The sequence below is a fragment of the Castanea sativa genome, chromosome 10, assembly GCF_040712315.1.
Source record: "Castanea sativa cultivar Marrone di Chiusa Pesio chromosome 10, ASM4071231v1".
Taxonomy (NCBI): Eukaryota; Viridiplantae; Streptophyta; class Magnoliopsida; order Fagales; family Fagaceae; genus Castanea; species Castanea sativa.
Window position 1 is genome coordinate 39,474,964 of NC_134022.1, and position 60,467 is coordinate 39,535,430.

Below are 60,467 nucleotides of genomic sequence, written 5' to 3' on the forward strand. Positions count from 1 at the left end.
ATAGATTTTTACATTTATTTGGACTATTTTAGTCAATCTTTATATTTTTACTAATTTAATATATATATATATTAAATAATTATTAAATTAATTATGACGTCATCACGATTCAACCTCAGTCTAACTTCAAAAATCTTGAATCTCTCCTTTTTATGGTTCTTTGAATGGTCTAAGTCTAAAAACCATTATCGTCCATTATCATAAAATGACTTTAATCTAACTATGAACTTTGCATATATTTCAAAAAAAAAAAAAACCTTGAAGGGTTCGAAGGATCTTCCATCCACAAGAATGAACTTTAATGGTTCATTTTGATTGAAGGAGAGGGAGAGGGAGAGGGAGTGAGAGTGGGAGTGGAAGTAGAGTAGAGTAGAGTAGATTTGGCCCAAAATTAGCCTATTTTCAGCCAGCTCTACTCTACTCTCATCCACTCCCCCTCCCTTCTCCTCAATCCAAATAGGCCCTAAGGAAGAGAACATCTTGAGGAGTCTTCGATTGAATAGTTAATATAACATACAAAGACATACACTTAACCCAAAAGACCTAATCCCAATATGTATAAACTCAATTATGTTATATTAATCATTCATTCATCTCATCATTATTCAATGTAGGACTCACTTACACATATATATCCAACAATCTTCCCCTCACGTGTGAGTCTATATTTCTCTGTGAGTTTTAAGACTTCTATGTGGGCCATGAACAAGTCTTGCTCACTCCCTCTTGCCTTATGGGCTTTTCTTCGATACCGTGTCATCTATGAACCTCTCATATGTCATTCATGGGAACCACATTTCAATTCCACAACTCATCCGTGGGAACCTCGTGCCAGACCATTATCCAGCACCATTAGTATTACTCCATTGTTGGGCCTTTTTTCCAAAATTGTATACATGGGTTTTATGGGCTTTGCCTTGTGCGATCCATATACTTGTGAGAGCTCCAAGTACACACACCTCATCACTGCTCTAGCTGCGAAATGGACCTTGATAACATTGCCACCTTGCCCTGCACCATTTGTTAGGGAGATAACACATAGGGGAGACACATTGAGTAGTTAATATATTATATAAAGACGCACTTAACCCAAAAGGTCTATGCTTAATGTGTATAAGTTCAACTATGTTATATTAAATATTCATTCTTTACATTATTATTTAATGTGAGATTTCAATCACACGTATATACCCAACATAGACAAGCTCCAAATGGAAGACATGCCAAGTAACATAAAGTTTGTAGGTACAACAAAATCTCATAACAACATTGTTTTGAGTTAAGGTGGGTTCAGATGTAATTGAGAATTTATTATCATCCATAAAGTGAAAAAGCATGTATTTAAATATCTAGTTATATTTGCTAGACTCTTAGAGATATTCATCACTGTACACTAGGGTATCCACGAGTTGGGTTTGTGCTCAACACAAACTCAATTAGATCACTTCAAGTGAGAAAGAACATAACTCACCATCAACCTTGAAGGAACCACGGTTTGGATGGCTCGGTTGGATTCAAGTTTTTTTGCAACAATCTGTCACTTAACCCAAAAGCCATCAAATTTCAAAGGAGGAGACCACCGTCAACCGCCGCATTGATCAGATCAGTCAAATCTTGGTTTTGGCCTAGTCAGATCTGTTATTTTGACGGGTATCCGTTAGGTTTGGACAACCGTACCACACACAACACTTGTTAATTTATCAATTTCATAAAACATAATTTGGAAATAAGACCAGAAAAATATCTATTGGTATAAGGAAAAAGAAAGTAATCTTTGAAAAATATAAAATTACATTAAAAAAATTTTATCCCATATTTTTTCCTACATCATTCATGGTTCAAGCCTTAAAGGATTCCTTATCATACATTGAGCATAAGTAATTTAACCTTTTATGGTGCAAAATTTTTAAGAGAATTAATTTTGAAACATAACGTGGAACACGCAACAACTTAAGATCCAAGTCTGATGAATCATGGAGGACAATTTTGTATTTCACTCTAATAAGCAAATGCTATGTTACTGTACCATAACGGTGAAGTTCTTGTAAAGAAAATAACAAAAGAACTTTATGTCCCCGATACTTTGCTAGAAGAGCAAGAAGAATAAAGAGGTAAAACAAACGTGGAACACGTAACAATTATATATTCCCGATACTTTGATAACGAAAGAACAAAAGAACTTTTTGTTCCCGATACTTTGATAGAACAGCAAGAAGCCAAGAAGAATAAAGAGGTAAAACAAATGCTAAAGCTTCCTTCTAATATAAAAAGCGAAGTTCTTGTATTGAAAAACCAAAAAACAAAAAAATAAAAGAACTTCGCTGACTAAAAGAGACTATAACTATAATGAGTTTAGGTTAAGGCTTTCGGACCCATTTGGGATGCAATAATAAACTAGTTTAATGCTTATTTATTTTTACTATTTGTAATTTTTACATGAACCACTTACTTATTTTATTCAACTTTTTTTTATTTTCTTACTATTTATGCTCACGATCCGACACCACATATTTACAATCATCTATCATTTATTGAAGAAATTGCCCCTTGCCCTGGGTTTGTGAAAAGAAAGTTTTAATGTAAAACAAGACAAACACTTATGATAAAATAATTTATATGTAATATAGGATATGCATGTTATATAAAATTGAATAATGCTACAGACACAAACCATTTTACAACATTTTTACAAACTGCTGATGTAGCAAATTCTTACTAGTTTAATACGGAACCATTGCTAACGTCACATTTTTACTTATAATAACTATTTGAAAAATGCTAAAACTACATCAGCAGTTTATAAAAATGTTGTAAAATAACTTGTGTATATAGCATTACTCTATAAAATTTAGGCTTGGATGCCAAGTTGTAAGCTTCACAAAACTTAATAAGGAAATTTATTTAATATTTTAGAGTACAATACTGTACCCACTTAATACCAAGTAATATATATGCAAATATATTCTAATCAAGAAAATTATTAGATATTTTTGGAGTATAGATATATGGTACTTCATTTTCTTACATGAACGGTGGATCTAATCATGATATTAGTTAGTTACTATAATGTGAAATGACCAAGGAAGTAATGCACTGTTGTATTCTCAATCAAGAAAACTTAATACCTACTCTTTTAATTCATTCTATGTTAATTATAAAATAATAGTTCACAGATTTGACTATAAAAATCCAAAAACAAAAATTCCAAATAAGAGGAAATTCTTAATATTTATTGAAAACCACATAATATATATGACATTCTTAAATCATAAAATTAAAATTGATCTCATACTTAAAAGTTCTACGGTGCAAAACCTTATGAAAATTTCGAAACATATCATGAAACACACATGTTCCACGAAACAGATCATGAAACACACATTCAATAGCTCAATAAGATCCAAGGGACCAAAGTTTGTGATGAAACAGATCTTAAAACACACATATAATAGCTTTTAAGATCCAAGTAACAAAAGTTAGTGGTGAAACAACGTGCAATAGCTTTTAAGATCCAAGTACCAAAAGTTAGTCTCAAAACAAATCGTGAAACACACGTACAATAGCTTTAAAAAAATGTCTCCATTTTGTATACCGTTACCTACTTTAATTTATAGTAGACAACTTTAAATTTAAAGTGCCAAGTTCTCAACATAAAACAATTATTCCTCCTTTATTTTCTCCATTCTTGGAATAAAAATAATTATTCATAGTTTCCTTCTCTTTCTCTACAATTTTTATTTTTCTCTTTCAATGGCTCAATAAAAAATTTCGATACAGCTGTACGTGTGAGTGTTCCATTTGACGTTCAACCACTGACAACCTATCATATGTTAATTTTTTTTTTCTTATAAAGTAATCAAAGTATTATCATTCTATATAATATACAACAAATCTAGCCGTATAACATTCGTTCCATGAATTAAATGATAATAAATTTAACCAATTGAGCTGATTGAGACTACAAATAAAAGTTTATAAAGAAGAAAGTAGTCACAAATCTTATAACTTAATTGATATTTTTTTTATGTTTCTAATAAAAACATTATTCTCATTGTATCTATTGAATTATCAAGAAATAAATAAAATAAATACTAAGAGTCAAATTGAAGATTTTTGTTCATCTCTCTTGATCCCTTCCCCTATGGTTATTTATAGCCCAATAACTTATCCACATTACCAGCATTGCTAGGCTTATTCGTACATCAAATATATTTGGTCATTGTTCACAGTTGTGAGAAAGAAAATGGCAGAAAATAGGGCGAAACAAGATGATGAGCTCGCCATCGATTTGTACAATAATACAATGACAGGTGAATGGGGGAAGGTTGTTGAGATGTATGAGGAACACCAAACCAAAGCCATTTCCGCCAGGATCAACACGTCAGGGGACACAGCATTGCACGTAGCTGTGTCCATTGCCCCAGAAGATATTGTACGTAAACTTGTAAGTGTAATTACCAAGGTTTCGGTGTTCGATCTATGGATAAAAAACAATATAGGGAATACCCCTTTGCATGTGGCAGCATCAACGGAGAGATTTTCCGTATGCATAATCCTTGGTCAAGCACTTTGCGATTCTCATGATGAGGTTCAAGATTTGGTGCTTAAAAAATTATTTCATAACAATTTTGGTGAGAGCCCTCACTTCTTAGCCACTTCTCATGGTCACAAAACAAACTTCCTTTGTCTCCAATACCTCTGTCACTCTCCCGATTCGAACCCCGGCCAAAGCAATCCCTTCTACAGAAGAAAGGATGGTGAGACTATCCTTCACTGTGCCATCAGGTGGGAGCATTTCGGTGAGTATATATTTTGCTAAACTTTTTTTTTTTTTTAAGTGAGCTAAAATCTTTTGACAAAAGCAAATTATAAATTAATGTAATATTAAGTTATTATATTTGTAACAAAATTCTAGAAAATTTTGTAACACACTTGTGAGTCATGACTATAGTCAAATTGGGCAACTAATGGAATACTGTTGAAGGGTATTTAACTATTGTGCTTCACAGATTTGGCATTTGAAATACTTAAACTGGACGATAGTCTTGCTTATTCTGTGAACGAGCATGGAATCACCCCTCTGCATCTCCTAGCAAGTAAGCCTTCGGTCTTCAGAAGTTGTTGCCACCTTAAATTTTGGGACTGGAAGAGCGTCATTTATCATTGTAAGTATTACTCAATTGTCTAGCTGCAAATCACAAGCTTTCTTTAATGGAGGATATCTGGCTGAGTTCTACATACATCATGAGTACTCCTGTTTTGCTAAGCGTATATATAAACATCGGGACATTTTTTTTGTTTTTCTGAAAAAAACGTCGGGACATATGTATTTAATTTTTTATCCGTACTTTTAAATCTTATATATATACACCAAAAATAAAACTAACATTTATGATTTATTCAGTATTAAAAAAATCTAAATAACAGAAAAAAACCCAAAATAGTTATTTCCTAATACATTTAAACTCAGCGCTATTCATGATCTATCAAAATTAAACTCCATGTTTTTTTTAAATCCCGAAATATTTATGATTGCTTATATATTATATGCTATAATAATTCCTCTTTCAATGTATAAAATTAAAGATTCCGATAGAAAGTCATTTTATTGCGAAACCTATTTTTGACAACTTCATGACTAAAATGTTTCTTTTGTGGTTGTAATAGAAACTAGAAGAATATATACAAGCATAATCACTTTATAGATAAGATTATTGATTAATTTGTTGGTCTTTAACAATCATTAGCACAATTCAAAAATATTTCAAAATTTTTTAAAGTACAAATGTCGAACTACATTATGATCATAATGGTGATGTTCCATTTTCACTACTAATTTTTTTTCATAATATATGAAGTATTACAAATAATCTATGAAGTCTTGTAGTAATGTTGTTGTTGGGTTAAGATAGCTTGACTCCGATTAATTAATTCAATTACCCAATTTAATTAATTAAGTTAAATTGCATGTAAATCGTGAAGGCATCAGTAAATCACCAATTAAACTAAATGCAATATAAATTAAATTGACACAGTAATTTGTTGACAAATGGTGAAAATTTCTCGTAAGACAAAACCCCACCGAGTGATTTTAAGATCACTATTCTCAAGAATCCACTAATCAATAATCAAGCGGTTACAAGTATAAGAAATCTTACCACTACCCTAGCCTATCCCAAAATACTAACTTACAGTTGAACATTTACTTCAATACCCAATTAAACTTGATCTTATAATAGCCTTCTTTCCCTTGATGTACAAATCTTTAATCTATGACTAACCTTTTTACACGGATCTCAGTACGTAACTAACTTCAGCAACTTAAATGAATATTGTTGGCCACAAAGTTCTTCACTTCATCAACAATAAAAATTAGGAAACACTTAATTACAAAACCCTATGGCGTACAAATGCAGTAGCTTCTCACATAAAAATAAAAAATAAAGTCTTGGTCTCTATATCTGTGTATGATGGCTCTTAAAATAAGCCTTATATATGTCTAGGGTTATGAGGAAAAAAAAAAAAAGTAAACAAATACAAAAGCTTTGGCCGAATTTCAGATCTGGAAAACTAAAAATCATAATTCTCGATAGATCAAGCTTCTATCAAGCCATCTATCAAGCTTCTCATTTAGTCTCGATAGCAGTATCTGTCGAGACTTAATGAAATAACTTTTCTTCACTTGTTTCTTGGATTAATTTTTATGTCTTTAATATGAACACTTGATATGCTTGAACAGCATATTTCTTAATATATTAAACCCAACTTAGATCTACCCAATCACGAGTAAAGTGTATTTTGTCAAAATATTAGCCAATTATATAGAATTATGGCCCTAACAATTGCCAAGTAATAATAATAATAATAATAACCCAAACATAATAAATAAATAAATAATATAAAGCCAAACACAATAAATAATAAATAAAAAGGAAAAAAAAAAGCATAAAACTAATCTTTAGGTAGAGTCAGACAACACGACAGCAACCAAATTCCAAAATCTAGTATTTTTAATTTTGTCCCAAATAACAAACAATCAAAGTTTCCTTTCAAACACAAATATGGTTGGTCACGTGGCTATTTTAATTTGTTTTGGATTCTTTGGGTTGAACTTTCAATTTGATTAGAAGGGCCAGTTTTAATTTTGGAAGAGTAAGATACATATTTTTTGGATCAAATTTTAAATGTTATATATTGAATTATTTATACATTACACCATGGAAAAAATAAAAAAAAATAATAATAATTTTAAGGGTCATATATATCACCCATGTCTTATAGTAGCTACGGCATTTTATACATCTCTCATACATCAAATTAATGGATTAATTATTTCGATTTATGTCCTACGTCGCCCATCGTTATCCTTTGTTGTTGTGTGAAAGGTACATGGGTTAAAGAGCTGAAAAAGGAAACTACTACTAAAGAATTGATTAGGTCTGTGGAAAGTGATCGCGGATCTTCCCGGCTCAAATTTCAAAGGAGATGCCAAGAATGTATCTATCCCATTTGGAAAATGGTTCGGGCCGGTATGAACTGAATCTTTTTTCTTTACTTTAAAACTAGATAACATGATATCAGGGCAACTCGAAAATGTTTAGATGTACGCTAGAGAAGTGAATTTTTGTAGCATCATTTACGACTCTAGGTTTATCAAATTCATGCAGTTTCTTCTCCAATCATTCATATCGAGGTACAGCACTAACAAGGACATTTGCAATATTGTGCGTTAACATGAATCAAGTAAATAAAAAACACTTTTAAATTTACCAACTTACAGTTTACTAGGATGAAAAATCCTAGTCAATATATGGTAATCTCGTACGTGCTAAGTGAATATATCCACCAACTCAACATGCAATCCAACATAATATGTGCAGTACTTTATGTTATTATTTTTCACGATTCGTTTCATCTCATATTATAATTTCTGCAGACATTGTCTCCTTTATAATTTTCAAGTCCCACCACCCTTAAAACTTGTTTTTTATATTAGTAATCAGCAAATGGACAATAATCATAGCTCATTACTTGCTTTAAGACATCATTCTCTATTCCTCTTAACTAATTGGTCTCCATGGTCATTATGTGCGCAAATAAAGATACCATGTTTATTTGAATTGAAATTGTGACTTGAGATCATGATTTTAATGTAAATACAAAGTATATGTATGATTGTGTGCAACAACCAGTGTACATTAGTACTTACCCCCCAAAGATAATACTCGTCCAGCAACAGAAATAAGAGGACAGCTTAATTCCTGAAGGAATGGACCACCCAAAGCTATGTTCTCTCCTTCTCAAACTTAGTCTTCTCTTTTCATCACGTTTATGTAAGTTCACGTTTTCGACTTCTCTTTGGTGCCGCACGCTTGCGGGTAGGAAGAGAAAAAACTAAAACCAAACACTCTTTACAAAAGTGTTAATTTCTTTTTTCTTTCTTTTTTTAACCCTTTGTTTTCCTCTTTTCCCATTCAAGCAAAAAAAATAAATGAAGATTTACAAAAAGACCCAAGATTTATATTGCCATAGACCTAGTTAATTTATTTTATGTAAAAGTCTATAATAAAATTTTTAAGGGACTCGGATGATTTTGATATTATTAAAAAAAATTAACTTTTATATTTACATATAATTATTTTTATTTTAATAGTATTATTTTATATATATAATTAGGTTTATTAATAAAATATTATCTTTATCGGCATATAATTAATACTTTTTATAATTATATATAATTTTTAATTAATCTATGCATGGACATATTATTAGTAATGTATATATATATATATATATATATATATATATATATATATATATATATATATATGTAAGTGCACAATTTGTACCCGAACCCAAAAACAAGTGATAGGCTCAGGCCCAAAGAGCATTATACAATGAAATTTGTAGAGTATGAATTTGAAACCTAGGTTTGGGATGTTAGAAGTTAATCAACAGGCTAGAATGCCGTAGCCTATGCAAGTGATAGATGAATGTGACAGGAAAACCCTCTTCGGACATAAGCCGAGGACAATTTGTATAGCATTTCTTTCTCTAAGCAAAATATTACAATTTTTTAGTTTCCAAAAAAAAAAAAGATCCTTCTTTCCTCTCTCGTCTTCTTATATCCTTCTTCTTCTTCCTTATTTCATCCACGTGTAACACAAATCTTCCTCTCAGATACTTGTCTCATCCACCACCTTCTTAAAGTCTTCAAATAATAGCTGGAAGGAAGAACTCTATTGTTCAGATGTCATTTCTCCATTAATGCGGCCAAGGAGGTAGATGTAGGGCCTTTAATGCGGTGGTAGCAGTTTTTTCCTCAGATATTTTTCACACGTTCTTGCTTCTAAGGGGTGCTTGGATCACACCTTTACCCAACAGATCTTCCAGAATTCTGCCTCTAAACTGTTTAGCAAGTCTCAGGGCCTTTACTGAGTCTGTCCGAGGAGATACTCCTCCTCGGACAACTCCTCGGACCATTATAGTGCAGACTGACCTGTGGGCCTAAAGACCTTGATTAAACAGACTTGTGCCAACTAATCAGGCCCAAAACCCGAACGTTTATTTTAGCACTTTTACCCCCCACAATATATATATATATATATATATATATATATATATATATATATATATAATATTAGTGGATACCAATTACCAATCACATATATTATCTTAGCTTCTTTTTAGCACTTTCTCAAAAAGTAAAAGGGAAAATTCAAATCAATTATCGTGATTTATGGATATATCATATATGTTTTATAAAAATATATTATAAATGAGTAATGTTAATTCTATTAGCTTACCTGTTTAGAAATTTTTTTAATTAAAAATGAGAGGGCAAATTATACTCCCCTCTCTTGAAATTTGGAGAAATGATACTCACTTCTGAACCTGAAAGGAAAAAATACTCACCTGCATTGAAGTTTGAAGAAAATGACACTCACCCCAAATCTAAAAGGAAAGACACTTCACCTCCCTTGAGCTTCGAAGAAAATGGCACTCCTTCCCCTTTCCCCCTCTTTCATTAATATTACAGAATATTCCAAATTTGTTTGGGTTGGGTAAATTTTACTTAAATGACATGACTGGCCACTCATTACTTGACTATAAAAACTATTTTATCTTGTGATTGTTAAGCATCTAGACTTAGCTTTGTTAGCTTTGTTAAGCTGTTTACGATACTTAGCTAAATATGTTTGATAGCATTAATTGCGGGCTTTTTCATTACTTTACTGAACACACCTATTTAAATCTTCTCAAACATCCTGCTTTTGAATTTCAATCGTGCCGTACACACTGATCTTGTTTTACTAGCACTACTAAAAGCGAACCCATGTGATTCTTCACTACTTCTTTTGTCACTTAAATCTCTACTAAACAAGCTCTAATATTTTGGATTACTTTTGAACTAATTTTAATGTTCTTAATGTTGCTGCTGGAGGCTTTGTTCATAACCCACCTCTTATTTTATTTCACTTAGTAATTACATTATTTTACTATTTAAAGGGAAGCAAAATAGTAGTGGTTAATGGGTGAGACATTGGCATGAGTTCTGTACTAAACAAACCTCCACAAAATTGATTCTAACGTATCAAAGCACGACACATGTTCAAGCAACAAAAACACCTCCAAACAAATATTTTTTGAAGATAGGTTGAAATTCATTATTAAATCTTTTTTTTTTAATTTACACAAGATTGTTGCCCAACAAAAATACATTGTACAGAATGATTATAACTTCAACATATACAGCAGAACCCAAAAACCATCAAAAAGCAGTGTTGATTTTTTTTTTTTTTTTTAACCCTGGTCTCCTCTTTCCTTAGTTTCTATAACGTTACTTTTCTTTCTAGTGACTATGAGATGCAGGGACTTACTAAAAAAGGAGAATAAAAGAGGCGGGGATGAGGATGTAGAGAGTGCCGAATCAGCACAAGAAGGTGAGAAATGCATACTGTATAAAGCGAATGTGAGTTGTAATTGTTAGAAAATCCCAAATCAGTTGGTTTGGGACTTAAGATGGGTTTAGTTCTTAGTTGGTCCTGTCCATCTATTAAATTTTTGGGTTTAATGGTTTTCAAGTACTGCTAATGCGAAAACTTATATGCGCCACTTCCCTTGTTATTTGCACATTATAATCTATAAATAAATAATTGTGTTTTGTACAGGACCCCATGCTCGTAGTGAAGCTGAGGAATTTCAGAGATGTTTTTCCAAGTACTCTGGCTTTCTCTTTCATTTACGCTACAAAATATCATTCATTTCGGGCTATAAGTTCATTCATGATGTTCTAAAAGGTATTCACATTGCCACTATATCAGATAATCAGAGTACCTACTTTCGTTTTTTCACCCTCTAACCATATAACTATACCTATGTAAACTAATATAGGTATATAATATATTTTCCTTTTTTAATAAAATTGTTATTTTTATGATTATAATAAGGTATAATGACGATAAAACGGAAGCACGTACATTCGGTTAAAATAATGGAAATATTAATCGAACGTACAAAAGGGCAAAATAAGTACTTCAACTTCTCAAGCGGGAGGGATCCAGGGCAAACATCCTTGGTGTGGAAGCACCAACAGGAACCATCCGCAGTCCAGGCAACGGACGCCAGTGCCACGGCTTCCAAAACTGACCAACAGCATAAGAGCAATGGAACGGAAACTGGTTTAGAAAAGAAAGGGAATGAAAAAGGTAATTTACTAATCCCCATCTCCTCCATACATAGTACATGAACTAGCTTATTTAAAAAGAGACATGTAGGGTCCGTTTGGATAGAACTTATTTTGCTAAAACTGAAAATTGAAAATTGAAAACACTGTAGCAAAATAATTTTTAAATGTGCAAATAGTACCGTGTGACCCATTTTTAATGAAAAAGTGGTTGAAAAGTGAAGTTTATGGGTCCGTGAACAATGCATGAATGCACTGTTCACTGCTGAAAAGTCAAAACATACGGCTGAAAAAAAAAAAAAAAAAAAAAACTTGAAACATGCAAAAGCTCAAAACCTAACGCAGAAACGTGTATCCAAACGAGCAAGTAGTAGATCTATCTGAGTTAGTTATACATATAAACCATTATTAAATCTTTTAATTGTAATTAGTACTTTTAGGGCTAAATAATAGGAATAAAGTTTCTCTCTATATTAGTTTGGAAATAAAGTCGTCAAACTTTTTATATATCTCTTTTTTGGGTATGGATTTTGAAAATCTAATCGTTAAATTTCATGTTCCTTGTGTTCTTAACATATATATATCAAATTTCATTCAAATCGGATGTTATTTACTATTCGATCAATAAACATATTTTCGATACGCAATTTTAGATCACAAAAACTTGAAATTTTAACATTTTTTTGATGACATAGCAATTAATTTTTTATCTTCTTGAAATTTTTCAAGTATGAAGAATGTAATAAAAACATGCAATCCAACAGTTAAATTTTTAAAATTCACATTCAATATAAAAATATATAAGGAGTTTGTAAAATTTCTCTCCAAACTAGTTTGGACTTTAGAGAGAAATTTTGTTCGGATAATAGTAAATACATATAAATAATATATGATATGATATGTGTTCAACATTTGATTCTACCCTTGTGTTATTTGCAGGAAAGGACGAAACGCCTAAAATGGAAAAGATAGAGACGGCCATATTGCTTGCGGCACAAAATGGTATCACAGAAACGGTCAAGAAAATACTTAAAGAGATTCCAATGGCCATTAATGTCAAGAGCGAAGGTAACAACATTGTGCTTTTGACCGAGAAGAACAGGCAACCGCTGTTGGCTTTACAAAGCCTTAACTTAAATTTTAACAAAATACTCACAAGAAAGAGAATAATGAAAATTTTATTAGAGTACTTCAAACTCACAAACAAATATATCAAGCTACTGCCTTGAGAGTTCACTACAATTTTTTCTCTTACACACTTTCACATCATACATCTATCAAAAGACACAAATGTCACGAAATGATAATAAACACAAACAGTTATGGAAAAACAAAAGACACAAACAGTTATGAGAAAAAAAAAAAAGACACAAACTATTATGAAATATTGAGAGGAATCTTTTGGTTTAACACTTCCAACACTCCCCTTTAAGCCAAAAGCATCTTCACACCAAGCATTGTCTTCAATCTTCTAAATCTATCAACTGGTAAGGCTTTGGTAAAAATGTTTATTTCTTTTTCTTCTATATTGCACTTCTGTTTTGCAATATTGGAGTTTCACAACTTTCTGTTTCACATAATCTCTCAAGAAATGATACTTCATGTCAATTTGTTTACTCCTTCCATGTTGAACTGGATTCTTAGAAAGTTCTATGGCAAACTTGTTATCCACATAAATAATTATGGATTCTTCTTGTGGATGATCGAATTCTTTTAATAAATTCTTCAACCATATTGCTTTACAAATAGAAGAGGATGCTATCACATATTCAGCTTCACGTGTTGACAAAGTTACTATACTCTATTTTTTGGACATCCAAGTGAAAGTTGTTGATCCAAGATTAAAAAAAACATATTAAATAGTGTTTTTCCTTTTATCTTGATCACCTCCCCAATCACTATCTGAATATCCATATAATGTGGCATCATTATTATATGAATATAAAAGACCAAAATTCATGGTACCTTTTATATATCTTAGGATCCTCTTCCACGACCTTTGCCATGGTTGCTATTGGTATATCCTCCACGGGAACCATTAGGCTTCTCCTCTCTTAGAGTCAATTTTGACTCTAATGTTTGCTCAATGATAACAGAGCTAGAATTCTTTTCCATACGTTGCTCATGCACTTCAAGAGATCCCATTAATTCCTCAATTGAGAGAGCCTCCAAATCTTTGGACTCTTCAATAGTCACCACGACATGCTCAAATTTATTTGCGAGAGATATTAATATTTTCTCCACCACATGAACATCTTTAATACTCTCTCCATTACTTTTCAAACAATTAACAATTACAATTAATCATGAAAAATAATCAAAAATAGTCTCACCATCTTTTATGTGAGCAACTTCAAACTTGACACGGAGAGTTTGCAAACGAACGCTTTTCACATAATCAACACCCTTGAAGAAAATGCCAAGAATCTCCCATGCTTCTTTGCTCGACTTTTCTTTGGCAATTTTCTCAAAAGTTGACTCATCCACCCCTTGATAGAGTAGAAACAATGCCTTCTTGTCTTTCTTCATCTGATCCTTGAGCAAATTTATTTGGTCTACGCTGTAGGTGACTTCTCGCTCACTTGTGGGTTAAGCTCTCATAGCTCTTGTGATCCAAACAATGCTTTCATTTGAATCTACTAGCTCTTATAATTTTCTTTCATCAATCTAGGAATTTATGGTTGCACCAAGTTAGAAGACATCCTCACTAATGGTGTAGACAAAGACTTTAGGTTCTAGGAACTTGGCTCTAATACCACTTTGTTGGCTTTACAAAGCCTTGACTTAAATTTTAAGAAAATACTCACAAGAAAGAGGGGAATGAAAATATTATTAGAGTACTTCAAACTCACAAACAAAGATATCAAGCTACTACCTTGAGAGCTTACTACAACTTTTTCTTTCACACACTTTCACATCATACATCTATCTCATTTTATAGGATGAAGTCACAAGAACTGTCATTATTGTCATTACTCTTTGTTTCATAACAGAAAATTCTAGAATGTAGAAGACTCAAAGACATAAATGTTATGGAATGACAATAGACACAAAAAGTTATGGAAAAACAAAAGACACAAATAGTTATAGAAAAACATAAACATAAACTATTACGAAATATCAAGAGGCACATTTTGGTTTACCACTTCCAACAACCCCACACACACACACACACACACACACATATCAAGTGGCACTTTTTTTAAACTATTGGATTTAAGTAGATCCAACAGTCAAAAATAAACCCACATTAATGTTAATATTGTAATTGATCTCATTTATTATCCTTAATTTAATAAATTTCATACTTATTTCTAAAAAAAATTCTCAGTTATAATCATTACTTTAGTTCTTTCTACATTCATAATGGCACAAAAAAAAATTAGCTTTAGTAATAATCATTTTTATAGTCGAAAAACAATGAATCTAACTATTAAAGTATAAAAACATGTGCGCTGCTCACAAAAAGACACCAACAAAAATGTCTAGAATATTGTTGAAAGAACTACATTGCCATTATTACTATTTACTGAGATTTTATTTCATGAGACAAGATCTGGAGTGTTCATGTTGATGAGGCAAGGAGCATGGTGGTGAGATTAGAATTAAGAGAAATGCAATGGAATTGAGTTAAAGAAAACCAATGGAGGAGAAAAAGAGAGAAGAGAAAAACATGATTACAGAGGAGAGGGAGAGACGTAGACTTTTTTTTTGGGTTTAGAGATAAGTATAAAATATATTAAATAAAGAGATAATAAATGAGATCAATTAAAATATTAGTATTAGTGGTGGTCTTTTTTTTACTATTTGGTCTACTTAATTAAATCCAATGATTTAAAAAATATGTAACTTTTTAGAGTTACACTAGTAATAACTTGAACTCATCTCATATATATATATATATATATGATTTGTGGCTAACATTTAGTTCTATCCTTTTGTTATTTGTAGGAAAGGAGGAAAAGATAGAGACACCCTTATTGCTTGCGGCCAAAAATGGTATCAAAGAAATGGTTGTGAAAATACTTAAAGAGATTCCAATGGCCATTAATGACGAGAGCAACAATATTGTGCTTTTGGCAGTGAGAACAGACAAACACATGTTTTAAGGGTACTATTCAAGCATGATCTTGTGAAATGTAAACTAATTCATGAAGTGGACGCGAACGGAAACAACGCATTACATCTAGCGGCAGAGCTAGGCCTAGGAGAACAAGAGCCCTGGGTAATTCCTGGGGCAGCATTGCAAATGCAGTGGGAAATCAAGTGGTATGAGGTATGAACTCAAAACCAACTTTGACCTTAATTTTTATTATTAAGCAACTTAATTACCAAAATCCCTAACCACCTATTCACGGAAGCACCTAATTGAGTAATTATAGCACATCATAGCAAATGCCACCACATCTTACAAGAATATTTTTTTTACTCAAATAATTACAATGGAAAGCGGGAATTTAAACCTTTTGAACAAAGCCAAAGCCAAAGCTCCATCCAAGAAATTCTTAATTAAGTGATACTTATGAGTAATTAGGATTTCAAGCCCTCCATACTTTTAATTTTAAATTTGGAAACCTGGACCCTCCATACTTAACCTAGAATATAATTGGACTTTCTTTTTGTTTTTATTTTGTAAAATTTAATATGTTTGTGTGGAATTGAATGTGGAATATACTTCATGATAACCAACCATAATAGATTTTCTCTGTTATTACAATTTGAAGGTTCGAACATTTTATGAGTCAACGTTAGCCAAAATTTTATGAGTCAACATTAATATTTATCTTACTAAAATCATTCCATTCATAAATTAAATTCTGACTTTGAAAACTATATTAAAAAAAAAGATTATTCATGTGATAAAAACCCTAATTATTAACAATATAGGAGTAATAAATATTGTTGCCAAACAAAAAATCAATGAATATGCTATCATTATGTGAGTTTTTTTTTTTTTTTACATTTAATATATATAAATTAGTGTTCAAATAAATAGTTTTTCATCCAAATTGGTCTCAAATGCTCTATACATATATAAATGCATGTGCATAATTGCGTGCGTCATTTATAAATTCACCCCAAGTCAAATATTAATTGAGTGCTAGTTTTGTTATGAGGCTGTTGACATATCCTACAATTTTTTTTTTTTTTTTGACTGAATATATCCTACAAGTTGATATGGAATTTTTCACCTGGACATATGATCAATTAATGCAGTTTGTAAAAAACAAGGTGCCGAAACTCTTCCGTTATCAACTCAACCAGAACAAAGAGACCCCTGATGAAATCTTCAACCGCACCCATGTGGAATTAGTCAAAAAAGGAAGTGATTGGCTAAACAAAACCTCTGAATCCTGCTCAGTTGTGGCTGCACTCATTGTCACTGTTGCCTTTGCGGCATCGACCACTATCCCAGGTAATATCAACGAGGATAAAGGGAAGCCAAACCTTGAAGGCAAATCGGGGCTCTCCATCTTTGCCTACTCCTCGCTAATTGCCTTGTTCTTCTCCACCACTGCTTTGTTCTCGTTTCTCTCCATTGTTACTGAACGATACAAACAGAAAGATTTCCACTTCAAGTTGCCAACGAGAATTCTGATTGGCTTATCTGCGCTCTTCATATCCATTGTGTCGATGTTGGTTTCTTTTTCTGCTGGACATTCCTTTATGCTTGAGAATAAACTGAAAGACAAAACCTTTAACGTATATGCAGGACTGACATGCCTGCCGATAATCTGTTTTATCTTACAACAGCTTCCGCTCTGCCTTGATTATACAATGGCTAACTTCCACGAGGTGCCTCCGTCGAGCTACAAGGCAATTACTCTCTAAGGGTTCCTTCTATATTCAACAACTGTTTGTTTGAACTTTTTTACTTTTTTTTTTTTTTTCCCCATCCTACGGGTTTGATGGTTTGCTCTAAGTTTCAAATAAGGTGTTTGCCATTTTAAATTAATTTGGGATGTATTGTATTTTTCAGTGTTTTGTGTGTATCGTGCACCTGTTGCTGTGTGTGTCTTCGTTGGAATTGAAATTTTAAACTTACAAAATGTTTGAGTTATGTTAAGTTACACTGCTTTTTTCTTTTTCTTTTTTTGGGATAAATTCAATAGTTATAATTGAGGAATGAAGTATTTGAATCATAGTTATCTCCATTAAAAAAGCATGAAGGGTTGTACTACTTTTCAAACACATTAGTTAGTTTCAAAATGATTGTTGTTTACACACGATCAATAATACAATGGAACAACTGTTGTTCGCTATCCATTCTACTTGATACTGTTGATAGTCATTCTATGGGCTGTGTGTCGTTCCCTAGTGGCTAGTAGCATGTCCTAACTCCCATGAAGTCACTGACTCACTGCCAACTTTTTGTAGCCCATAATTTGGGCCATTGGGCCTATTCTTGAAACAGGACAAGGTCCGTTTGTCGATTGTGAAGATGGAGATGGGTAAAGTCCTTTCTTTGTTATTGCTTCAAATTCAATAAAGTTATTATTTTAAAACAAAACTACAATGAAAAACAAAATGATATCAAATAAATCGAAGTTAAAAACATATATTCTTTATTGTTGGATAAAGTTAATTACCATCGGAATAACCATTGCATGACAAATGCAATGCTTGGACCTTTGAACTAGACAGTTCACATAACAAAAATGGAACACACAGATAAGAATTTAGTATATATTCTGATCTGTTAGTTTTTAAGATCCCCAAAATATCGGTTGACCAATTTTAAGACCAAATAATTAATTAAATTAATTATGAACAACACATGGTTAATAAAGACAACACCAATATAATGCAAAAATAAATAATAGCAGAAATAAATACCACACAATATGGCAACACATGGAAAACCAATGAAACAACGGTTTCAAAGTAAAAGCCACTAGGTGAAACCTTCCCCAAAGAAAAATCCACTATATTGAGAAAAGTCTACAATCTAATATAAAACCTTTCGACCTAAACTCAGCAACGCATGGATAACTTACAAAAAAAAAAAAAAACTTTCTACTGCTTCAAAATCTCTAAATTCTTCAATATTTGGAAGTTTTCATGGATGACACATTTTGTTCACTATCAAAACCTTCGAGCGTCTCTAAGAAACTCTTAAAGGATATTGTCTTCAAAGACCTAGACTCAGCAACACGTGGATAACTTACCAAAAAAAAAAACTTTCTATTACTTCAAAATCTCTAAATTCTTCAATATTTGGAAGTTTTCATGGATGACACATTCTGTTCACTATCAAAACCTTTGACCGTCTCTAAGAAACTGTTAAAGGATATTGTCTTCAAATCTACTTTTTGAATACTGGTATGATGGTGAAATAGAGATAAATAGGTTTTGGACTTGTTTGTACGGCAAAATTACTCTCTTGTTTTGGTCATCCCTAATGTGTTTTTCTGTAGTCCAACAAGTAGGCCACAAATTAAGAATGAAACAGACAACATATTAGACTTGATCTTACAAAATTCATAATTTTCAATCAATTCAAAATAATTCTTGATCTATCCAGCAGCTTTGACGCCTTTCAATTGAGAATGAAAAGCTATCAAACAATAGTCAACAACTTGTAACTCGCCTTGGCTCTTTAACTTGGACTCACTACAAAATACACGGGTTATAGTCATATCTTTTTAGCCACGTTAACAAAAACACGGCTATAGCTAACCTATAGCCGCATTTACTATAGACTTAACCTATAGTCGCGTTTTTAAAACACAGTTATAGGTTAAGTCTATAGCCGCATTTATAAATGGTTTTAGCTGCGTTTTTTTGGATAGGGCCTATTGTCATTGTGGTGCTCAAACCCGAGAGTAATGCTTTCAGGGACAAAGGACTTGGGCTCCCAATTTACTTGTTGGTGGGTTTCCTTGCACTCTTACATATAGTCACCTCAAACGCTGCCTTAAGAGCCCAACCTCTTTTACTTTTGTGATTCTAAGCCCAGTTCTCACCTACCCTCTGGTTTTTCTTTGCCCTTTCTTACTACTTGCCCTCACCTTCCCTTTGTCTCCCTCTCTTTTTCCTTTTTAGAACCCCCCCTCACTATTTGTCCTCCCCTCCCTTTTATAGTCTCTCCTTAGTAGGGGTTCAAATAATTACTTTTTCATCATTTCCCACGTAATCCCACTTTTGCCTAAAATCCCAAGGGAAAATCATTCCTTCTTTCTAAAAATGCGCTTCTGTCACTCTCTCTTATTTAACTCTATATTTCTGTTATTCTGGAATGTTAGTTTCATAGTTATTGGAATTCTGGGAGGATGATCAATTCTGTTCTTTTATTATTTATTTTAAGCTTAGTTTGGTTGTTAATCTAATCTTTATATGTGTGTGTGTGTGTGTGTGTGTGTGTGTGTATATCTTATATTTTAAATGGGAAATCTTACACTATGTGATTTGAACTTCTGAAGCATATTTGTATATTAAATCGGTGTGTATGAATAAATTTTTACCCCATCTATGAATATTAATTTTGAACAACATCATCAAAATTCTGTTTAGATGTTTCATCCCTAATTTCTTTGGCTTTTCGTTTGTGAGATTTTTGAGTTGCTAATCCCAATTCTTATCCTAGGTCTTTTTACAAATATGACTTGGAAAATTATTTGCATTAAATCAAGTTAGCATAACTAAAAAAAGCTTGACCAAACCAAAGTGCCAATTTATCCAAATTATCAAGGATCAGGTTCTATTAATCTAGGCAAACCCTAACCATGGCAAAATAGGTTCAATCATATCTCATCTCTCTTGTTTAGCAAAAGAATATATATCTCATCTCTCTTTCCCCCTAATGTATATTCTGATTCCATTGCTATTTTTTGTGGTTATGCTTCTAAAATCACAATTTATGTACATTGAAGATGGAGAAGGTGTTCTTGATTCTGCCCAAAGTTTTCCTCATGTAAGATTTCACATTTTTGTTCGAATATAGCTATATCCATGTTTCTTTTCTTTGCTTTGCTTTGAAAATGTTGCATGTGTGTCTTTTGAGATGAGAATGGTTAAGAGCAAGATTTGGATTTGTCTTCTTTTAATATTCTGGCATTGTCTAATTTAGCCAATTGAAGTTTGTGTAATCAATTGGGAGGCTGTTGGTTACTGAAAATGGATAAGAAGAAAAGTATAGAGATCTAAATTTCGAAATTCTTAGATCTTTTGGGTTATGTGTGTGTGTGTGTGTGTGTGTGTGTGTGTATGTGTGTTCAGATATGAAGATAGTGAAGGGTGAGTATTAAATTTTGGATTTTATTTCTTTTGTTTTCTGACATTTTCTTATGTAAGCAAATGAAGTTTGTAAAATGAATTGGAAGTCTATTTGGTAACTCAGAAGGGATAAGAAGAAAAGTACTAGCGATTTGAATTTTACAATTCTTAGATATTTTGGGTCATAAGTTTTCTTTTGGAGGTCAAATATTATCTTTCCCCTTTTTGTTTCTATTTGCCTTATCATTTTTCACTTATTTATTTATTTTTATACTTTTTTTAATTTGTAATTAAATTTTTGTTTAATATAAGAATATTGCATAAATATTTTTTTGTTAATAATTGTGCAAATGTGTGGTTTTTCCTCATTCATTACATTTTATAGGAAACTACATAATACTTGCTTGTGGTTTAAGCCTATTTTGGCTTTGTAATATTGCAATTTCATGGTTCACAATTGTCATTAAGATAAATGAAATAGTAGATGTTTAAATGAGATTTCTCTTTGCATTTTAAACTTAGTTCAACCATAATTTTGACTCTCTTTTTATTTCTTGCCACCAAGATAAATAGAGAAATGAAATTTAACTTACATGGTTTGTTGAAATTATGCCTTCTTTGTTAAAGCAAGAAATTATGTGAATGTGACTTATTTAGAAAAAAAATGTGCTTCTTGGAGTTAAAGCTCCTTTCTTGCTTGTCAAGCCACAAGAATTGTAAACAGTAATTAGGAAGCCAAAAGAATGAACAATTTTGATTTATGGCACATCACATAATGATATATAATGTTGTGTTTGTTTCCTTTGGCCGAATATCATTTTTTTTCCTAATGTTTGTTTCATGGTCTATTATATATCACATCTATATGTGTGTCTTTTATTGTAATTTTGGCTTTTTAGAAAATAAAAAATAGAAAAGAAAGTGAGCTTTTTACTTGTCATGTTGAAGCTATTAGCTTATGTAAGAATTAAATTATAATAAATTTAGAAGCTGACAAAAGTATAAATTAATGAAATGGTACAAGTTTTGTTATTTAAGAATGTCTTTTGGTAAGAGAAAAATGGAAAAGAAAGTGAACTTGCTACTTCTCTTGTTGAAGCTATAAGCTTAGTTGAGCTGAGATGAGTTCAATTATGAGAAACTTAAGACAGGTGAAAAAAGAAAAGAAAAAAATAATAGTCCAGATTGTGTCATTTTGGATTTTGGGTCTTTAAGAGAAAAAACGGAAGAAGCTGAGCTTATTACTTGTCTTGTCAAAGCTATGAATTTAGGAAGTTGGGGTCGGAGTTAAAATATGAAAATCCCAATAGAAGAAAAAAAAAATGAATTGCTCAAAATTTTGCTTTCTTTCATGTTCTTAAGTAAACAAATGGTGAGCTTAAAAATTTTGCCTCTCTTAGGAGAGGTTGTTCGAATTTTAAGCAATAAAATTAAGTAAATACTTTTTTTTTTTAATTCATCAATAAGGATCAAACTTGGTGCATAATTAGGCAATGAGATTATTAGAAATAAGTTGCTTACACTCTTGTCTCTTAGCTTGAGCTTTTAGAGTAATTGGTAAATTCGATTGGAAATTAGAAGTTGTATTTGAATTGAACCAAAAGTATTCTATTGTTTATGTTAAATCTCTCAATGCTGAAATTCAGACAGTTTTCAGCCTCAATTAAATTAAGAAGCTCTAAGAAGATCAAAACAAATGCACTTGGAGAAATTAACCCTGTCATTTGGTGATATTTTTCAACTTTATGATGGAATTTAACTTTGAGAATTAAAAAAATTAAATTGATATCTTCTTTCTCTCTCTAGAGAGAGAGAGAGAGAGATTTTTGTGAATCAATTAGCTCTATTCCTTTTTGGATGGTTTGATTTTGTCTCTTACATGTTGTTCAATTTAGTTTAGTTTAGTTTAATATTACAAATGGTTATAGAATTATGAAATTGAAACTGGTTGATTGAATATAACCTTTTTAAATATATATATATATATATATATATATATATATATATATATATATATATATATATATATATATAATTCAATAGTTGTGGGAGAGGCAATTTGAAGTTTGAACCCTTGATGTCTTGGATGAAAACACTAGGAGGTGCCAACCAATTGAGTTATAGGGCTCTTAGCTAATTGAATATAGTTTTAGTGTAGTTTGGTTATACCATTACAATGCATATTAGGCATCCTTTCCAAATATGTGAGGAGAAATGTTTTTAATATATTTATTGGTTTTGTTTTGTTTTGTTTGTATACGCATATTAGGCATTCTTTCCAAATATGTAAGGAGAAATGTTTTAATATATTTTTCGATTTTGTTTTGTTTATATTGTATGTAGGGTGTAATAAACAACATTCATTCCTTTAACAAGTGGTCACCTAATGTGCTACGGTGGAGGTGCCAATTCATGAAGGTTTTATGGCTTAACACCACAGATACTTAAGAGCATAAACCTTTGACAGAGTAGAAAGTGTGGATCAGCAAATGAGATTAAGAGTATAAAAAGTCGAGAGAAAGATCATTGTTTATAAATTCTTTATGATGTTTTGAATTTTGATAATGTTCAATATTTTGATGGCACTGAAAAGTACGTTGTTTCATGACATAGAATATATGTCTTCTTTAATTAGGATTTGATTGTAGCAGTGGATTTTTTATCTAAATTGGAATTTATATTATAGACACAAGCTGATAATAGATTCTATATTTGACTTTATGTGACTATTAAGTATAATGGCAAGCATGTGTCTTGCACGTGCTGCCCCAACTAGTATATATAAATATATATAAATATATATATATACTTTTTTTTTTTTATATACAAGATAGAAATTCTACTTTATCCTAATTTAAGTGTATATATATGTGTGAAGCTCACTTCTAGAGACTGAAATCCTGACTCTTGCCCCCCATATTCCACAAGTAATTATACTTATAGAGTGACCATCGCGCTAAGGGTGCACAGTAATTATAGTATACTTACTTATATTTTGGCAATGGTCTTACCCAAAAAAAAAAAATCATATTCACAAGTATAAGAGCATCCACATCAGTGGGTGCAAAATTTTTGTAAATTTGCACATCTAAAACCTACTTTTTTCTATTTTACACTCTTATTTTTACAAAATACCCACATCAGTTTGTCTATTATACACATTTATTCAAATAAAATATTCATCTTCACCCACCATCAACGATCAATCCACACCTACCATCAACCCAACCACCATCATCAAACTACCATCATCAACCACCATCATCAAGCACCATCACCCCAAAACCCACTAATCAAATAGACTAATCAAACAAAAAATTAAAAACACCTCATCCCTTGTCAGACCTCGGCGGCACAAGCATGGTCCGCCAAAACCCACGGCGAGTCATGGCACTAAAGTTCAAGACCTCAAAGGAGATCCAGGTAGTAACAAGCTTCGCAGACATGGGAATCAAAGACGACTTTCTCTGCGACATCAACCAATACGGTTCCAATTCTCCAAGGCCAAGATGTCATGGCTCAGGCCTAGTACGGTACCAGAAAAACCTCCATGATCGGCCTCACCGTTTTCCAGACCATCGATACCACCAGCAGAGAGTGCATCCTCTTAATCTCTTTTCTCTTCTCCTTTCTGTACTAATCGTGTCGGTGAGGCTGGATTAAGGGACTAGAGATAAGAGAGAGAGAGAGAGAGAGAGAGAGAGAGAGAGAGAGAGAGAGAGAGAGAGAAGCTGAAAATGACAGAGTGAGGTGAAGGAGAGAGAAAAAATGTAAAATAATAAATGCAAGAGCTACAGTAACCATGCATAAACGCACGGTTACTATAGCAATTATGCATAAATGCACAATTTTACACCCACTAATGTGGAAGTTTTTTGGGTTAAAATGTGTAAAATTGGTAACTTTTTCTATTTTGCAAGACTTTACACATGCTAATGTGGTTGCTCTAAGGTTTAACATATGGCAATGGTGACTCTTGGGTCATTGTAAATGACGAAGTCTAGTACCTTCCGAGACAATGTAGAAGATTTGCTTGGATAAATCATAAACTAATGTTGTATTGCATATCTCTAGTGGGATTATAATTTGAAAAATAGATGTGGTCCTCTTGCCTGGGAAGTAGTGAGACTTTTTTTTTTTGTGTTATTCACTTATTCTTATCATTTTCATAGTTTAATGCAATAATATAATTTTTTTTACCTAATATTGAATTAAATAATTGCACCTTGTAGGAGAGAGAGAGAGAGAGAGAGAGAGAGAGAGAGGAGTGTGTCTTGATTCTATAACAACATGGGGTCTTCTTTGCCCTATTTCACACCAATCAAAATTACCTAGTTTCATCTCTTTAGCACAACTTCAAAAATTACCCACTTTTTCTCACTTTGCGAGGAACTTACTAACGTGTCACCTAGAGTTTTCACCACATATGTTTTTTTTATAAAATACCTCTTATAAAGTATATAATTTTTTAGTATTTGTAAAACCTAGTACAATTTATTTTATATGATTAAGAAACAAGAAAGAGTAACATACCTAACTATCACTAACATTCAACACGTTTGGAAAATCAAATTATTATAAATTTAAAAAAATTGCATACTTTTTTCACTTAACAACTAACGTGCCAGTTAAAGTTTTGCCACGTAAATCTTTTATGAATTATATAATTTTTAAGTGTCCCTAAAAAGCTGGTACAATTTACTTTATATGACTAGGAAACAAGAAAAAGTAACATACCTAACGATTACTAACGATTCAACACGCTTGGAAAATCCAGTTAGTATACATATGTCGCCTTATATGAATGCCACGACCCAAGAATACTCTTATGATATTCTTCAAGATATTTTTGGCATTTTAGATAAAGAAAAAAGTGCATGAGAAAAAACAAGTAAAAATAGAGGTAAAAGTACTTTTGCTTCCTAAGTGCATACGTGTCATTTTAGTTGGTTGCCACATGTGGCCCTAAGATATTTTGCTGCAATTGATTACTGAGCCTTATTTGATTAGGAATGTGTGAAATCAAGCAGTACACGTGTTTATGTTACATTTACCTTGGCTTATCTAATTAGCCTAATACTAAGAACTTTGTAATTTGTACATGTTTCTTCTTCTACCTAGGCCGTATATTCTTTCCTATATTAGTGTCCTATAATTTATTTACCCCCCACTAATCAATCAAAATGCTCTTCACAGCTCCAAAATCCTCTATTATATTTGTGATTTCTGCTCAATCTAGTAGTAGTTTCCAAATGTGGTAACCCATTTCCGCCCTCTCTCTCTCTCTCTCAAGTGAGGTCTCATTATCAAAGGTCACCCAATCAATTATAAACAAAGTTTATCTTATTCTCTTATCGATCGAGTTCATCCAATCACGAATAATGTTAAAAAGTTCATATTTTTTTTATAGTGTTTTTTCATAAATTTTGATATGGTCTATTATAATTGGAGTAATATCATTTTCACTTACGTCCGTTATTAGCATAATTTCATTATGTACTATATACAATTTATCATGTCAATAATTATGATTTTAAAAAAAATTATATTCTTAGATTTAGGTGATAATATCCTATATAATAGTTACATACATTACCCATGTTATAGAAGTAGATCCCACACTTATAAGGTTCATGTTCCATATAACTATAAACCAAGGATATTGCCTAAAATAATAAGTCCCCCCCCCCCCCCCCAAACAAAACTATTACAAATGGGGTTTATCTTATTCTCTTTACCAAACAACGTCACCCAATTACAAATGGGGTCCATATCTCTATTGTTCTCCCACCAATTAAAGGTCACCCAATTACAAATGGGGTCTATCTTGCTATTGTCCCACCAATCAAATTCAATGAAGCAAGTGTGTCAATCAAATCCATTGTTTTAATTGTGCAAGCCCCACACCATTTCTCCACCATCACCATTTCCTGCCAATATCCTTACCCCCCTTGAACATCCACAACTTTCCCATGAGGTATGGACCACTCTCTTCCTCTCATTCATTCTTTGTCCCCCCAACTTGCCAAATGAAGAAAGGCCTACCTAAAATATAAAAAATTGCAAGTTGCTACTCCTAGAGGTCTAGAACTTTCTAATATATAGTAACTTTTTTATTTTTATAATTAGCCTCATTAACTCTGTTTAAAGCCTTAAACACCTAATTCTTTAGATTCTTTGTGACAATTAAATCTACTTCATGTCAACAGACTAAACTACCTCCCCAAGAAGAAAACAGAGTAAGTGTCTCTGCTCAAGAAGAAAAATCTGAAGGTTCACTTTGTCCTCCTCTTTTTATTCTTTACCATCACTTACTCTTTCAGAATTTCCAATTTATATCACTGATTCTCACTTGGGTTCTGCTTCAAAATCCTCTTTTTTTTTCATTTTCTTTATAACTTTTCTGGATTTAAGGCTATAGTTTTTTCAGCTCTGTTTCCTCTGTATCAGCAACTTAACATTACTATTTTAGCTCTTTTATTCTTCTTGCTTTTTAACACAAACCCAATTAAAATTTCCATCTTTGGACTCTTCCTAAGCTTTTTCTTTGCATATTTCAAACCTATTGATTAAGATCCTTCTGGGATTTCAGGAAATTTGATCCAAAAAAAAAATCAATCTTGCATTTGCATTGGACTCTGTTTTGATTTGGAAATTTAAAAAGTAACAAAATTGCTATAACAATCAAAGGCAATCAATTTTTTTTAGCAATGAATCCATTGTATCCAATTAAAGAAGAGTATCTCGGATCAAGTTCATCGCAGCCGCCGCGGCCGCCGATGATGCCACCACCACAGCCAATGGAGGGGCTTCATGATACAGGGCCACCACCATTCCTGACCAAGACCTATGACATGGTGGATGACCCAACTACCAATCACATAGTCTCTTGGAACAGAGGAGGTGCCAGCTTTGTTGTGTGGGATCCTCATTCATTCTCCACAAATCCCCTCCCAAAACACTTCAAGCACAACAATTTCTCAAGCTTTGTTAGGCAGCTCAACACTTATGTAAGTATTCTCTTCTCTTCATCATCAAATTTTCAATACTCTTTTTTTTTCTTGGTTCTGAGTTTAAAATGTTTACAGGATACAGAGCATTTCAATTAGATAAAAAACATAAGAACATTTTGATTTAATTTCTTTGTGAATTATCATTTATCATCCATATAAGTTATTTGAATGAAAGCTATAGCGATGTCCTTTTGGTTAAAATGTCTATTGAACTTGTTTTCAATTATTCCACCCTCTGGTTCCTCACAGTTTCGGGCTTTTTGTAGTTCAAATTTGGTCCCTGTCCCTATGGAATCTCAACTTCGCTACAGCCTACCAGCTAATCCACCAATGGGTTGAATGTTCGAAAGATTGGTGGGCCTTTCCTCACTTCACACACCACTCAAAGAAGGTGGCTCACATTCACAAAGCAAACAAAGGAAAAGAGAATAGAGAGGGAAGAGTAAGAGAATTCTTTAATACTTTTATACATATATAGTTATATTTCTCTTCTTTCACTCTTGCTTTGAAATTGACAGGTGCATGGGCTAATATACTATACATGCCCCCACTGACTCCCAAGATTTTTATTTTCTGTACTCTTACATTCATAAAATACCACACATAGCTTCAAGAAATCCCACACATGCATTCACCATGATCTTATTTAATTTATAAAACTCACACTTATTAATGAAAGTTTAATTAAAAACAAGATTTAACTTGTAACATTGAAATGATTCTTTATCCAGTTCTTAATCTTGGATTGGATTGAAAGGAGACCACAAAATTTATTCTTTATGCAGGTATATATATTTTGTGACCAAATCGGATGGCTTAGGAGTGAAGAACTTGGTTCATCAAGAACTCAAGTCCTCTTGATCAATATCAGTTTGGCTATTCAAATAATAAAAATAAAATAAATAAAAAGGTCTTCCAGTGTCATTTGGTTGCTTGGGACTGCCATAGAGTATTCCCATCAAAGTTTATAAAAATTTTAGTACTTAACATTTCAAAAAGTTACTTTATCAATTTTAATAACTTATTTACCATACACTAAATATCAAAATTATATTTTCTTACTATTTCGTTTAAAATAATATAAACTACTTATTAAAATAATAAAAAATAACTACACCAACTACCTTTTCCACTATATCACAAAACAGAGAATTAAAACTGAATATTCTCATTGAAAATAAAAGTGATTACAGAAGCTATATTTATACTAATCTGTACAAGTGTGAAAGCAAAATAACTAACCAAAACAGAATTAACAACCTATCACACGTGTTGTCACTTAAGTAAATATCTAACTACACTAAACTACATGTCGTATAGAAACTACTTCTCATTGTTGTCGTTTTGTCTATGCTCTGCTATTGATGTGTCTGCACTGTGATCACTGTTATGGCCTCTGATCTTGCTAGCTTCTCCTCTGCTCTTGCTACTAATTCTATTAGCTTCATTTATACTCTGATACTCCCCCTCAAGAGCAGCTGGTGTATGAATGTTAAGCATTCCCATTTTGCAAATGAGACTTGAGAATTGATTGAAACTTAAGGCTTTGGTAAGCAAGTCAGCCAATTGACAATTAGTCCTAACATGATTCAACTTAATCACCTTCTCTAAGACCTTGTCCCTCACCACATGGCAGTCTATCTCTATGTGTTTTGTTCGCTCATGAAAAACTGGATTAGATCCAATGTGAAGTGCAGCTTGACTGTCACAGAATAGCAAGGCTTCTTTGTCATGATTCACTCCTATGTCCTTAAGGAAATATAAGATCCACACTATTTCACACGTTGCTACAGCCATGGACCTGTACTCTGCTTCTGCTGAAGACCTTGAAACTGTAGATTGCTTCTTGGACTTCCAAGACACTAAAGAATCACCAATGAAAATGCTATAGCCAAATACGAATCTCCTAGTATCGTGGGACATGCCCAATCCGCATCCGCAAATCCTTTTAAATGTAAATCTGTACTAGAAGAGAACATAAGACCTTTGCCTGGTTCTCCTTTCAAATACTGCAACACCCTATATGCTGCATCCAGATGAGGTCTTCTAGGCTTGGCCATGAATTGACTGAGTCTGTGGACAGCAAAGGTTACATCAGGTCTTGTAATAGTTAAGTACAAGAGTCTGCCCACAAGTCTTCTGTAATGACTAGGATCCTTGAGCTCTTCTCCTTCAAACCTGCTTAACTTCAGACTATGCTCCATGGGTGTTTTAGCACACTTACAGCCAAGCAGTCCAGCATCATTTAGTAATTCAAGGGTATACTTCCTTTGACAAAGGGCAATTCCTTTGTCTGACCTGGCAACCTCCAAGCCAAGAAAATATTTCAAGTCACCCAAGTCCTTAAGCTTAAACTTCTCATCTAACATGACCTTAAACCTGTCTACTTCAGCTTTGTCATTGCAAGCTATTAACACATCATCTACATAGACCAAAAGAACCATAAAAATGTCACCATGTCTTCTGGTAAACAATGAGTAATCAGCCTTGGACTGAATGAAACCAAGCTGAAGCAAAGTATTTGAAAATTTGGCAAACCACTGCCTAGAGGCTTGCTTAAGCCCATACAAAGATTTGTTTAGCTTACAAACTACCTCCCCCTGGCTGTGAAACCCCTGTGGAAGAGCCATATACACTTCCTCATCCAAATCCCCATGGAGGAAGGCATTATTCACATCTAGTTGACTCAAAAATCAACCTTTGATGGCAAACACCGGCATAAGAACCTTGACAGACACCATTTTAGCTACTGGAGAAAAGGTCTCAAAGTAATCAACACCCTCCTTTTGAGTGAAGCCCTTAGCCACCAATCTAGCCTTGTATCTCTCTACTGAACCATCAGCTTTATATTTGATTTTATAGACCCATTTGCAGCCAATGGGCTTCTTACCAGCAGGTAAAGGGGTCAAAGTCCAAGTATTATTGGCCTCAAGAGTCCTATTTCACAGCTCATGGCAGCTTGCCACGGGGTTCGCATACGTACTTGGTAGTAAAATTGGGGTTCAACTAAAGAGGAAATAGCACAACAAAATGTCTTATATGAAGGAGAGAGGTGGTGATAAGAAACATGAGCAGAAATGGGATGGGAAGTACCTGAATGAGATGAATGCATAGGCTGATCAGCAGCAACTTGATTGCAATGGAACTCCTGCAGATAAGAGGGTCTTTTAACAGACCTAGAAGGGTCTTTGGCATTATCAGTTCTAATGGATTTGATGTTGTGGCCAAATTGAGTAACAACCATAGTGTAAAAAGATTGAAACAAGGATCTGACATCAGATTTAGATTTCATTAAGAATAACCAAGTGGCACGGGTTGCATCATCAACAATTGTTAAGAAATATTTGAAACCATCTAGAGTGGGAACAGAATAAGGACCCCACACATCCATATGAACCAAATCAAAAGCACAAGCACAAGCACTAATGTTATTATTGAAAGGAAAAGGTAATCTTTTAAGTTTGGCCATAGGACAGACTTGACAAGTCTTATTACAAGGAGACTGTAAAGAAGGTATATGAGGACCTAAAAGTCTAAGCTTGAGATCAGAAGGATGACCTAATCTTGCATGCCAAAGATGAGAAGAAGAGGAACTTGGAGCTGAAGTGGCCGCAGAAAGGAGGATTAGTAGCAGCATGAAACTTGTGATTGATTAAGTAGTCCTGCAAGTGAAGAAGAAGAGATGTGCCTGGAGAGTATCACATTGCAACAAGTACAACCCATCAATGTACCCTTTGCCCACCCCAATCGTTTTCCAAGATAAAAGGTCCTGAATAAAACAATAAGTGGAGAGGAAAACAAGACAATAAGGCTGAGAAAGTGTAAGTGAGCTAACAGATAGCAAGTTAAAACTAAAAGATGGGACACAAAGAACATTATAAAGGGTAAGTGAAGAAGAAAGAACAACAGTTCCAATGTGAGTAACTTGAGCTGATTCCCCATTGGGCAAGTGAACCAAAGACTGCATGGTAGCAGTAATTGAGGTCAACATATCCATTGAACAAACAAAATGGTCAGTAGCTCCAGTATCTAACACCCAAGTTTGTTTGTCATAAGCCCTTCTATTCACTACTTGGGCTGAGAAAACACTATGAGATAAGTCAATACCTGACATTGGAACACCAATAGATGCAGAAGATGATGCTACATTTGCCATTGGACTCTCCTTGGGTGAAGCTGAAGTTGCTACAAGAGATGAATTGGAAGCCCCAAACAAAGCAAGAAGCTGCTGGCATTGCTCAGAGTAAAACAGACTCGGTGATGCAAAATGGGGAAGTTGTGGACAATACATCTGAAGAAACTTGATGCGCCAGAGGAGGTCTGTTCTTGAACTTGCACCCAGGTGGAAAACCATGCTTTTTATAACACTTATCGACTGGTTGACCACTCTTGCCACCGAAAGTACAAGTTGGTCTCTCTTTCCCTTTGCCACCAGAATTACCAAGATTTGGACCAAGTTGTTCATTGAACAATTTAGCAGCTAGAGCAAGGTAGAATCAACCTTAGCAACAGAGGCATTAGGGACTGATCTCGTGTCTCTTCTTGAATTAACAAGGAGTACACCTTACTAAGAGATGGGATAGGATCCATAAGCAAGACTTTGAGATCGAACTCGGGAGAAAGAATCATTCAATCCCATTAAAAATTTTATCACGTACCTCTCACTTGTAGATCAAGAAGCCTCTTATTAATATTGCAAACACATTTACCACAAGTACATGAAGGAAATGGACTAAGGTTTTGCAATTGATCCCAAAATACCTTCAATTGAGTAAAGAAATCAGTAACAGACATCTCACCTTGGTGAAGCTCTGCAATGTCCTTTTGAAGATTGAAGATTCTAGGTCCATTAGTCTGAGCAAAACGATTCTTCAAGTCATTCCAAATTTCCAGAGTAGTGTCTTCATAAATGATGCTTGCTTGTAACTTTGGTGAGACTGAATTGGTTAACCATGTGCCAACCATGTTGTCACACCTTATCCAAGCTTGCACATTCGAAGGAGTAGATACCAATGGTGATGAGAGAGTCAGAGTCCCATCAATAAACCCTAATTTGTTCTTGGTGAGTAAAGCTTTTCTCACTGCACGAGCCCAAGCTGCATAATTTTCTCCACCTATCAAAGGCTGTGTGACAAGAACCAGACTTGGATTTTCTGCATGATGTAAAAACAGAGGGTCGTCCATTGGAGAATCTTGTGTGGAAGGAGGTTGAGTCACAGACGTTGAAGCATCTGTAGAACCATTTGTATTTGCAGCGGAAACCATAATTGGCAAACAAAGAAGAAATCTCTCACAGACACGAAGAAAAATTTTCTCAAGAAGCACAATTTTCTCAAGAAACAGAGAGATTTTCTCGGGAAAATTGGAAAAGAAAACTGAAAAAGGAACAAAACAAAGCCCTACAGGAATTTGGGAATTTGCTTTGATACCATATCACAAAACAGAGAATTAAAACTGAATATTCTCATTGAAAATAAAAGTGATTACAGAAGCTATATTTATACTAATCTGTACAAGTGTGAAAGCAAAATAACTAACCAAAACAGAATTAACAACCTATCACACGTGTTGTCACTTAAGTAAATATCTAACTACACTAAACTACATGCCGTATAGAAACTACTTCTCATTGTTGTCGTTTTGTCTATGCTCTGCTATTGATGTGTCTGCACTGTGATCACTGTTATGGCCACTGATCTTGCTAGCTTCTCCTCTGCTCTTGCTACTAATTCTATTAGCTTCATTTATACTCTGATACACTACAAGCATTAAAATAATAATTTTTTTTTTTAAAGATTGGATCAACAGGGAGTTTTCATCTTCAGATTTTTTTTTTTTTTTTAAGATGCAGCTTCCAGGATTCCCAACAACAAAAAAAAAAAAAGCTACAAAATTAATTTTGATACTACTATTAGACAAGATCACTGCTCTATTGATACAGTTTGTAAGGATTTTTTGTAGCAATCAATGCCAAAGAATCTACCGCTCATCCAGCCTAGACTAAAGGCTAAAGCCGAAGCCTGTCTCCTACTTCTCTAACCCAACTTAAAGCTTCACTACATATTATATTTTAGGGTGATAGAAATGTATCATCGAAGATGTTTATGGCTGTTTGGATTTTATATTTCTATCATTCATAATTTTGTTTTCATCACCCATAAGTCAAAATAAGTGGGACTTACTCTAAGAAAGCTTGTTTGGCTGTGTTTCTTATTTTTATTTCCATCACTCAATTATTTGATTTTTGAGTGATAAGTTATGAAAACTGAAAATACATTTTAGGTGTTTTCGGTTTCCAAAACTCTATTTCTAATGGCATTTTCGTAATTAAATACACAATGAGAGACCCACAGTCAGTGCCTTGTCAAGTTCGGCTCAGCTTTTCACAATGCCCACCAACAGCTTTTTCCTTCTCCACACCAAAAACCCAACCCACAGAAACTCATCTCCATTCCCAAATCCAAGACCTAACCCACATAAACTCATCTCCATTCCCAAATCCAAGCATATCAGGCCTTGTCTCTGTTAAAACTCCACCCGAAACTACACCGTTCTGAATCTCCGTCCCTGAAACTCTGACCAAGCCCAGGCCCAAACTCTGACCCAACAAAGATCTGAACCCCTAAACTCTATTTCGAACTCCAAACCCGCCTCTCCGCTTCCGAGACGACTACCGAGCTTACGCACAACACTATCGCCTCCGGTGAGGGACTGAACAAGGCCCTCGACTATGCACTCTGGGGCTTCGAAGTCGTTCGAACAGTGCTCCAGTGGAGATGACAGCAAGCCGAATCTGGACTTGGCGATAAGCCTTCACGTTTTGGCAGCACACTCGGTGACGGTGGCTCGGCGGTGCGCTGGGTGACGGGGATTGGCAGCGCGCAGGTCCTTGATTTTTTTTTTTTTCTTTTCACCGCTGTGGATGTTGCCATTGCTGCTATTGTGGCTGTATTGGACCACAAACCAGAGAGAGAGAGAGAGAGAGATAAGAAGAAGAAGAGGCAGAGAGATTTTTTATTTTTAGGGTGGCATTGCAGTTTATTTTTGACTTGTGTTTGGTGGTTTTAAGAAGAGTGGGTCCCACAGAAGAAATGTCTGACTTGGTGATCAAGTATGGGTCCCACAAAAAGGTTGAAATATTTGAGTGATATGAACTGAAAACAGTGTCCAAACGGGTAGGATGTAGGGAGTTAGGGTATTTTAAGTGATGAGTGATGAGTGACGAAAATTGAGTGAGGAGTGATGAAAAAAAAAAATCAAACAGCCCCTTATGATTCTGATTTATCCCTCATTTATCTTGTACTACAATTATTTTGTGATAGGCCAAAAACGTATTGACTTCTTGTGATGAATTAATTAGCCAAGTTTAATTAATTAACCAATTTAACATGCAAACGCATGGTAGCACAAACAAATCACCAATAAACTAAAGTGCAGCAGAAAATAAATTGACACGGTGATTTGTTTACGAATGGGGAAAACCTCCAAGGCAAAAACCCCACCGGCTGATTTTAAGGATACTACTCTCGAGAATCTACTATTATCACAACAAGCAATTACAAGTAAAGGAATCTCAGTACCTTATACCAACCTACAGTTGAATCCTTACCACAATACCCAATTGGACTTGTTCTGTAGTGACAATCTCTCTTTTTGATGCACAGCTCCCAGTACGTGACTAACCAATTGCGCGGATTCTAGTACGCCTTCAATCACCAACTTGAGAAAGATGTTGGCTGCAAAATTCTTTAGTTCATCCTCGCAATAAAGAACAAGAAAATGTTTGGTTACAAAACCCTACGGTGCAAAGATACAGCAGCTTCTTCATAAAGAGATGAACTAGGGCAAACTTTGTCTCCGGTCACAAATTTGCTCAATGCTTGCGCACACTTGTGCTTGCTTTGATGGCCCTTAAAATAATCCTTTTATATGTTTAGGGTTATGAGAAAAGAAGACCCAAAGACATACCCACGGATTGGAATCAAAACAGATCTAAAAAACTCTTTTTCTTAAACCTCGACAGCTAGAGGTGTCGAGATGCTGTCGAGCATCGGGGCTGGAACAGCTTATTAAAACTTGATAGATGAAGCTGTCGAGTTTTAATGACAGACACTTCTTCAACTTGTTTCTTGAACAGACTTACATGACTTTAACACATGGTCTTGAAACAAGGTTTCTTGAAATATTAAAACATCCTAAATCTATCCAAATGCAAGTAAAATGCGTTTTATCAATATATTAGTCAATTATATAAAAAAAGGACATAAATTCTTCACAAATAAACCACATATGTCCTAATATTTTGGACATTCTTAGGATTTAGCGTACTTATCCTTTTGAGATTGTTGTTTTGTTCACAGATAAGCAAATGTACTAGCCCACAACTTGGCCGTTGGGCCCATGGCCCATGGCCCATGTTAGCTTTTTTTTTTTTTTTTTTTTTTCATGAACTGTATTCTTTCTCTTTTAATGAATTGCCTTTAAAATAAAGTACGAATTAACCTAGGATAACAAAGATCCTAGAGATCCGCCTCTGGAGTTGTCGTACTATACATATTGGAGCAACAAAATACAAAATAATCTCTGCATGTGGCCAAGCTGAAAGATGAGGTATTAGCAATCAATATTCATAGAACTCAAGGGGTTAGAACTTGACCTCTTCAAATTTAAGGACGTCTAATATTATCTTAGTTGCGATAGTTGGACTTTGCAGATTACACAGTAACACATAGGTTGTTTTTGTTTAATTCAAATATTTTCTTAAATTGCTTTGCAATTTTAAATTAAGAATTTACTGAAAATAAAATCAAGATTAGTACAGCCATTATCAGAAATTGTAAGGCGCACCTCGTCAAAGAAAGTAATTAGAACTATCATGAACCTTCTGATTTGGATGAAGTGGAGAATTGTCCTCCAATATGGTGTTCACAAGACTTGGATCTTAACAAGTTTTTTTTCTTTTTTGCTAATCGGATCATAATAAGTTATGCACTGTGTCAGTGTGTGCCACGTTAAGTTAAGAAACTCTCATAAAGGCTTTGTTCCATAGAACTTTGAATTACATATGCTTCACATGCATTATGCATGATCATGAATCCTTAAAGCATGATTTTTATATTTTACGTTTCTAAACATTAGGTTCCTTTTCTTTCCTGGGAAGACTTTTTTCCTAGTCAAATTAAAGCTCTTGTTTGATAGTATAATCTACTGGGGAAAATTTATTTTGCAAATTAAGTTTTATATATCCTATAAATTGGCATGTTGTGTCTAATAATGAATCTGTATCAAATTTTTGTAATAAATAACTAGGAAATTAAGTTTTATAGAGCCTATAAATTGGCATGTCGTGTCTAATTAATAATGAATCTGTATCAATTTTTTGTGATAAATAACTAGGTATTTAAATGAATAATTTTCAGGTTATGTACGTGTATGACAAAAACTTCTCATTAAGGTTCCTCCTTGTACAATTTTAAATTTCATGCATTCCATATTACATACTAAGTGTCACAATATTCTTGTCCAGTGATTAACATTCACAAACTCAGGCCTAGACATGGCAAAACGGGTTAATCGGGGCGGGTTCAAGTCGGGTCAAACGGGTCACGGGTCAAAACGGGTCATCTTAAGCGGGTTAAAGATGGGTTCGGGTCAACCGAGTTGCGGGTCGGGTCGGGTTGATCCGTATTTTTCACATGAATTTTTTTTTATATAAATAAAACATGTATTTGTCATTTGGAAGTTATGCAACAAATTATTTGATGTTAAATGCATTATTTTGACTTCACCACTTATATCAAGAATGAATTCAGTTAAACTTATTAATACTTATTCAATAATTTTAAAATTATACAAATCCTAACATTACTATCTAAAACAAAATAACACAAACATAAGTAAAACAAATACACATGTTTTATTTCTACACAATATCAACATTCCGAAATATAAAACAAAATTGCAAATGACTTATTGGATAACTCATGTGATAAAGAATAAAAACATATAAGAAATTTACAATCTTAAAAATTATTTTTATAATCTATTATCAATTGTGGTTGGCACTCTATTTTAATTTGAGATATACATTAAAATTTGATTGCTTACTTATTTATACATGGTCTCTTTTATGAATATCATATCATTGTTAAGCAACACACATTCTAGAAAATATCATAATTTATTTTGAAAAGCCGTTTATTTTGGACATAAATTGTTAAAAAATAAGTCTAAGCATTCATAATTTATGCTAATTTGATACTTTGGCTTCACTATTTTTATACTTGTAAATGTTTCTCACACATGTCTACAATTTTAAATCTATATTTTTAACTCTATTGTAACCATATTATCTTGGCATGTACTTTGTTATTTGATATCTAAAAAGCTTTACTCATTACAGAATGCTCAACCTTTTATCTTTCAATTAATTTGCATATGTAAATGTATCAATTGTTTCCTTAAAGCTCACAATAAACAATTAAACTACTATTGTCTTAATTTTACTTTTTCTTTTTACCAAAAAAAAAAGTTTTAAAAAAGTGATTCAGGTTCGGGTCGGGTCGAGTTGACCCTCAAAAAACTCGGAAAACTCGGGTCGAGTCACGAGTCAACCCATTTTTGTTTCAGGTAAAAAAAATCAGATTCGGATTAAGTATTTTTCGAGTCGGGTTGGGTCTGGTCAGAAAATTTTGACCCGTTTTGCCATGTCCACTCAGGCCCTCAGGGTGATTTGGTGAGGAGGAAGTTCTTTAAGAAAAAGAAAGACAATCATCCATATGTTGTACCCACATGATTGAGCAAAGTGAAAGATGTTATTCTCCTCTTAACCTTATCTCATAGTAGTCGTTTTCTTTTGGTCAATAAAGTTCTTTTGTTGTTTTGTAAAGAACCTTAAAGGAAACAATTGGAACTGTCATGACCCTTCAAGCTAGAGTGAAACAGAAAGTTGTCCTCCAAAGATGGTGTTTGTAAGACCTGAACCCTAAGTTAGTGCGTTCCACGTTATGATTCAATCTTTACATTACACTAGTCGCAGATTCATGCAATGCATGAGAATAATTAATTATTTTATAATTGTAATATAATGTATAATTTGTTCTCTTTCTAAAAATTAAACAATTTCTATTTAGTCCAATTAGGTCTACTCAGTCCGCTCGGTCAATTTTAGTCCCCTTCGTTCCATTTTGGACTAATTGGGTATTAAATTGATTCTTTATATAAGTTTCCTCTTCAAGTTTAGCTCAAAATTCCATTTTTTTTCTTAATTTTTGTGTTGAAAAGTGTAGGGGCATTAGGCCCAGTAATATACAAAGGATGGCCCAACAAAGTCTTTTGGGCTAAAAACCCAAATCCGAGGACATCAAATGATCTAGGAATACATGAATGTACTTCATAAAGAAAATGCCAGGTAAAGATGTGATAAACAAGTGACCGATTGCGTCCGAGGAATAGATTTGTCCTCGGTTTGTTAAGCCGAGGTCATAGGAAGAGAGGTTTAGTGTCCCCGGGCTATGTTATAAGAAATCCTATGACTACGGGAAGACACGGTACACGTGGAGGACAATAGAAAGAGCGGTGGAATATCTAAGGTAAAGCTGCTACCACCGCCCATACATTAAAAGCTCTGTAATTGATATACTGACTGCATAGATGGAAAGATGGGACCTGAGCATGAGGTTTGAAACTTGGTCCCTGACCCCAGCGGACTTTAGGGAAAAATTAATGGGACAAGTATCCAAAGCCAGCATTACAACCATGAGGTGGAAGATGATAAAGAGAAAAAGAGGAAGTATAAATAAAGGAAAAGACCTTCGAAATAAGAGTGGGCTTTTTCTGTGAAAAAGAAAGACAATAGTATATGATAATCTACAATTGTAATCAACCTTAGGAAGCAATATTGTAAACTATCCTCGGATTGTGTCCGAGGAAGAGCTTTCAGCCATACTCTTACAAATAACTCTTTATTTCATGCCATTGGGCCCGGAGCCCGTTTCCTTTCTTTGTTATTCAAACCATCCTTGAAATCTAGATTACCAACCCACTCTTTACAAATTTATTGTAAAAAGGCCTTTCAAACCCATTTCCTTTCAGTTGTAGATTGAGAATTTGAATTGTGTCATTACAAAAAGTATGGAATTTATTATATTTGGACTAAAATATTTAGTTTTTAGTTAAATAATACAAACAAAATAGACATTAGAATTTAGAAATATGAGCTCTAAAAATGCAATAAAAATGATAAATATTTTTAAAAAGTCCTATTAGGTCCACATTGGTTCTATTCAGTCCATTTTTATCTTCTTTGGTCTACTTTGGTCCTATTCATTCCTATTTGGTCCATTTAGTCTATTATGTCCACTTCGGTTCCATTCGGTTCACTTCTGTCCAATTCAGTCCACATCGATCTTGATCGGTCCAATTTGATCCTGTTCAGTCCATTCAGCCCTATTTATTTCTATTCGGTCCACTTTGGTCCTAGGCTTTCAATTCATTCTTATTCGGTCTCTGTTAGTCCTATTCGGTCCACATTGGTCCACTATCTTATTCGGTCCTACTTAGTCAACTTTGGTCTTATTCGGTCCACCTTGTTCCTATTCTATCCATTCGGTCCCCTTTGTTCCATTTAGTCCAATTCAGTCTATTTATGTCCACTTTGGTCTATTTGGACCATTTCACTCCATTTTTGTGCACTTACCTAATATGAAAAGAAATATTTGTGTTGAAAGCACTTATTCTAAATTCAAATTTATTAAAAAAATATAGATCTCAAACTCATGACATTTAAAATCTTAAGCATAAAATTTATTGTTACTATGCTTTTGTTGAGTCAAATTAATTTAGCATTTTAGTTTGCCTCAATTTGGCTAAATATAAGTAAAAGTCTTTCTAAACATGAACACTATGTATATATAAATGCAATATTTAGAACAGTTACTCATTTGTTTTAACGTAATTACTTTTAAATTAATTGCATGAGGTTGATTATACCTTCAAGCAATATATATATATATATATATATATATATATATATATATATATATATATATATATATATATATATATATAATTTATTTATATAAATTATTCAAATTCTTCATTCTCTTAAAAGATATTATCATGATAATCAAAACTCGTAACAAACTTATATTGAATATGTATAATTTATTCTCTAAATTTTATTATATATAATTTGTTCTTTCTAAATTAAACAATATCAATTTCCAACACTCTATTTTTACAAATATATAATTTTATCGTTTTTGATATTTTTGATTGATATTATTCTTCTTTTGAAACTGTCCATATTCTTTGAACTATTTTTATTATGCAATATATTTTCCTAATTTCTTTTAGTACAATTAAAATTTTCAAATTTCAAATTTATTATTCAAATTCTTATTTTCTTAAGGAGATTATTATGACAACCAAAACTTATCATATAATTACAATTGAAATTTACTCAAATAATTGATAGTACTCACAATCCAAAGTTGTCTTTTCTCATTCTTAAGTAGGTACACCAAATTGTATTGAAGTGATTTGAAATAGACCAAATGGACTAAAATGAACAGAATAGACTGAATAGATCGAAGTTAACATAATGGAATAAGTAAACAAAAGTAGACCGTATGGACCAAATTAGACCAACAAAGACCAAAATAGACCAAAGTGAACCAAATTGACCGATTTGAACTAAATTGACGGAAACAAACCATACGGTCCAAAATTACCGTAATAGACGAAAGTAGTCTGCAATAGACTACAGTAAACCAAACCGAACCGAATAGATGAAGTGGACCGAACTTAAAATGAATCATTAGTTGTTCATTCTTAGTTTTCATAATGTAATTAATTACATATTTACATCATGTAAAATAAAATTTTAAATAAATATTAAATATTTGAAAGATTCTCCAACATATATATGACTCTTCACTGGTGTGACGGTGGAGGTGAAGTGTAGTGGTGGATATTAAAATCCGAGTGGTATATAGATTCCACGTTGGCATGTTACTATTAACACCAAAAAGAGAGAAAGAGATGTATTATATGCAACTACGAGTTGGCTTTAACATGTGGAATTCGAAAAATAAAAAAGTCACTATACACTACAACTTGACTGGTGAACCGCCTAAAATAGAAAAATTAATCATCACATAGAATCATAGATGATAAGATCAAATGCACAGGCTTTTAGGCCGCTTAGTAATTGGATAGAGGAATACCTACGGTTTTTATTCATCAACTACGAGACAATATTTCCAAGTCACCATGCACGTCATTTTTTTTTCAATTTATTTTAAGACCAATGAATGGAATTGGATATAGTACACTTACTTTCATTTTGCATCGGTTCTTACCCCCAAAAAAAAAAAGCATATTCACGGGTATACGTTTTTTTTTTTTTCCACAATATTTCTTCAAAATTTTCAATTAAAGACTAACCATTGTTTACAACAGTGAACTCATAGGGAATAAATCGCTAACTAAGAGAATTTTTTTCAAAATATTGATGCTCGAGCTTAATGTGAAGAGCTCTCAGTCAAATCCAAAACATTCACTTAAAAACTAAGTACCCAACAAATCAGCCGACCACTATAACATATGGAAATGGTGACTATTGGGCCAACCACTAAGTCTAGTACCTTCCGGAACAATGTAGAAGATTTGCTTGGATAAATCATAAACTATTGCTGTATAGTAAATATCTTCAGTGGGTTTATAATTTAAAAATAGATGTGGTCCACTTGCCTGGGAAGTAGTGAGACATTTTTGTGTTATTCTTATCATTTTCATAGTTTAATGCAATATATATAATATTCTTTTACCTAATATTGAATTAAATTATTGCAACTTGTCGGAAAGAGAGAGGGAAAGAGCGAGGAGTGTCTTAATTCTATAATAACAACTTGGAGTCTTCTTTGCCCTACTTCACACCAATCGAAATTACCTAGTTTCATCTCTTCAGCACAACTTCAAAAATTACCCACTTTTTCTCAACTTTGCGAGAAACTTACTAACGCGTCAGTTAGAATTTTCCCCACGTATATTGCTTATAAAATACCTCTTATGAAGTATATAATTTGTTAGTGTCTATATAACCTAATACAGTTTATTTTATATGATTAAGAAACAAGAAAGAGTGACATACCTAACTATTACTAACATTCAACACGTTTTGAAAATCAAATTATTATAAATTTTTAAAAAATTACATACTTTTTTTTCACCGTGTCACTTAAAGTTTTCACCACGTATATCTTTATATAATATTTTAGTGTCCCTAAAAAGTTAGTACAATTTATTTTATATGACTAGGAAACAAGAAAGAGTAACATACCTAACGATTACTTAAGACTCAACACGCTTGGGAAATCAAATTAGTATACATATGTCGGCTTATATGAAAGCCACGACCTAGATAAAAGAGGTAACCAAAGAGTATTCTTATGATATTCTTCAAGATATTTTGGCATCTTAGATAAAGAAATAAGTGCATGGGAAAAAACGAGTAAAAATAAAGGTGAAAGTACTTTTGCTGCCTAATGCATATGTGTCATTTAGTTGGTTGCCACATGTGGCCGTTAAGATATTTTGCTTCAATTGATTACTGTGCCTTATTTGATTAGGAATGTGTGAAATCAAGCAGTACACGTGTTTATGTCACAATAACCTTGGCTCATCTAATTAGCCTAACACTAATTTGTACATGTATCATCTTCTGTTAAGAGCATTTACATCCCAAAATTCTATTTTATTATATTTTATTATTTTAAAAAATTATTTTATCAGTTATACCATATCATTTTATAATACTCTCAGCATCTTAACTTTTATTTTACAATATAACACATTAAAATAATATTTCTACACAATAAATAATATATCTCAAAATTTGAATAAAAACAAAAACTCAAAACGCGGTGAGAGATAGGAATTGATAAAGTAAATAAAATATTAGTTTTTTTTTTAGAATTAAGCTATAATGCAATTCTACCTATAGAATTGCACGGTAACACTATTACAAATTTTTTTGCAATAGTTGGTTTTAACAAGTCCAGATATTTGGCTTGTTTAGTGCATTAATACTAAAATTCTCTTACATATAGCATTTGCAATACCAAATGGGAATGCTCTTAAGTCGTATATTCTTTTCTATATTAGTGTCCTATAATTTAGTTACCCCTCAACAATCAATCAAATCGCTCTTCACAGCTCTAAAACCATCTATCATATTTGTGATTTCTACTCAATCTAGTAGTGGTTTCCAAATGAGGTAACCCATTACCCCTCTCTCTCTCTCTCTGTCAAATGGGGTCTCATTCTTTCAGTCAAAGGTCACCCAATCAAAATTACAAACAATGCCTATGTTATTCTCTTATCGACCAAGTTCATCAATCATGAATAATGTTTAAAAGTTCACATATTTTTATAGTGTTTTTTCATAAATTTTGATATGGTCTATTATAATTAGAGTAATATCATTTTTACCTATGTCTGTTATTAATGCAATTTCATTATGTACTATATAAAATTTATCATGTCAACCATTTTAATTTTTAAAATAAAAACAATATTATGTTCTTAGATTAAGATGATAATATCTTATATAACAATTATATATAGCACCCATTTCACATAAAAGTAAATCCCAATCTTATAAAGTTCATGTTCCATAAAAGAGGGATGTTACCTAAAATAATAAATCCCCCCAAACTATTACAAATGGGGTTTATCTTATTCTCTTTACCAAACAACGTCACACAATTACAAATAGGGTCTATTCTCTATTCTTCTCCCACCAATGAAAGGTTACCCATTTACAATGGGGTCTTATCTTTCTATTGTCCCAGCAATCAAATTTAATGAATCAAGTGGGCCAATCAAATCCATTGTTTTAATTGTGCAAGTCCCACACCATTTCTCCACCATCACTATTTCCTGCCAATATCCTAGAACTTCCAGAACTTTCCCATGAGGTATGGACCACTCTCTTCCTCTCACTCATTCTCTGTCTCCCAACTTGCTAAATGAAGATAGGCCTACCTATAATATAAAAAAATTGCAAGTTGCTACCCCTAGAGGTCTAGAACTTTCTAATAAACACTAAATTTTTTTTATTTTCATAATTAGCCTCATTAACTCTATTTAAAGCCTTAAACACTTAATTCTTCAGCTTCTTTGTTACAATCATGTCAACAGACTAAACTACCTCCCCAAGAAGAAACAGAGTAAGTGTCTCTGCTCAAGAAAAAAATATATGGAGGTCCACTTTGTCCTCCTCTTTTTATTCATTACCATCACTTACTCTTTCAGATTGTTCAATTTACATCACTGATTCTCACTTGGGTTCTGCTTCAAAATCCTCTTTTTTTTCATTTTCTTTATAACTTTTCTGGATTTGAGGCTATAGTTTTTTCAGCTCTGTTTCCTCTGTATCAGCAACTTAACATTACTATGTTAGCTCTTTTTTTCTTCTTGCTTTTTAACACAAACCCAATTAAAATTTCCATCTTTGGACTCTTCCTGAGCTTCTTCTTTGCATATTTCAAACCTATTGATTAAGATCCTTCTGGGATTTCAGGAATTCGATCAAAAAAATCAATCTTGCATTTGCATTGGACTCTGTTTTGATTTGGAAATTTAAAAAGCAACAAATTTGCTATAACAATCAAAGGCAATCAATTTTTTTTAGCAATGAATCCATTGTATCCAATTAAAGATAAGTACCTGGGATCAAGTTCATCGCAGCCACCGCGGCCGCCGATGATGCCACCACCACAGCCAATGGAGGGGCTTCATGATACAGGGCCACCACCATTCCTGACCAAGACCTTTGACATGGTGGATGACCCAACTACCAATCACATAGTCTCTTGGAACAGAGGAGGTACGAGTTTTGTTGTGTGGGAGCCTCATTCATTCTCCACAAATCTCCTCCCAAAACACTTCAAGCACAACAATTTCTCAAGCTTTGTTAGGCAGCTCAACACTTACGTAAGTATTCTCTTCTCTTCATCATCAAATTTTCAGTACTCCTTTTTTTTTTCTTGGTTCTGAGTTTAAAATGTTTACAGGATACAGAGCATTTCAATTAGATAAAAAAAGATAAGAACATTTTGATTTAATTTCTGTGAATTATCATCCATATAAGTTATTTGAACGAAAGCTATAGCGATGTCCTTTTGGGTAGAATGTCTATTGAACTTGTTTTCAATTATTCCACTCTCTGGTTCCTCACAGTTTCGGGATTTTTTTTTTTCTCCCTCTCTGTACTTACTATAAATGCTTGGTTGTTTTATCTTGGTTCTTGTAAGTCACTTATCTTTAAGCATTTATGCTCATTGAAAAATGAGAACTTGAGAAGTCCTATTGGTTGGATGTTCATTATTTATTAGTGTTACTATTTTCGGTATAAAACCTTGTTCTTAAGGGTTATGGAATCTCAATTAGTTATACTTTCATTTACCATAAAACAAATGGTATATTTATTACCTAGAATGTTCATTTTTATGCCCTTTCTGTTATTTAATAATCTCCCATTATAAGCCCATTATAAGCTGCAATTTTACTCCCACTACTACTTTCAAATTTTGAAATCTATGGTTCTCTCTGGATGAGGGACCTTTCTTAATTTCTTCTTGGTTCCAAAAGTCAGAAATATTATATTTGGCATACTGTTTCTACTCTCTTAGCATGTGCAGCACATAAAAATTTGATCTTGGTGACCAAATAGAAAATAATAGTCTGACTCAAAAGTTTGATGGGCTGAGTCACCAACGAAGAAGATATTTTCAATCTGATTGGGGTTTAATTTTCATATGCTTATGGAAATACTAAATGTGGAATTTAATTGTTGCAGGGATTTAGGAAGATTGATCCAGATAGATGGGAGTTTGCCAATGAAGGTTTTGTAAGGGGCCAGAGACATCTTCTAAGAAACATTAAGAGAAGAAAGGCACCTCCTCAACCTTTTCCTCCACAACAAGCTCTTGGTCCCTGTGTTGAGCTAGGCAGGTTTGGACTAGATGGAGGAATTGATCATTTGAGGCCTGACAAGCAGGTTCTAGTGATGGAATTAGTGAAGCTTAGACAGCAGCAACAGACTACTAGAGCATACCTTCAATTAATGGAACAAAGGCTACAAGGGACAGAAAAGAAGCAACAACAAATGATGTCCTTCTTAGCTAGAGCAATGCAAAACCCAACCTTTCTCCAGCAGCTTGTCCAACAGAAGGGGAAGAGCAAGGAGCTAGAAGAAGCCATGACTAAGAAAAGGAGGAGGCCTATTGATCAAGGACCTAGTGGTGTTAGTGGTGTTGGCCAATCAAGCCGGGGTGGTGAAGGGTCAAACCAAATTAAACTTGAACCTCTTGAATTTGGGGACTATGTTTTTGAAGTATCAGAGTTTGAAGCACTTGCAATGGAAATGCAAGGATTTGGTGGGGCAAGAAAGGTACAAGAGGAACGAAATGAAGAGCTAATGCCACCGGAGAGTGGAGATAAAGAACTTGATGAGGGATTTTGGGAAGAGCTATTCAATGAGACTTTTGAAGAAGAATTACGCATACTAGATGCAGAAGGAGGTGAAGATGAAGATGTTAATGTCTTAGCTGATTGCATAGGTTACTTAGGTTCAAGCCCAAAGTAGAGTAGCAGAACCTTTTTGTGCATTGCTATTCATCCTCTTCAGTTGATTGCCATAATGACCTTTTCCTAAGTAGCTTTAGATAGTAGTTGGTTAGTGTCTCATTTGGTGTAGTTTGGGTCTCTACAAACGTCAATTGGCCATAACATTGATCTGCTTTTCTTACTAGTTACAGGGCAGGAGAAGTAGCAAGCAGTGTAGCCATGGAAATTATTGTTGTTTCTAACCTCTATTAATTCCTGTTGTCTTGTTTGTTCTTGTGCATCCCTTCCTCTTATTTTGCTCTATCTTGGTTAGGTTGCAGGCATTGCTTGGACAGATTCTTTGGTTCCTACGATGTTTGTCTCAAGGTTCTTGTCCTTATTTTTCACCTCCTTAAAAACCCATCATTGAGTGGGTGATGCATCAAATTTCATTTATTGTATCTGCATCTTGTAATATATATTCTTGGCCTCAAATTAATGTAGATTGTTCAGTAGCTGTTGAAATTGGAAAAAGGTGTACCTGCAAGCTTCAAGAACCACAACTGAATATTGCTTTTGAATCCAAGTGGCAGTTGGTAGTTATCTTTGTCGGTTTGACATTTCTGTGTTTTTGGGTTGTCCTTTTTGTTTTAGAAAGATAAAGAGATTTGGTCGGTGATGAATATCTTGATGTTACATTTGTAGTTCCTTGTAGATTCTTCCAAGTCATGGCAATTTGGTTCTCATCAATCTTTTTCCAACAGCTATGGGCTCTCAAGTGGTAACCTATTGCCCTCTTTATGCCATAACCAACCAAATTTGTTCCTCATGACTTTATTCATTTTGTTGATGTCCCCAGATAAATACAGGAGTGAGTGCTAAAAGTTAAATGTGGGCTCTCAAGGGGTAACCTATTGCACTCTTTATGCCATAACCAAAGGAATTTGTTCTTATGATTTTATTCATTTATTGATGCACTCCAGATGAACACAGGAGTGAGAGCTAAAAGTAAATGTCGGCTCTCAAATGGTAACTTATTGTTATATATGCCATAACCAAACAAATTTGTTCCTCATGATTTAATTCATTTTGTTAATGTCCTCCAGATGAATACAGGAAGTGAAAGCTAAAAGTAAAATGTGGGCTCTCAAAGGGTAACCTATTGTTATATATGCCATAACCAAACAAATTTGTTCCTCATAGTTTTGTTCATTTTGTTGATGTCCTCCAGATGAATACATGAAGTGAGAGCTAAAAGTAAAATGTGGACTCTCAAAGGGTAACCTATTGTTATATGTGCCATAACCAAACAAATTTGTTCCGCATGGTTTTATTCATTTTGTTAATGTCCTCCAGATGAATACAGGAAGTGAGAGCTAAAAGTAAAATGCGGGCTCTCAAGGGGTAATTTATTGTTCTATATGCTATAACCAAACAAATTTGTTCCTCATGGTTTTTATTCATTTTGTTAATGTCCTCCAGATAAATACAGGAAGTGAGAGCTAAAAGTAAAATGTGGGCTCTCAAAGGGTAACCTATTGTTATATATAACCAAATAAATTTGTTCCTCATGGTTTTATTCATTTTGTTTATGTCCTCCAGATGAATACAAGAAGTGAGAGCTAAAAGTAAAATATGGGCTCCCAAAGGGTAACCTATTGTTATATATGCCATAACCAAAAAAATTTGTTCCTCATGATTTTATTCCTTTTGTTGATGTCCTCCAGATGAATACAGGAAAGAGTACTAAAAGTAGAATGACTTGGTTGAAGTGCAGATTATGATTATTTCTACAATGCTGTTGCTGCCTCTCATACAAAATGCAGTATAATTGTCTGCAATATAGATTTCTATAAGTAATAAATGAGACTTTATGCTGCAGTTATTATAAGTTGAGATTTGTAACAAAAGTGGTCATATATCCTTGGTTTTCTGTACCTAACTCTATATATATGTGCTGCATGTACAATTGATTTCTGGGTAGCAGTGTGTGCTAATATACCCCATTTGTTCATCAGAGGGCTGCATAAGGCCCAGAACTAGATTATGTTCAGTCTATACCTGAACATATGGATTAGAAATCTAAGTACAATCATGCTATGTGCCTAGACAGTCAGCTTGCTAAAACTAGAGTTGTGAGAAGTTTGATGAAACTCAATAGAAATCTAAGTATTGGCTATGAACGGACGGATATATAACCCCAAGTGGTTTGACAACCACAACCACCAGTTCATCATACTTTTAGTTTGATGGCACTTATCCATTTTTGTTTTCCGGGTCACGGGTTCGACGACCTGTCTTTCTCCTCTCCTAAAAATAAAAATAAAAACTTTGACCAACCACTATGTAAAGAGACACGTGACATAGCAAACACGTGGAAACTGTAAAGTGTTCAGAAAAGTTGGTATTAGTTGGATTCTATCCTTTGTGGAGATGCAAGTTGAGATGATCATCATGAATCCAGAATAATATTGTTTGAGACCAATATGCAGTATATATAACTGCCCAAGGTTCTAGTTTAAGTTTTAGTGGTCTTATTACCAACTTCCAAGCTTTACATCAAAAGTAAATATTGTTTGTATGCATGTACGTTAGGCAATAAGACTAATGACTACGAACAAATACAAATTTAGAGGGGTAGAGTTTCCTATAGAATTGTGTAGTAGCAGAGTATTGTGTAAACTCATGGTAATTTGGCCCCTTCCCAATTAAAAGTTTGAGAAATAATGACTTTCGTCTCAGCTTGAGAATACAAAAGATCAAAAACTTGCAATTCACTACAATAATAACTTAATAAGCCATTCTACAACTAACGAATCGTATACCAGCTAAAAATTGATTACTTTTTTTTTTAAAGGAAAAAATTGATGACTTTTAACATAAGGAAAATTGTTAGTTTCACATTATATTGCCTGTTTCATATTATCCATACACACCACACGTAATCTCACACTATCTGTGTGACTTTTCATCAAGTTTGCCTTCTCATAACTATATGTTTTTTTCCTATAAAATTTCATAATCATGAAAATGTTCATCCCATAGACTTATTAGAAGTGCCCCAAACAGATAAGCTTCTGGTCTATCAAAATTTTGTTATATCAACCATTTTTTGACACGACTTTGTTTTCTTTTTTTATTAGAAACAAACACACATACAAGGAAGGGGAGAGAGAGAGAAGGTTATATCGACCATTTTTTGACACAACAACATACAACTTGCACATTATAGATATTTTTTTTAGGACAAATTTAGTTACAAAATTAGTTGCATCCTAAGGCTACAACCTTATTCAATATCTTTTTACTGAAGTGAATTTTGACAAATCTACCATTGGATTACATCTTCTTCTTATATCTTACATACTTGCAAAATTTCTAGAAAATTAAATATCAATAACTATATGATCATTAATAAATTATTTAAATTGCAAGTTTTTGTAATTTAAAATTATGCATAAAATATAAGCTTATAGACGATATAGTAAATGATATCCGATTAATACAAAATTTGACATATGTATTGTAAGAACAAGAATTTAGGTGACCCGGGCCCACTATGAATAGTGAAGTTAGAGTTCCTAAATTCGGCCCAAAACAATAAAGATTTGTATAGAGGGTGGGACGCATAAGTGTGGGTTTCGCCCGAGGACAAAACTAGGGAAAGAAAGACTAAATGCTCAATGATTTAATATATGAGGATTCCTTACAACATTGCCCGAGGACAATTGTTCTTGATGGGTACCGAACTGTTCACTCTTTCTCTTAGCTACGATTCTCTCTATGATTCTTTCTTGGTTCTTGTTGGTTCCTTAAACAGCGAGTTAACCACTTGAGCCCCCGTAGATGGCGTCTGATTGGGGAAGTCCCTCCTAGGACAATTATTATTATATACCCCCACCCGAGGATCCTTCTTCTCTGGGAACATCTTAGTTTTTCCCTTTCCCTGTATCTGATCCTCTTCCACTCGTTTATACTTATCTATGCGATTCATAAGTTAGCGCATGTTCAGAGCAGACTTCATTGTTAACAACTTCCTCAACTCATGATCCGTCAGGAGCCTTACCTTGAAAGTTCTCATTGCCACGTACTCAAAGTCCACATTTATTTCGTTGTACGTTTCCTAGTACCTGTTCGAGTAAGTCTTGTGAGTTTCTCCCTCCCTCATTGTCATGGACAAAAGGGAATCTACTGGCTTAGGATGTAATACCCACACATACTTTTATTTGAGGTTATTATTAAGTTCTCTTTTAAATATAATTGTTGGACCATAGGTATTATTTTTATTAATAACTGCAGCCCGCTATCCCACTAAACCCACATCTCTAATACAAACTACAAGGTAAAGGAAGAGATAATCAGGGTTTTCATAGGAAGAGTTTTATCAAAGAGGCTAAAAGATGTTTCATTGGAGTTTAAAGCAGATACAAGTGAAAAGGCAATCAGATTGTTCAAGGTATGATTTCTCACCGTTAGAAACAAAGAATTAAGGAGTTAGAATTTTATCATGGAAAACTTTAGTGATGTGTAGATTGTTGAATTGGTAATTTCTTAGATTACGATTTTACAATGTTTCAATAATTCTGGAATTCTAGGTTGCCACTGTTCGGACCTTAGAACAAAAGCCGAAATCGTCAAATTCATGTATAAGGCTAGCGTCACTTTAGTAAGTCTATAGGAACTTTTGGCTGCTGATTCATATACCGTAACATTAATTCTAAATTGTTGGACAATTGCAGCCGACCCCACCCATGTGCCACTAGTTCTCTCTTACTTTTTGTCAAAGTCCAGTTTCCCTAATGGTGTATTGATAGCTTCAATGGTCATTGCCTAGGTGTTGACTATCTCCTACACAATAAACCATTTAAGGGTTCAAGTGATACGGCTACAATTTCTTTAAAAAGGATAAGGATAAATGTGATATTTTCATACCAAAATTTTCATATTAAATCTGTAGGGTCAATGAATGTAAATCCATGAATAGTATCATATTGGTTTTGGCCCACCATTTTGCATTGGGGATTATATATTAAATCCTAAAGTGTTAGCTATTGCATTCCTCTTGGTAAAATGAGTTTCGATTAATGCAAAGATGTATTAATGATTAGAATACCATTGGTTAGAAAAACGTTAATTTAATGCTGAAAGTGTTATTAGTTCAGTAAAGTATAATCCTAGTGAGTCCATTTCTATAGTTCTATAAGCTTTATATTTTGTAGAAGATATTAAGTATATGTCCATGATTGATTATAGGTTCTATTTAAGAGTATTTTGAGATTATTTAGAGGGTGTTTCAGCTGGACTTTCAGAGTGATTTAAGTGTTGGAAGTAATTATGCATAATATGCACAAGTTTTGTTTCTTAGGTTCTTAGAAGTTAAAAGTTTCAAAAGTTTTGTATTTCAAACTTATATTTTCTAAGTTTGTCAAAAGTATTTTTGTATCATTGAAAGAGAAATTTCGACTATTAAATAATATTTTAAAGAGATACTTCGAATTTTAAATAGCGTTTAAAATGTCTAAATCCCATTTAGAAGATGATTTTTAAATTAAACTATTTTCCGAAAATAATTGAGTTTCAAAATAAGTTAAAAAGGTCCTTGTTCTTTAATTTGTTAAAACCAAGTGATTTCAAAGCCATATTCCTATTCTCCAAATGGTATTTAAAACATTTCTTTTAGCAAATTGAAATTTCAGATTTAATCAAGAATTGTATTATATTTGTATAAATTCCTCAATTCCTATTTGTTCTCTAAGGGAGTCAAGCATCGTTTGATTTATGTATAAATTTAATATTGAGATATTCGATATGCCTTTATTGTTGAAATAATTACTAATATTATGAAAATTGTTCTATGTTGTATAAACTTTTTTTTTTTTTCCTGATATGTGACTCAAAATAAGTGTTTTTTTTTAGAATTGATCAAATATATGTGTAAATCTACTCATAGGATTATATGTGAGAATATGTATTAATCCCTCACCAGCAGGGATTAGATGTTGGTACCCGCTCACAGGATTGTATGTGAGAATATGTGATGTGTATATTGACACTGTGCTCTGATCAATTATATGTATGTGATTTCAAATGATTTTAAGATGTGATTACATATGTATTAAGTGATTCTTTATATGTTTTGTGGAATAATTATTTTTGATATCATTGAATGAGTTTGTGAAAAATCAAAATACTCGTGCTTTGCTTGACTCTATTCTGTTGTGTACTCTGTGTAATTTCTTACTAAATGTGTGGCTCAACTCATCAATTACCATTTTCAGATTAAAGTGTAGTCGGGAATATAGAATCTTTGGATCGCTTTATAAGGTGCAAGGTAGAGTGTGGAAGTTGTAGGCGACTTCAGTATTACTTGAAGACTTATAGAATTTCAGTTACCTTTATTTTGTAATGCATGTTTTATACAATGGAGATTAATTTCAATTTGTGGAGTTTAGATTTTTGTAAGAGGTTCTTAAGAGTACTTGTTTCTTTGGAGTTTCAATTTATTTTTGGATCAATTATGGTTATTAAGTTATATGAGTTCAGCAGGTTAGTTATGCATCTAAATTCATGTTCCATGGATTTGGGTCGTGACATAGGGAACCTACTACATGTTATAAATCTAGAGCCAAACGCCCTTGTCAGCCCTTCAAAAGACCTTATTAACCCCTCTTCCAAGGCATCAAACCAGCGCATAGCCACTAGCCCGAGGCTGGAAGGAAAAACCTTACACATAAGGGCCTTAGTGCCAAAATGAACTGCCATCTTCTGAGTGAAGTGGATCACATGCTCCACGAAAACAGTCCTCCCATTGTAAACGATGAAGGTTGGTTGTGAAAACCGATGGGGAAGCTTGGCCTTATTAATCCTCCTGACAAATGGTGACTTAGAAATCTGTTGAAGTGCCTTGCTCATCGCATTGCCCCCCATGCCCTAATGCTATGGCCTTCGCTGGCGCTTGTACCTGTTCTTCTCCCTCCTATCCTGACAGGAGGAAAACAAAAAAGACTCACTGGACGGAGTTCTAGACTTATGGCGATATGAGCGGTCCCTGCTCTCCCTTGACCCACCACTTAATGGGGGTGATGGGCTCCTTCTGTCACATTTCCTACGCCTCAGCTTCTCATGCAGGTGGTCTATCTCACGCTGCAACTTTCGTGTCTCATGATCATGGGATGCCTGACTCCCTGACCTTGAATGGCTCCATCCAGTGTGCTCCGTGCAGTATGACTCTACCATAACACTAGGACTATGGTGCCTATCCCTTCTTTGCTCCAGATTAACAAATGGGTTTCCCCTCTGTGAAGCCATAGATTCTTCCCTGCTATGCTCTGGGTTGGCCATGACTCACCAAAGCAAAGCCTCAACAAAACCTTGTTTCCCACAGACGCCGCCAATTGTAAAAAACTCTTCATATATTAAATCATTAAGCATTTAGTCTTTCTTTCCCTAGTTTTGTCCTCGAGCGAAGCCCACACTTGTGCATCCCACTCTCTATACAAATCTTTATTGTTTGGGCCGGATTTAAGAACTCTAACTTCACCATTCTTGATGGCCTTGGGTCGCCTAAATTCGTGTTCTTATATGTATTAAAAGCACAAAAAACATACAATTTAACGCTTAAATTTTTAAAATATATAATAATATTTATTTTATTAATAAAATTGTAACTTTAAGATACAATCAATTCTATAACTAAATTTCATGTTTTTTTAACATACAAGCTAGTGATGTCTTTTGAAGCGAAAAGACGGGCTTTCTTAATACTGGAAGTAGTCAGCCCAAGAGAGCTTTTGGTAATGATCCTTTCAGTTTCAGACTGGCTGGTTTCTACTTTCTAACAACAAGGGGTCTTTTTCTAACAGTTTATTGGGCTGGAGAATGGCAAGTAAACCAACAGAAGCCCAATATCCATCATTTCCTTCCACGATATCATATGGTAGAAATTCTTGATTTTATTAGACAATTGATTTGAGGCCCAATACCATATAATGTTATCTACTTTTCTATGGGGCTTGGGGTTCAATGCGTGTAATGCCATTTAATATCTTTGGGCTTGAAGACCCAATGCCGTGTAGCACTATCTATTAATATGATTGGGCTTGGGCTTAACTTCATAAAGCCCACACACCCAAAAAAACCAAGACATGGACATATGACACACAAGATATCTTCTTCTTCTCCTTCTTATTATTATTTTTTTAAATAATTTCGATATTCATTAATCAAACAGAAGAGTCAACAATAATTTCATCAGCGTTACGTTTGACTGTTTGAGGCTTTATGCTTATAAAAAATTTCAAGTATCACATAAAAAGTCACAATTTTAAAAATATTCACTTAATAGACTATAAGTGCTGAAGAAAAAGTAGTGGATCCATTTAAAAGAAACAAACAATCAATCACAGTTTATCACGTAGGATAAGTGTGACAAACGTTGTAACTTTTTATGTGGTAATAGAATTACTCCATACTTATTACAACATAAATGGCTTTTAAACATACTTAGCAAGTTGCAGCAATGTGGGTTGCAAAATTTAAACTTCTCCTTATCCAACTAAACTTAAATTTGATAAAGGAGTTGCTAAATTCAAGGATATACACAAATAATTGTGCTAATAGACCAGTCAACTTGTTCACCCATTAGATTGGCAATCAACACAAGCTTTAGCATTACCCTCTATGACAACCTGCAACCAGTTCTCCTTAATAGTAACTTATAAGTCCCATATATAGAAAGGTTGTTGCCTTGGCCTACAAGGAGAGCACCTCTCATATAGCTTGGCCCAGACTTTTAGCAATTACCAAAACTATTTCTTGGCACTTCACCAGAATTGTTTTAGACAAAAAAGTATGTAATATTGATTGGTTTAAGTTGAGATAGCTTATGCATTAATGTAGATGTGAGTATGTCTAGGCTTTATTAAATATTAATAGTACATACAAGACAAGAGAGAGAATTTGACATTTTATAAAATCTAGAATATAAGCTTTTTTCTTTTTTTTCTTTTTGGTTAAGAGTTTGAGATTTTGACATTCACCCATTCAAATTCAAAAACTGTTGCATAAGAACAATTTCAAGTTTGCAATAAGAAACCGACATTGACCGTTCACCTATGAGAAGAGTTTCCTTTAAAACACTGGCAACTAATGCCAACAACAAGTCTCAACCGATAGTTTAGGCTGTTTTTTTCTGGCTGCCCCATCTAGTGCCTACGGCCTACCACAACCAAAGTCTGATTTTCGTAGCAATTTTAATAAGCTTTTTTCTGCAACATCGTGTTTCAAATGGTGTTATAATATTCTCAACAAACTCCCTTAGAAATCCTTAATAATCATAATTTAAAATGATACACAATTCATAGACTATATATACTTTATCATATACACAAACCAATAAGGTTGATTTGGATTAATCAATATATGAACTAAAAGTGTGAGGGTATTTCCTTGCAAATAAGAACTGTACTCCATGGCAACAAGCATTACAAGATGGTGCCCTAATTAAATGGCCATATTTTTTAAACCTTGAGATTGTGTTCAAAGAAAGAATGCAACATAGTGGTTTCTTTTCTTGTCGTGCTCACTTGTTTAATTAGTCATTAAGCAGAACTATTCATTAATTGATGTTGTGGAAAGATTTTTAACTTGTAGTTTCCTCGTACGTGTATTTGTAATAACTTTTTCAAGTGAAACATCTCAGTGATTTGATAGAGTAATGACCCTTTGTCATATATATCTTGCAGTTTTCTCATACGTGTATTTTGGATTTTGGATATATAAGTGGTTTAAAATAATATTTTCCTTATCTAAAACACGGCTTAAAAACCAACAATTAGATGAACATAGTTTTTGTACTTACCTTGTGTCTCTAGGCATTTGAAAAAATAATAAAATAAAACTTGTTTAATTTAGGTACCTATACAACACAAGTTTGGATGAAGGGTTTGGACATTAGATCTTCTAACAAAATGAAAAAGATCTTAGAAGATTTGAAGGGACATCTTACCTTTTTAAATCATTTCCTTTTAATGCCCTTCAATTTGAGATATTTGGAAAAAGATAATAAATTTAATTTTCAGCATTTTTATTTTAATTCTAAAAATTTAACCAATGCCTAAATAATTAAACACTTATCTCTTTTGTTAAAAGTGTTACATCCATAACATTCTCTAAGTGATAAATTACATTCTCTAAGTGATAAATTGTCAATTACTAGTTCTAATTTAAAATCAACCACCAAAATAAAAGAAAAATTCTTTTTAGTCTTCCTCTCATATTCTCTCTTTAACTATCCCATGAACTTCCAAAATTAACCTAGTACTAGTAAGTTGCTCGTGTAATATATGAATAATGTTGTAATATTTTATGTAAAACAGTTTTGAAAAATGTTGTAAATATATTATAGTATAATTGTTATACAACTTTGTTAGTAATGTGTTCATTATTGTTAGGACATATGTGATTTGATATTAAGAACATATGTCAACATTTTATGTATTGACTAATCCTTTGATAAAACACATTTTACTTGTAATTGGATAGATCTTGGATGTGTTTAATACTTCAAGAAACAAAGTTTCAAGTTCAAGTGTTAAAGCCATACAAGTCTGTCCAAGAATCAAGTGAAGAAGTGCTAGATTTTAAATCTAGACAGCTAGTATCTATCGAGATTTATGAAATTCAGTTTTTCATGACCGTTTTTCATCCAATCAGTGAGTATGTGTTTGGGCTTTCTTTTCTCATAATTTTTAACATATATAAGGATTATTTTAAGGGTCGTATCAAGTTACACAGAGAAAAGCACAATTGCACAAGAGCATAATTCTACAAGTGTGACCGGAAACCTAGTTTGTCCTAGTTCTTGAAGAAGTTGCTGTGTTTATACACCATAGGGTTTTGTGACCAAGCAACTTCATGATCTTCATCATGTGATGAACTAAAGAATTTTGCAGCCAACATCCTTCTCAAGTTGGTGATCAAGTTGTGAACTAGGATTTGCGCATCTTTTGATTAATCACGTACTAGGAGTCGTGCAATACAAGGAGAAATTGTCACTATAGAACAAGTCTAATTGGGTATTGGGGTAAGAATTCAACTATAGGTTGGTATAAGGTACTGGGATTCCTTTACTTGTAACCGCTTGTTTTGATAATAGTGGATTCTCGAGAGTGGTGACCTTAAAATCACTCAGTGGAGTTTTTGCCATGTAGGTTTTCTCCATTCGTAAACAAATCACCGTGTCATTTAATTTTCGCCGCATATTTAGTTATTTGGTGATTTGTTTGTGCTACCACACTTATTGCATGTAATTTAACCTAATTAATTCACTTGGTTAATTTATTATAAGGAGTCAATACATTTTTGGCCTATCAATTATAAGAAGTAACAATTATAAATTGCACACACATTTATTACAATTATTTAATTAAAATAATGAGGAAAAAAAAACAACTCTAGAACAATATTAACATAGGATAAGAATTGATATAGAACTTATCAAAAAAAAGTTAATATAGAATGTGTATTTTTCTTTCACCTTAATTCTAAAACAAAATACACATTTCAAACAATCAAAACCTTTACAAAACTCACAAATCTACAATGTCTGACTTTAACATCTAAATCGTAATTGCTGCTATCACTTAATATAAAATGCAAGTCTTCTTCCTTGATTGTAGCCAACTCATATGGGTTAGAATTAGATGGGACAACAATGTTGAAGCTAGGTAGGTGCCATCAAAAGATTGAAGATAAATTATATCATTTTTGGTCTGTGTGTATTTGACATGGAATGATATGAAGGATTATTGATAAAACATTGAACCAAATGAAACAAAAAGTAAATATTTAATTTATTCTAATCTTTGATGTGGCACTTAAGAATATTCAAATTTTTTCTGCAAAGAGAATATGTCAATTGGCGGAACCTTATATTTTTTTACATGAAATATCTGCTTTTATAATTTGCGGACCGTTGCCACTACATAATAATGTGACATATAGTAGATTCACCAGGGAAAGATGGTCCACAGTGCAAATTACTTCATGGTTAAAAAAATAAAAATTTGACTGCCGCTAATTGGAGCCACCAAAAAGAAAGAACAAGCATTCTTTAAGTTAGGGCTTAGGGACATATAGTGTGCTTTCAATTTTAATTTCCAGTGTAGTTGTTTGGTGTCCTTTTTACCCAAGCCATCCTAACCATCGATCTGAACACTAGAGCCATGTTGTTGTTAACTAAATACCTATTATATATTCTATTCTTTACAAACGCATATTCCGTTAAAAGTTTACTTGTTAAAAAATACAAATTCGATTTAAAAGGTGGATGATATGGCTGAATAGATCTTATTTATACTTTTCTTATTTATACCAATGATTTATGAAGACTAAGTCTATTGGGACTGAAGTCAATAGGTCTAAGTGCAACTTCTTTAATTTATTTGTAATCCCCGCCCCCCAAAAAATCTAGAGTTGACGGTATAATTTTTTCCACTAGGTTTGCCAAAAACTTGGATATATTGTCAATTCTCTGTGATTTGGATTAATAGTATCAAAAATAAAAAATACTTGGATTTGTTTGGTTGGCAGAAAATTTCAAATTTTAGAACAACGTCCCATCCAGGCTGAAATATTTTTTTAAAAATCACGGGCTAAATACATGTACTTTAGAAACGTCTTTGAATCTTCATTATCAAAACTTGTACAGCCGACTAAACAGTGATAAGTAAAAGGTGGCAACTGGCAACTAACCAAAAAGAGCCAAAAATAGGCTAATCATGTCATCATCATTATTATTACTATATACTCTCTCAACCCTAAATTCTGGTCCTACTTTCTCTATCTATAGCCAGCCTTCCCATCCGTGACCTTCAGTCATCAAAAGGGACAAGTCAGAGAATAATTAATCTAATTTTAACCAGTCGTGAATTTGATAT

General features: G+C 33.3%; 3 protein-coding genes and 1 long non-coding RNA gene across 8 annotated transcripts; all 4 read left to right on the top strand.

The window, feature by feature from the left end:
- The first annotated feature begins 4,243 nt into the window (after nt 1-4,243).
- On the top strand, nt 4,244-5,188 carry LOC142612521 (uncharacterized). Its single transcript, XM_075784605.1, has 2 exons — nt 4,244-4,799; nt 5,010-5,188. The coding sequence occupies exons 1-2, from the start codon at nt 4,244-4,246 to the stop codon at nt 5,186-5,188; spliced, it is 735 nt and encodes a 244-aa protein (XP_075640720.1).
- Nucleotides 5,189-11,260: 6,072 nt separating this feature from the next.
- LOC142612983 (uncharacterized) lies at nt 11,261-12,720 on the top strand. Its single transcript, XR_012840209.1, has 3 exons — nt 11,261-11,300; nt 11,451-11,708; nt 12,626-12,720. It is a non-coding gene; the product is annotated as an uncharacterized LOC142612983 (long non-coding RNA).
- A 2,933-nt stretch (nt 12,721-15,653) lies between these two features.
- Nucleotides 15,654-17,621, top strand: LOC142612615 (ankyrin repeat-containing protein ITN1-like). The gene is made up of 2 exons (XM_075784726.1): nt 15,654-15,962; nt 16,904-17,621. The coding sequence occupies exons 1-2, from the start codon at nt 15,936-15,938 to the stop codon at nt 17,516-17,518; spliced, it is 642 nt and encodes a 213-aa protein (XP_075640841.1). The 5' UTR covers nt 15,654-15,935; the 3' UTR covers nt 17,519-17,621.
- A 9,976-nt stretch (nt 17,622-27,597) lies between these two features.
- LOC142613580 (heat stress transcription factor A-7a-like) lies at nt 27,598-49,544 on the top strand. 5 transcript variants are annotated; one of them, XM_075785979.1, is made up of 5 exons: nt 45,085-45,915; nt 46,781-47,916; nt 48,034-48,125; nt 48,235-48,310; nt 48,389-49,544. In XM_075785979.1, the coding sequence occupies exons 1-2, from the start codon at nt 45,616-45,618 to the stop codon at nt 47,567-47,569; spliced, it is 1,089 nt and encodes a 362-aa protein (XP_075642094.1). In that variant the 5' UTR covers nt 45,085-45,615; the 3' UTR covers nt 47,570-47,916; nt 48,034-48,125; nt 48,235-48,310; nt 48,389-49,544. The 5 variants fall into 5 exon arrangements, with proteins under 5 accessions (XP_075642092.1, XP_075642094.1, XP_075642093.1 ...); XM_075785978.1 differs by having other exon boundaries at nt 48,034-48,310; XM_075785976.1 differs by having other exon boundaries at nt 48,235-49,544.
- The last annotated feature ends 10,923 nt before the right edge of the window (nt 49,545-60,467 follow it).

Excerpts from the sequence above, each read along its gene's own strand:
- LOC142613580 (XM_075785977.1), top strand. The coding sequence starts at position 27,613 with ATGAATCCATTGTATCCAATTAAAGAAGAGTATCTCGGATCAAGTTCA. Across the intron at positions 27,913-46,780 it reads TTAGGCAGCTCAACACTTAT|GGATTTAGGAAGATTGATCC; the intron begins GTAAGTATTCTC and ends TAATTGTTGCAG.
- LOC142612615 (XM_075784726.1), top strand. The coding sequence starts at position 15,936 with ATGCAGTGGGAAATCAAGTGGTATGAG. Across the intron at positions 15,963-16,903 it reads GGGAAATCAAGTGGTATGAG|TTTGTAAAAAACAAGGTGCC; the intron begins GTATGAACTCAA and ends CAATTAATGCAG.
- LOC142612521 (XM_075784605.1), top strand. The coding sequence starts at position 4,244 with ATGGCAGAAAATAGGGCGAAACAAGATGATGAGCTCGCCATCGATTTG. Across the intron at positions 4,800-5,009 it reads CATCAGGTGGGAGCATTTCG|ATTTGGCATTTGAAATACTT; the intron begins GTGAGTATATAT and ends TGTGCTTCACAG.